The sequence below is a fragment of the Diadema setosum genome, chromosome 13 (assembly GCF_964275005.1).
Source record: "Diadema setosum chromosome 13, eeDiaSeto1, whole genome shotgun sequence".
Taxonomy (NCBI): Eukaryota; Metazoa; Echinodermata; class Echinoidea; order Diadematoida; family Diadematidae; genus Diadema; species Diadema setosum.
In genome coordinates, this window is record NC_092697.1 from 1,395,040 (window position 1) to 1,467,128 (window position 72,089).

The following is a 72,089-nucleotide window of genomic DNA, read 5'->3' on the forward strand; positions in this document are numbered from 1 at the left end:
AGGCGGTTTGATGTACAGGTTCAGGGAAAATTAGATGGCAACACCAAAATTTCAAAAGTGCATAATTTTTTTTTTTTTTTTTTTACAGAATAGTGCAATTTTCTTCAAACCTTACTGAACTGTTCTTTTCATATTGCTGCATGTTTAGTTGGGGTGCTCCCCTTACAGAAGCTGTTAAAGAGATCTCACCATTTCTAACTTTTACGCTTGTTTACGGAGTAATTATATGAATGCCTATATCCAGCTGAGGGACACAGATCAACAGATTTCAATAGGAACAATGCACAAATATATCCACTTTGAGAATAAGATTCTTGATCTATTGAGCACATTCATTCTAAAGTGAATTGAGGGGAATGTATACTTCTCTATGTGTAGGTCAATGGTGGTAGTGGTGGGAGGAGGTATATATGTTTACATGATATTTAGGTAGCTTACGAAGATGTGTCACCTAACTAGGGCTGTTCATCGAAGAAATAAACACAAAATCTACATTCTAAGTGGACTGCTCATAACAAAGGTTTGATGTCAGTTTTCCATCAACTCAACGTGCCAGTGTCTCCTGTCATTGCTGCTGGGCAAGCTGTGGTTAATCATAATGAGGTAGGCCTATTCCATAAAGGTTAAAGACACGATATGGAATAACTCACCGCTTGCAAAAATATTAGCCACATATGTATTACCCAGATGGGACCCAGGGTGTACCTATATGTGCCATCTTGGATCGCCCATATGGGTCCCATGTATATCTTGGATGCAAATTCCTAGGGGCCCCATATATGTATACCCATGTAGGACCCATGGTGAACCCCATCTGAAGCCCATATGGGAAACCCACATGGTGCCCACATATTTACCACATACATTACCTAGATGGGTCTCTTTGGGAACCCATATGGGTCCCATGTAAATCTCGGGTGCAAAATCCTAGGGGCCCCACATGGGCATACCCATGTGGGACCCATGATGAAACCCCACCCAAAGCCCATATGGGATAACCCACACAGTGCCCACATATTTACCACATACGTTGCCCAGATGGGTCCCACAAGGAACCCATATGTGTCATTTGGGATCGCCCATATGGGTCCCATGTAAATCTTGGGTGCAAAATCCTAGGGGCCCCATATGGGCATACCTATGTGGGACCCATGATAATATCCCAGCTAAAGCCCATATGGGAAAACTCTCATAGTGCCCACATATTTACCACATACATTACCCACATGGGCCCCGTCGGGAACTCATATGGGCCATCTGGGATCACCCATATGGGTCCCATGTAAATCTTGGGTGCAAAATCCTAGGGGCCCCATATGGGCATTTCCATGTGGGACCCATGATGATTTCCCAGCTAAAGCCCATATGGGAAAACCCTCATACTGCCCACATATTTACCACATGCATTACCCACATGGGCCCCATCGGGAACTCATATGGGCCATCTGGGACCGCCCATATGGGTCCCATGTAAATCTTGGGTGCAAAATCCTAGGGGTCCCATATGGGCATACCCATGTGGGACCCATATTCAAACCCATATTGGCCCCATATGTAACCCATATGGGCATGTTACCTGGGATGAGATACCCGGTACGCGCACCCGGTACCGAAGGCCCAATTACATTTGTTATTGTGGCCATTTTGAATTTCAAGATGGCCACCAAATATAAAATGATCCATCATTTTAAAAATAAAATGTTTATATTAGCATGTCTGACATCACAAGCATGCTTTTTGCCCCAAATTTATACTTTCCATAATGCTTACAACCTTAGATATGGGTAAAATATAGGGCTCACACCCGTAAATACAATGGAATGTCCCAGATCCCTTCACAAATTCGTACCAAAGATACCAAAATAAATTAAGAAAAAAATTGATTAAAAATCAGTGATGTAGTTTGGCAAAAAAACTGAATAGCTGTAGATATTGAGTATGAATTCCTCTACAAATTGCATTTTGGTTGGAAGATGAAAGCTTTTCTGGTGGAATTTGAGGGGACTGTATTTCATTGGGTACGTGTACGGAAAATGGGTGATTTTTTTTATAGTGACAAGAACTCGTAGTCTGGCTTTGCGGACCCCTGGACAGAATTTGAACTGAATTATCCACCCTGAGAATTTGATGGATGAAAGGGTAGGTTATCCAGGTAAGTGAAGCTGAAACACCTCATTTCTCCCAGCTATTTTACAGAATTTTTTTAAATTTGATTTTTAACACACATCCCTATGGGGAAATATTTATGGGTGTGAGCCCTAGCAATGGCGGCCATTTTGAATTTCAAGATGGCGGCCTAAAAACTGTATCAAAACTATCTACGGTATCAGAAAATGGTGCATTAAAATGTCTAACATCATAAACATGCTTTTTGCATCAAATTTGAATCTTCTCTGATGCTCATGCACATTATGAGAATTGGGTCAAAATACAGTTTACTATATATGGCGGCCATTTTGAAATTCAAAATGGCAGCTGAAGACGAGGTCGGAAAAAATGGAACCAAAGTTTTTTTGGATTCAGCACCCCTAAATTGACCAAGTTAGCTAAAAAAATCAATTTTGGCACGAAAATCTCACGGGACCCAATATTTCGACATAGTAGACTGTACTGCGCATGCAGGCCGCTGCATGCTGCAGGCGCATAGCTATCGCATGTGAGATCGCTCGCGCTGCTGGCCGTTAGTAGTAGTACATGTATAGTATACGCGAGTCGAGGCAGGTGAGGTGTGTGACGATCGCGGTGATGTCGATGTCGATTTCATTACCAGTAAACGAGGAAGATGGTGAGTTTAAAATATTATATGGCAAATCTATACACTTGTATTTTCGCTGGTGCTTTTCTCGATAAAAATCTAAAGTACTCCGTCGTGCACTATTCACGGGGTCGTCCGAGGTCCTTGGTTTATCTTCGCTGTACCCACTTCACCTCCTTGGACCTTGATTATTTAGTCCCACCAATAAGGTACAGCGTTGTATATTCTAGGTTGGGGGGGGGGGGGGGATTGGGCATTCATTTAATACTCTAGCCTAGGAATTAGGGAAAATTGATTATCACAATCCTGTCGCTGCTTTGACCGAAAGGTCGGTCTGTATCTGGACGTCTGGTTGTCGGGGTCTGGGTTATGTTTCGCTGAGACTGCGTCTGGTCTGGCTTTACGATAGGAGAGCAATAATGTAAAAAAAAAAAAAAAAACGAAACTCTTCCGGACAAATCTTTCTGTAGCAAATACTAGTATTAGCGGTACGCAGTTAGGTATCTGTTCAGTACTATCACCATGAAAACCTGCCGTATGTCTCTCTATTTTGTGGTGAAGAAGGCGATAAGGATAACGTCAAAAAAAAAAAAAAAAAGAAAGAAAAGTGTAATAAAAGACTCCTCTGGACAGAGACGCCAGACAGATTTTTCTGTCTAGTCTAGACTAGCCCTAGCCTGACCAGACGCTGTTAATACGCTACGCGAATACAGCCTGTCGCGCTACGTATGTACAGCGGCGACTGGGCTGTGTATAGTTAGACTAGCCCGGTTGCTGCTCAGCAAGTCACGCAATGCCAGGGGCCTGGCTAAGATATGTTATGTGTATTGTGATCGGGCTACTGCTTGACCTTTGAGTCCTGCTAACATCATCAGAAATCCATACAACATTCGTAGGTCTTAATTAAATATGTAGTCTCATCCACTTATTGTCCCCGCCGAACGAGTTCGAGCAGGGGACTATGAAACGGGCTCCGTATGTGTGTGTGTCTGTCCGTCCGTGTGTGCGTCCGTGTGTGATCAAAATGTTCAATTTGCTACTTCTCTGTCATTTATGAGCCAATTTTGATTCTGTTTGCTTTATGTGATAGCACTACATGGGAGCTTTAAAACTTCTACACAGAATTTCAGTTTTGACCTTGACCTTTGACCTATATTGTACATTTTGCTACAAAATGCTACTCCTTCGCCATTTCTTAACCCGATTTCAATTCCGTTTGCTTTATGTGATGGCACTAGGTGAGGGCTTCAAAACTTCTACACAGAATTTTGACCTTTGACTTCTTTGACCTTTGACCTTGATTTTTTACCTATATTGTACATTTTGCTACAAAATGCTACTTCTTCGCCATTTCTAACCCGATTTCGATTCCGTTTGCTTTATATGATGGCACTAGTTGAGGGCTTCAAAACTTCTACAAAGAATTTTGACCTTTGACTTCTTTGACCTTTGACCTTGATTTTTGACCTATATTGTGCGTTTTGCTACAAAATGCTACTCCTTCGCCATTTCTAACCCGATTTCGATTCCGTTTGCTTTATGTGATAGCACTAGGTGAGGGCTTCAAAACTTCTACACAGAATTTTGACCTTTGTCTTCTTTGACCTTTGACCTTGATTTTTGACCTATATTGTACATTGGCTACAAAATGCTACTCAAGTTTCAAGTTTCAAGCTTATTAAAAGTTTCCACGATACAAAAATTACATAAGAACAATAATATGTAACAAGGAATACATTGTTGAATATGTGATTAAAACAATTTGCAGAATTGAATATAAATTGACAATGCATGTAGATGCATATAGATGTAAAGTGGAGGGGTCTTAGAAAAGCGAGCTTGTATAATAAGAACCCCTGGAAAGGCAAGTTAAGACATGTAATATAACAACTCACTACTATATACAAACATTAAAGCCATAGAATAATTCTAGTGGAATTCCTCAATCCCTCACACACACACACACACACACACACACTACCTATGGAATTTTAAAGCAAAACATAATTGGCATTAGACTATGTTTAAAATTCCATAGGTAGTCTGAAAAAATCCCTACCTCTGAATTCACTAAAACTTCTTGCAAACTCTTTAGTTCTCCCATTGTTTGACTACTGCAGCATCGCCTGGTCAAAATGTCCCTCTACTACGAAAGATATTATTGTGAGACAACACAAACGAATGGCCAGAATAGTCTTAGGGGTAGACACACGTACATCTACTGACTACGTACTAAGTCAACTAAACTGGACCACGATAGAGGATAGGTGGAAGCTTCAAAGGTGCAAACTGGTTTATAGGGCACTAAATGGGGACGCTCCAGAGTACCTGTCACTCTTGTTTCAGAAAGTTCGTAATACACACAACTACCAGACTAGATCAGCAGTCTCTGACGGGTTAATAGTAACTAGAGCTCGAACGAATGCTGGGAAACAGTCTTTTTCATACACCGGCGCACTCGAATGGAACAGTTTACCAATAAACTTAAGGCATGCTCCATCTAAACATTCGTTCTCAGCCCAATTTTGGAGGGCACTCCACTGTGCCCAAATATAGTTCTGTTGTCATTTCTTTTTTTTTCTTTCTTTCTTTCTGAGGCAGGGGAAATTTAAGGATATGAGGATGTAATGTGTTGCATAATATTTGTTAAATTTTGAGTTTAATATATATCAGTATACAGTATATTGAGATATATACAGAATTGATACTGCAAATATGATTTTGTTGTTGGTATTGTATGATTATCATACATTTTTGTGTTTATTTGTATGTATGTGTTCATGCAGGGCCTCCAAGAACAACAGTGTTTAACCCACTGACGGAGCCACCCTGTGAAAATAAAACATATAAATAAAATAAATAAATAAATAAATGTTACTCAAATGGAAAGCGATGAGATGAAGTCATGTATGTAGAATTTAAAAGGAGCAGCATCAATGAGACTGAGAATATCGATGAAGCAAATACTTCCGAGCTAACACTTTAAATCTAGAAAAAGTGGTACTATCTTTAACATCTGAGGGCAACATGTTCCATTCTTTTATGCAAGACACATAAAAAGAATTTAGGGCAATACTGGTAGCTACACGAGGTAGATGCAGAAGGTTTTTCTGTCGTGTATTATGGGAATGAACAACTGAGTTTTTGACGAACAAATCTAGAAATAAGGAGGGAGAACTGGACATGTGAAGCTTGTACATGAATGCCAATGAGTTAAAACACACTAACTCGTTTAGAGGTAAACAACACAGCTGTAAGAACTGGGGGGCACTTGGCCTAGTAAAGTGTGAGCTTGTTATTAGCCTGATAGCTCTCTTTTGTACAATAAACAATTTATGAAGATGGCTGTTATAAGTATTACCCCAGGCAACATTACAATACATCAAGTGAGGCATTATGATGCTGTTATACAGTGTAGTCAAGACACTTTTAGGAACAATAAATTTTAGCTTATGCATCACACCAACACCCCGAGAAGCTTTGGAACATACATTTAGTATGTGTTGCTTCCATGACAGAAATTCATTGATAGTAATACCAAGGAATAATACATTTTCGCTTGTAGCTACTTGATGTCCACCAATAATGAGAGAAGGGGTGTTTACAGGTATCCTCTTATTCCTTGTTCTGAAAATAACACATTGTGTCTTCTGAAGATTAAGTGACAATTTATTACAACAAAACCAACGATAAAGTTTGTTAAGTTCTTCATTTGCTGAAGATATTAAACTGTACGCATCCTTGTGGGAGGACAGAAGACTTGTATCATCAGCAAACAGTGAGTAAGTAAACAATGATGTAGCACTGATGATATCATTGATATAGATAAGAAATAATAGTGGGCCTAACACTGAGCCTTGAGGCACGCCACAATCAATGTGGGTGGAAAGCGATTTGGTCCCATTGACAACCACAAACTGCATTCGGTTTTGCAGATAGCTTTTGAACCAGTCTAAAGGAACTCCATGAATACCATATTAAGTTTGCAGATAAGAATGTGGTGGTCAATGGTGTCAAACGCCTTGGACAAATCTAAGAAAATGCCTAGACAAAATTTCCCTTCATCAAGTGCATGAGCAATAATGTTAGTTAAATGCAATACACCCATACTGGTAGAAGAATATTTGCGAAAACCAAATTGCTCGGGGATCAAAATGCCTTCTACAGCTAAATAATTATTTACTCTTGAGCATACAATCTTTTCTAACAATTTAGAAAATACAGGCAGCAAGGCAATGGGTCTGTAGTTTTCAATGTTTCTGTTATCACTTTTCTTATACACAGGAACTACTTTGGCAATTTTCATCTTGTCTGGAACTATTCCTTGCGACAGAGATTTATTAAATATGTCACACAATGGGACAGCAATGCTATGGATACACTCTTTGACAACCCTAGGAGCTATATTATCAGAACCTGATGACTTAGAGGATTTCAGTGATAAAGCTAGCATTATTATTTCAGATGCAGTAGTGGGCTTCAAAAATAAAGATTTGCTGTTTTTTGTAGGTTTCAAATAATCCTGAAAAGTATTGGATGTACTTGGGATCTTTTCACTTATCTTAGCAGCAATTCCTGCAAAATACTGATTGAAATGTTCAGCCTTTTGCGTATTTGTACTTAATGAAATATCACCATTATACATTTCTGAGGGAAGGTTGTGACATTTCCCCTTTCCGATCAATTTGTTTATATGGAACCATGTTTTTTTGATATCCCCTTTTATATCATGGAATAGATTTCTAAAATATTTTTGCTTTGAAAAGCGCACAACATTTGTCAATTCATTCTTGTAATCAACATAATTCTTCTTATTTATCCAGGTTGGATGTTTAATGAATGATTTATAGAGCTTATGCTTCTTCCTAATGGACCTAAGCAAACTATGTGTGATCCATGGTTTCTTACATCCCTTCTTGGCACATGATTCAACAACAGGAAAGCATTTGTCATACACATCACCAAATACATTAATAAAATAATCGTATGAATCATTTGCACTAGTTAAGCTATATAGGTCATGCCAGTCAACTTCTAAAAGCTTCTGTTTGAAAATAGATATGTTCTCAGCATTGACTGCGTGCTTAGTTTTTATACTTCTTTCACCATTTGATATGCTTACTTTTCCTTTGTCTATACAATAAATAGGCAAATGATCAGATAGGTCTGAAAATATAAGACCACTCTCAACATTATTTTGAATACAATTTGTGAAAAAATTATCAATCAAGGTAGCAGAGGTGTCAGTAATGCGAGTAGGTTTAGTGATGAGAGGGAACATATTATGTGAATACATAAGATCCAAGAACCCCTTCACACTATCATCATAATCAGAATTTAGCAGATTGATATTGAAGTCACCCATAACATAAACAAACTTGTTCTCCCTAGATAACGTTTGCATATGCTCTTCAATATTATCACAAAATGATTCAATATCACTTCTTGGAGCCCTATAAATACACCCAACTACAATATGCTTTTCCTTATCATCAACTTCAATAAAAATTGACTCATAACCAGGTTTACTACCAGACAAATCACACCGTAGCTTATAATCGATGGAGTCTTTAATATATAAGGCAACACCACCACCAATGCTATCAGGTCTACAGATGTTGATTAGGGAGTAACCTTGCAACTTGAATAAATTAGCATCAGTTGATGTCTTAAACCAAGTTTCAGAGACACCAATGAAAGAAAAATCATGGTGTAAACACTCAAGCAACACTTGCAAATTATCATGATTTTTAACAAGGCTCCTAGCATTTATATGAAGCATAGTAAAATTCTCATGTGGTTCGCTGCATGCAAGCTTTTCCTGAAAGTCATCACAACTTACATAATTACATTCCCTTACTGTGGAATTTAAGTCATCGTCAAGGTCAACACCCAGTTCAAAGTCATTGGGCAACATTTTTCATGTTATTTCAAAATCTAAACATGACAATCTGCATGTAGGCTCTTGAAAACAGCACAATGCTGCAAGAAAGGTAGACAGTATAAAAACGCTTGCATTAAAAAGGTTCATAGGTACACATACACACACAAGAACATACACACATACACACACACAATAACAGAAGATATTTGCAAAAACTTCAATGAACAAACACATTAAAGGTAAAAAGGCAATGAATAAAAACCTGGGGGCTTTCTGCCAGGAGAAATTGAATACTTACATGTACATGTATCCACCCTACATTGTGTATACTTACTATACTTACAACTTGTATATAAGTACATGTATCCACCCTACTTACTGTAACTAATAAATGAACAAGACCCATTAGTACAATGTCCTTGTACATACATGTAGGAGTGGCAAATAGTATTGAAATGTGAAGTACCAATAATACAGTACTACGTAAAAATTCAACAAAAATGTTGTATTTTGTGGTGAAGAAGGCGATAAGGATAACGTCAAAAAAAAAAAAAAAGAAAGAAAAGTGTAATAAAAGACTCCTCTGGACAGAGACGCCAGACAGATTTTTCTGTCTAGTCTAGACTAGCCCTAGCCTGACCAGACGCTGTTAATACGCTACGCGAATACAGCCTGTCGCGCTACGTATGTACAGCGGCGACTGGGCTGTGTATAGTTAGACTAGCCCGGTTGCTGCTCAGCAAGTCACGCAATGCCAGGGGCCTGGCTAAGATATGTTATGTGTATTGTGATCGGGCTACTGCTTGACCTTTGAGTCCTGCTAACATCATCAGAAATCCATACAACATTCGTAGGTCTTAATTAAATATGTAGTCTCATCCACTTATTGTCCCCGCCGAACGAGTTCGAGCAGGGGACTATGAAACGGGCTCCGTATGTGTGTGTGTCTGTCCGTCCGTGTGTGCGTCCGTGTGTGATCAAAATGTTCAATTTGCTACTTCTCTGTCATTTATGAGCCAATTTTGATTCTGTTTGCTTTATGTGATAGCACTACATGGGAGCTTTAAAACTTCTACACAGAATTTCAGTTTTGACCTTGACCTTTGACCTATATTGTACATTTTGCTACAAAATGCTACTCCTTCGCCATTTCTTAACCCGATTTCAATTCCGTTTGCTTTATGTGATGGCACTAGGTGAGGGCTTCAAAACTTCTACACAGAATTTTGACCTTTGACTTCTTTGACCTTTGACCTTGATTTTTTACCTATATTGTACATTTTGCTACAAAATGCTACTTCTTCGCCATTTCTAACCCGATTTCGATTCCGTTTGCTTTATATGATGGCACTAGTTGAGGGCTTCAAAACTTCTACAAAGAATTTTGACCTTTGACTTCTTTGACCTTTGACCTTGATTTTTGACCTATATTGTGCGTTTTGCTACAAAATGCTACTCCTTCGCCATTTCTAACCCGATTTCGATTCCGTTTGCTTTATGTGATAGCACTAGGTGAGGGCTTCAAAACTTCTACACAGAATTTTGACCTTTGTCTTCTTTGACCTTTGACCTTGATTTTTGACCTATATTGTACATTGGCTACAAAATGCTACTCAAGTTTCAAGTTTCAAGCTTATTAAAAGTTTCCACGATACAAAAATTACATAAGAACAATAATATGTAACAAGGAATACATTGTTGAATATGTGATTAAAACAATTTGCAGAATTGAATATAAATTGACAATGCATGTAGATGCATATAGATGTAAAGTGGAGGGGTCTTAGAAAAGCGAGCTTGTATAATAAGAACCCCTGGAAAGGCAAGTTAAGACATGTAATATAACAACTCACTACTATATACAAACATTAAAGCCATAGAATAATTCTAGTGGAATTCCTCAATCCCTCACACACACACACACACACACACACACTACCTATGGAATTTTAAAGCAAAACATAATTGGCATTAGACTATGTTTAAAATTCCATAGGTAGTCTGAAAAAATCCCTACCTCTGAATTCACTAAAACTTCTTGCAAACTCTTTAGTTCTCCCATTGTTTGACTACTGCAGCATCGCCTGGTCAAAATGTCCCTCTACTACGAAAGATATTATTGTGAGACAACACAAACGAATGGCCAGAATAGTCTTAGGGGTAGACACACGTACATCTACTGACTACGTACTAAGTCAACTAAACTGGACCACGATAGAGGATAGGTGGAAGCTTCAAAGGTGCAAACTGGTTTATAGGGCACTAAATGGGGACGCTCCAGAGTACCTGTCACTCTTGTTTCAGAAAGTTCGTAATACACACAACTACCAGACTAGATCAGCAGTCTCTGACGGGTTAATAGTAACTAGAGCTCGAACGAATGCTGGGAAACAGTCTTTTTCATACACCGGCGCACTCGAATGGAACAGTTTACCAATAAACTTAAGGCATGCTCCATCTAAACATTCGTTCTCAGCCCAATTTTGGAGGGCACTCCACTGTGCCCAAATATAGTTCTGTTGTCATTTCTTTTTTTTTCTTTCTTTCTTTCTGAGGCAGGGGAAATTTAAGGATATGAGGATGTAATGTGTTGCATAATATTTGTTAAATTTTGAGTTTAATATATATCAGTATACAGTATATTGAGATATATACAGAATTGATACTGCAAATATGATTTTGTTGTTGGTATTGTATGATTATCATACATTTTTGTGTTTATTTGTATGTATGTGTTCATGCAGGGCCTCCAAGAACAACAGTGTTTAACCCACTGACGGAGCCACCCTGTGAAAATAAAACATATAAATAAAATAAATAAATAAATAAATGTTACTCAAATGGAAAGCGATGAGATGAAGTCATGTATGTAGAATTTAAAAGGAGCAGCATCAATGAGACTGAGAATATCGATGAAGCAAATACTTCCGAGCTAACACTTTAAATCTAGAAAAAGTGGTACTATCTTTAACATCTGAGGGCAACATGTTCCATTCTTTTATGCAAGACACATAAAAAGAATTTAGGGCAATACTGGTAGCTACACGAGGTAGATGCAGAAGGTTTTTCTGTCGTGTATTATGGGAATGAACAACTGAGTTTTTGACGAACAAATCTAGAAATAAGGAGGGAGAACTGGACATGTGAAGCTTGTACATGAATGCCAATGAGTTAAAACACACTAACTCGTTTAGAGGTAAACAACACAGCTGTAAGAACTGGGGGGCACTTGGCCTAGTAAAGTGTGAGCTTGTTATTAGCCTGATAGCTCTCTTTTGTACAATAAACAATTTATGAAGATGGCTGTTATAAGTATTACCCCAGGCAACATTACAATACATCAAGTGAGGCATTATGATGCTGTTATACAGTGTAGTCAAGACACTTTTAGGAACAATAAATTTTAGCTTATGCATCACACCAACACCCCGAGAAGCTTTGGAACATACATTTAGTATGTGTTGCTTCCATGACAGAAATTCATTGATAGTAATACCAAGGAATAATACATTTTCGCTTGTAGCTACTTGATGTCCACCAATAATGAGAGAAGGGGTGTTTACAGGTATCCTCTTATTCCTTGTTCTGAAAATAACACATTGTGTCTTCTGAAGATTAAGTGACAATTTATTACAACAAAACCAACGATAAAGTTTGTTAAGTTCTTCATTTGCTGAAGATATTAAACTGTACGCATCCTTGTGGGAGGACAGAAGACTTGTATCATCAGCAAACAGTGAGTAAGTAAACAATGATGTAGCACTGATGATATCATTGATATAGATAAGAAATAATAGTGGGCCTAACACTGAGCCTTGAGGCACGCCACAATCAATGTGGGTGGAAAGCGATTTGGTCCCATTGACAACCACAAACTGCATTCGGTTTTGCAGATAGCTTTTGAACCAGTCTAAAGGAACTCCATGAATACCATATTAAGTTTGCAGATAAGAATGTGGTGGTCAATGGTGTCAAACGCCTTGGACAAATCTAAGAAAATGCCTAGACAAAATTTCCCTTCATCAAGTGCATGAGCAATAATGTTAGTTAAATGCAATACACCCATACTGGTAGAAGAATATTTGCGAAAACCAAATTGCTCGGGGATCAAAATGCCTTCTACAGCTAAATAATTATTTACTCTTGAGCATACAATCTTTTCTAACAATTTAGAAAATACAGGCAGCAAGGCAATGGGTCTGTAGTTTTCAATGTTTCTGTTATCACTTTTCTTATACACAGGAACTACTTTGGCAATTTTCATCTTGTCTGGAACTATTCCTTGCGACAGAGATTTATTAAATATGTCACACAATGGGACAGCAATGCTATGGATACACTCTTTGACAACCCTAGGAGCTATATTATCAGAACCTGATGACTTAGAGGATTTCAGTGATAAAGCTAGCATTATTATTTCAGATGCAGTAGTGGGCTTCAAAAATAAAGATTTGCTGTTTTTTGTAGGTTTCAAATAATCCTGAAAAGTATTGGATGTACTTGGGATCTTTTCACTTATCTTAGCAGCAATTCCTGCAAAATACTGATTGAAATGTTCAGCCTTTTGCGTATTTGTACTTAATGAAATATCACCATTATACATTTCTGAGGGAAGGTTGTGACATTTCCCCTTTCCGATCAATTTGTTTATATGGAACCATGTTTTTTTGATATCCCCTTTTATATCATGGAATAGATTTCTAAAATATTTTTGCTTTGAAAAGCGCACAACATTTGTCAATTCATTCTTGTAATCAACATAATTCTTCTTATTTATCCAGGTTGGATGTTTAATGAATGATTTATAGAGCTTATGCTTCTTCCTAATGGACCTAAGCAAACTATGTGTGATCCATGGTTTCTTACATCCCTTCTTGGCACATGATTCAACAACAGGAAAGCATTTGTCATACACATCACCAAATACATTAATAAAATAATCGTATGAATCATTTGCACTAGTTAAGCTATATAGGTCATGCCAGTCAACTTCTAAAAGCTTCTGTTTGAAAATAGATATGTTCTCAGCATTGACTGCGTGCTTAGTTTTTATACTTCTTTCACCATTTGATATGCTTACTTTTCCTTTGTCTATACAATAAATAGGCAAATGATCAGATAGGTCTGAAAATATAAGACCACTCTCAACATTATTTTGAATACAATTTGTGAAAAAATTATCAATCAAGGTAGCAGAGGTGTCAGTAATGCGAGTAGGTTTAGTGATGAGAGGGAACATATTATGTGAATACATAAGATCCAAGAACCCCTTCACACTATCATCATAATCAGAATTTAGCAGATTGATATTGAAGTCACCCATAACATAAACAAACTTGTTCTCCCTAGATAACGTTTGCATATGCTCTTCAATATTATCACAAAATGATTCAATATCACTTCTTGGAGCCCTATAAATACACCCAACTACAATATGCTTTTCCTTATCATCAACTTCAATAAAAATTGACTCATAACCAGGTTTACTACCAGACAAATCACACCGTAGCTTATAATCGATGGAGTCTTTAATATATAAGGCAACACCACCACCAATGCTATCAGGTCTACAGATGTTGATTAGGGAGTAACCTTGCAACTTGAATAAATTAGCATCAGTTGATGTCTTAAACCAAGTTTCAGAGACACCAATGAAAGAAAAATCATGGTGTAAACACTCAAGCAACACTTGCAAATTATCATGATTTTTAACAAGGCTCCTAGCATTTATATGAAGCATAGTAAAATTCTCATGTGGTTCGCTGCATGCAAGCTTTTCCTGAAAGTCATCACAACTTACATAATTACATTCCCTTACTGTGGAATTTAAGTCATCGTCAAGGTCAACACCCAGTTCAAAGTCATTGGGCAACATTTTTCATGTTATTTCAAAATCTAAACATGACAATCTGCATGTAGGCTCTTGAAAACAGCACAATGCTGCAAGAAAGGTAGACAGTATAAAAACGCTTGCATTAAAAAGGTTCATAGGTACACATACACACACAAGAACATACACACATACACACACACAATAACAGAAGATATTTGCAAAAACTTCAATGAACAAACACATTAAAGGTAAAAAGGCAATGAATAAAAACCTGGGGGCTTTCTGCCAGGAGAAATTGAATACTTACATGTACATGTATCCACCCTACATTGTGTATACTTACTATACTTACAACTTGTATATAAGTACATGTATCCACCCTACTTACTGTAACTAATAAATGAACAAGACCCATTAGTACAATGTCCTTGTACATACATGTAGGAGTGGCAAATAGTATTGAAATGTGAAGTACCAATAATACAGTACTACGTAAAAATTCAACAAAAATGTTGTACATGTTTATACATGCCATATAAAGCAATACAGTGGACCCTCACTATGAATAAACACCATATGTCCAATGGCATTTCTTTGCCATATCAAAATCTTTTGGTTGTAGAAACAATAAAATACGTTGAAATATTCATTCCAAGCCCATGGTCAAGAAAATTACTTTGTTATTTGGATATTTCAACAACAACAGCAATCTATAATGAGAGTTCACTGTACAACTAATGAACAAACCCATTAGTAAATACATGTACATTGTAGGAGTGGCAATAGTATTGAAGATGAAATGTGAAGTACTGAGTACATGTAATAATACCATACTACTACTAGGTAAATGAAGTGCTGGAATAATTCATCACTATATCTTTTACAATTTTCCAATGTCAGCCTCACATGTGATCAGTTTGCGACTCAAACCATTCTCAGAGTTCTTGATACCCGCAAAGATTCTGCCATCGATGGTCCACGCTCGGATGACCTTTGGATTTTTTTCGGACAGCAGTGAAGAGGGCTTGATTTTTCTTAGTGAGATCCTCGTTAATAAAGAACTCCGACCCCTTCAGCTTACGGCGGGCAGCAATGAACATCGCTCTGGCTCGATAAGAAACAAATTTCACGATGATGGGACGAGGGCCCTTCTTGCGTGCAGGATCTGCATCTGGATTGCTCAGTGGAGGGGGAGATACTCTGTGTGATCGATCAATTTCATCTGGAGCAAGATCTACGCCAAGCTTTTCCTTTGCAAACTTACAGATGACATCATCAGTTACCTCATGTGACGATTCCTTGATGCCATAAACACGAACACTGTTTCGACGGCTGTACTGCTCAAGATGAGACATAGCATTCGTGACTCCAACCAAGGCTTCCTCAGACTTCTTGACCCGGCTCTTGAGGCTTTGGATTTCTGCAGCCTGATCATGAACTTTGTTCTCCAGGTCTAATATCTTGCCGTCCTGCTCTTTTATTTGGCTGATGACACCCTGCATAGCGTCTTTGACTGCATCTTGAACCAGCCTGATGAACCCCTCACTCCGGTGGAGCTCAGCAGTAACAAGCCGCGCAATCTCAGCAGCATCCGTGCCAGTACTGGCAGTGGGCTTAGGCTTGGTGGGAGGCATTATATCAGACGCACAGTAATGCTCCAGCAAAACAAGTTAGTGGGACTACAGGAACTCCGACAGTAACACGTGAGCGGCATGGGCAGTTAAAACACCGAATTTACTGGAATATTGTAATGAATCATTCCTCACCCACTCAGTCGCTATCCGTCCCGGCAGAAACGGATGAAAAATAAACACTGTCTACATGATTTCAGGCAAGTTTACGAGTTTTTTAGAGTTGATAAAAGTAACGGCTGCAGCGCTATAATGGCCTATTACTCTAACTAGTAATGTACTAGTAATGTACTAGTAATGTACTAGTAATGTACTAGTAATGTACTCCTTCGCCATTTCTAACCCAATTTCGATTCCATTTGCTTTATGTGATGGCACTAGGTGAGGGCTTCAAAACTTCTACACAGAATTTTGACCTTTGACTTCTTTGACCTTTGACCTTGATTTTTTTACCTATATTGCACATTTTGTTACAAAATGCTACTTCCGGCGGGGACATATATTACGCACTGCGTAATTTCTACTTTTCCTTGTTTTTAGTTCAAGTACTTGATACGCCCAACCCAGTCTAGAGTCATAGGGTGCGTTCAAGCGCTCTCCGAAAGTGAACTGTACTGTGTACTGTACCCGTGCCAGAGGAGTGCTCAAACGCTCCTTAAGTATACCGTATCGTACTGTACTGAGCCAAAAGTGGACGACGTCCCGATGTGTTCCAAAAGCGTACCAAAGCGTACCACAAGCTTGTTGTAAAGCATGCGCGTATCATGTGCATACATCATAATGCAAAAACATTCTCTTTGTTCGGGACAGGTGTAAGCAGTTCAAGCGCCAGGTGGATGACATTCTTGCTACAAACATGCATGACCTTTTCTAAAAATAACTTGTGTGGTACACTTTCTCAACAGAGCACTCGAACGCTCCAAATCTAGCATAGTACGGTACGGTAATAATGCTTTAGGTCAGTTTGCTTTGGTTCACTTTAGAGCGCTCGAACGCACCCATGCAGAGACTTCTCAATCTGGGAGACCCGCTCATGCATGGGGCGAACGGCTCCTGCTCATAAGGATCCTTCTCATGAGCACCCTGGCCAGCCATGCTTATATCAGGGAGGTGCTAGAGAAGGAGATGCAACTCCTGCTCTCCTTTGAAGTCATGCGCGACACCGCCGAGAAGTTATGCGCTTAACTACAGGTGGAAACCAGGTGCTTCATGACAAAAGAGAGCATCGATAATCAGGACTAGCGCTCTAACGTCTAGAAATACTTGCCCCTACTGCAATTCGCTCTCACTTTTAATGTGATGGCAACAATGGATTTGTTTGCCTTGAATTGGAGCAGCCAATCAAAATGTAGTGTAAAACTGACAATTTTAACAGTGCTCAAATAGTTCAAAAGCACGCTGGAACTGTTTCAGCGGAGTATACTGTATGTTGAAAGATCAAAATATCCAAGATTGAAAGATACAACTTGTATAAAAAAACTATACCAGTGCGGAAATGTGCGCATTATAGAAAAATATTAGGTTTTTTAAGAGGGCCTAAGTTTCATTTCATGTCGATTTGCGCATTACGAAGAAACTAGAAACATGTGTTTATGATATTGAATTCTTTCCTAAAGTATTCTCAATCAATTCGAGTATTTCATTTAAAATCTTATACGGTGAAATAAAGCTTGTAATTCAACGAAAGGTTAAATGCGTTCTTCGTCTCCGAACTTCATCTTGCAACAAGAGCGGTGGCGAGCATGACTTCAAAGCGTAGAGGAATGCTAGACATCCAATTGTAACGCCTTGAACTCAAACATGTGTTTGCATGAAATGTTGGTTACGAAGAGTTGCCACTCCATCACTGTAACACCTCCCTGCTTATATTCAGGGTGAGATAACTAGCGCTCATGAGGTCCCCTGTTCACTGATCATCCATCCCACATCATATCTGACTACCCTACAATGGTGATATTGGTATTATAAATTGCTGCAAGTTCTCACAAAGTTTTCTTAAACACAAAAGTCTACTGTATACACCGTGATGAAAAGAAGAAAAATTCTGTCTGCGCTGCACTTCAACAGAAAATAAGGTTCAACAACCAATGTGCAGTGACCCACTGAAACATTGGTGCCACATGCCAGCGGATTCGCTACATGCAGGGCTGCCACTCCTATCTGCCTGATTTCACTCAAATTCTCAGTGCTTTTTTTTCTGTGGCTCTTGCCTCTCCATCTTGTCCCTTTTGCATTCCTTCCAAAGTAGCACAGAACATGATGTAATTCCACCAGAACGACAAGACTATTACAAAGCTGTAACATTTCTGTGATATTTGAAGGTTGTTAGCAGTTGGAATTCAAATAATGCACCAAACACTCAGCATAACATATTCCGTGTACTAGACACAGCTGCATACATTAATCCTCCTGTGGTTGTATTTGAACAAAACATATATGCATGTTAAAGCTGTCAGAAAAGAAGAATGCACTAGCTTCTCTTACTTTGTTGTCGATGTCATTAATGACACACCAATTACATGTACTCCATGTGCAACTAAGTGCATCGCACAGGTCTGTAAAACAAGATTAGTAGTTTAGATTTTTAATTTTTTTCTTAGAACGAAAAAAGAAATTATTCAGATTGTAACAGTCAGTTTAACTTAATAAATAAAGACCCTCTTGAGTTAAGAATTTACAGGAGGTTTGCAAATAATGTTTTCTTCCATACCTAAGTGTTCTCACCAATTTTTCAAATATTTGCATGCAAAAGGGATTGGCTGTCTTTATAGTAATGTGGATCATTCTACAAATATTTGTAAGGAGAAAAATAAAATCAGAACTACACTGTAATCTGAACTTACGCATGTGTTCCAAATTTACCAAATTTAGAAAGTGATCTAGGTGGGTGTACTTGATTGTCAGCAATTTTACAACTTTGTAGGTGTTACAGGTTCACTTTCTTTGTGAATTCTGCCATCCTTTGGGTGCCTGTTGTTCAAGCGTTCTGCTGTGTCCAGAGTGGACAGAGGGCACGCCAGGCATGCTGTGGGACTTTCAGATTGACCTTGTGCGCGTATGGGTGGATATCTCTGTATACATACCTTTTTATTGCATGGCTTGCATGTGTGCACACTGCCTGTACTGAATGCAGCAGGATGCTTGCACAGAAGGTACCCAACCTCTGTTGGAAGGTGAAACTCACAAAGTGATTAGTTTATTGACAAATGTGAGTACTCACTTTCTGTAGAAGGTGTGGATATTTTCGTGTGACGAATTTTTCATGCTCAACCTGGTATGAAAGAAAATTTTCACATGTTTTTAATTCTGCATAATCCTCACATCAACTACTGAAACATATGCCAAGCAAAATATTTGCATGCTTTTATTTTTATGCTAGTATCAAGTTGCAGGAAATGTGCCAAAATTTCAACCCTGCAAAAATGTCCACTTTTACAGTTCTGGTACTCTATCAGTATGGAATGTTATAATCAATTTGGAGTATATTCACAAGATCAGGCTAGCTAGTTCTGATTGTATTTTTTCTCTAAGACAAAATGATGTCAGACTTTATGGGGCTATGGGTAACTATGCAGATGACTGTGGAATAAAAAAGAAGAAAAGGTCTTTGATAAACTGTAAGCAGCTAAAAACGATAGTACACTACAGTAATATTTTAGCAGAGTTGGATATTCAATACCCCTCTCCCCTAAAGAACAATGACAGAGCTTACCATTTTTGAATTTCTTAATTTTTATATTCCATGCAGGAGCCCCTACTGTTTTGGAGTTCCTACTCAGGAATGCAGATGACAGCACTATTGCGACATGTTTTGTATCGGAGAGCAAGGCGGTGGGTGAGAGGTTGTTGGCCCACAATGCATCTGACAAAGGTGATTGACCTTGATGCCATCTGTCCCCTCCTACGTCCCCAAAACAATTCTTCTATTGCCTTTTCTTGCCATGATAATCACACTCATAATTGTAATTTTAAGTTTGTATCCACCTTGCCTTAATAAACCTTTGTTGAGCTACCACTGGTCTTTGTCTCTTTAGTGGTTCCATCTTGCCACAATCCCTCAGAAGAACATGTACATGTATGTAGTTCATTCACAGGCACATTTTGATTCTTGTAGCAGGTTTTCAAACCGTCTCAAGCATGGAATTCCAAATATGATTAACACTACTAACCATACTACAGTATCCCATTTCAGACATTTCTCTTATACATTGCAACAAACATCTTGTGTTTGAAATTGGTTCTAAAGTTTTGATTCCTGAACCATGTTGTGGAAGCGTGTATACTGTGATGCTCTTCAACGTGATACATTTTTAGACAGTGCAAGTGTACTTTATTTGCAAGGTGCATTTCCAATGTTTATTACAGTAGATACAGTCTTTTGAAATGAGAAAATGCTTCTCTCTCTCCCTCTCTTATCTTTATTTATAATAGACAAAAACGCTGTTGCCCATTTCCTGTACCACACGGGAGCAGTGAGCATTCAAGTACAGGCAGCATCGCAAGAGAACAAGTCTCAGTGCACAGGTCAGTACTTTAACCCGTTGAGGAGAGATTGATTTTGCTTCAACACGTCTTTCCCATAGACGCCTGGCCGAGTATACTCGGGACTCGTCGTTAATGGGTTAATGTCATAATCCCTGGTTTATTCATTATATCTTTCATTGTATTAACATCTTCATACCATAACCATCATCATCTTATCCGTCAGTTTGGACTTATAGATGTCTGTAGATGTCTGACTGATCCAAAGAGATTTTCCCCAGTGACTGCTAGAGTGTGGGGTCTTCATACGCCCTGTACCATTGTTTTGTGAGCGCAAGGGGAGCATTGGATGACAACAAGGCGGTAGGCTCACCCCTTGTGCTAACACGCTAGCAAACGAGCAACCGAGGAGCAGCCAAAATCAAGTGCATACTCACGTAAAAGTGCAGAAGTGCGCATAATAAGCGCTGTAGAAATGAATACTTAGTACGCAAAGTCCGCCATTACTAAGTGGTATATGGCGGCCCCCATGAAATCACTGACTCCATTGTAGAGTCCGCCCTCTAGTGGTGGGAAGGAGAAAAATCTCTTTGGACTGATCCAATCATTACAGGTCTCCTCCAAGAAAGGAGGACGAGTGATCAGCGATTGATTTGTCTGTTTGATAACTCAAAATGTTGTGAAAGAATTTGAATGATACACGCAGGAAAGTTGATAATCACACAAGGAACAATTAATTTGGTAGTAATCTGGAAATTTTGGGGGATTTTTGAAGGATTTCTAATCTTTTGGCACATAAGGTCAGTGACATACTGTATGTGCACAAAAGTGCATGCTCTACTTGGAGAAGGCACCGCACAGCTGGAAGCTGATGACTTATAAACGAAAGGCTTTAATGTACAGTTGTATTGGGAATAGCATGCATGTAAAGGTGGAAATGAGCTGCTGACTTGGTGAAAATCTGCGCTACCCGAGTGCTATTCTAGTTTTGTTTCAGATGACTTATTACTTGCTTGCTTGACAGTACTTTTCTTTCATGGTTGACAGTTCCTGACTTCCAGTATTAGTCTCCACTTTTTATGGTCAGCAGAAAGTTGACAAACAGTTGATAGGGGTTTACCAACATAGGATATTCTATCAATCCACCTTGGTCTTTATCACCCTCTTCTTCTTAAGCCTTCAATTTTCCCTTGAAGAGTTACTTTTTCAAGAGGGTTGTTTTGTCATCATACTCCCCGCGTTCACATTAGTCCCCGCGATGCGGGGACAGCCACAAGAGATCTTATCTTTTTTACGACTGACCGTTCACATCGGTATCTCATCTGTCCCCGAGCTGTGGGGGCAATTGGGGCTTGGGGCGAGCTCTGTCAGCCATAGCGCATGCGCACATTTGATGACCACAGCTGGACGTTATCAATTATGCGCACATTTGATGACCACAGCTGGACGTTATCAATTTTGCCCCAAGGTCACTCTCCCCTCCAAATCTTGTCCCCGTACCCGACTTGCTTGGCGGGGACGGGGGGACAAGTCCCAGTGAGCGTTCACATTATGGTTTTGGAGGAGAAAGTCCCACAGCTCGGGACTTTCCCCGCGTCGCGGGGACCAATGTGAACGCGGGGACTATGTGACCAAAGTGGGTGAGTGCTCAATAATATACAAATGATGCACAGGATAGAGTGCGCTAGTGGAGATGTAGCGCACTTGAGGGTATTTACAGTTGTGAAACATGCACGAGGCGAAGCCGAGTGCATGTTGCACTACGTTGTAAATACCCGAGAGTGAGCTGCATCTCCACTAATGCCATGAAATAATCCTGTGCATCATTTGCTTTATAAAATGGGTCGAAAACTAACAGCATTTTTCACATACCTTTGTGGGTCAAGATGTCCGTAGATGTTCGTCCCAAAATCTCGCACATATACACTGTAGGTACTGTACGTATAAGAGTATACGTACACCACACATGTTATGCACAAGAAAGGCCGGCCGGCCGGCGGCCCGACGAACTAGAAGTTGTTTACAGGATTGACAGCGCATATGCATGCAATTCAAAGGAGCCGCCGCGCGCACAGACGATCGGCAATAGGATTTAACACGCAGTGCAATGGGACTAAAATAACCAAAGCACACGTGACTCATTTCAGCGCTTCCTATTGGCTACATTCTTGAACCCATTTTATAATTAATGATAATACAATATAGTAATTATGATAATAACCACCATATGGTGCCTTTTTACAGGGTTAGATTTAAAGGGAAGGTAAACCCAAAAAGCAATGTGGATTGAGTGAAAGCAGCAACATTAGTAGAACACATCAGTGAAAGTTTGAGGAAAATCGGACAATCGATGCAAAAGTTATGAATTTTTAAAGTTTTGGTGTTGAAACCGCTGGATGAGGAGACTACTAGAGGATATGACGTATGAGTGGACAACAATACAAAGAAAATATAAAGGAAATTCAACAAAAATTCACTTTTCTAGAATTATGAAAGAGCAATGGACCAACCTCTTTCAGAAAGCAGGGGGAATAATTGCTACCCCTAACATATGTCAATATCAAGTTGATGGAATTTGTAATTTTCATGAAAAATGGATTTTTGTAGAATTTTCTTTATATTTTCTTGGTATTGTTGTCCACTCATACGTACGTCATAACCTCTAGTAGTCTCCTCGTCCAGCGGTTCCAACACCAAAACTTTAAAAATTCATAACTTTTGCATTGATTGTCCGATTTTCTTCAAACTTTCACTGATGTGTTCTACTAATGTTGCTGCTTTCACTCAATCCACATTGCTCTTGGGGTTTATCTTCCCTTTAACAACTTCAACAAAACACATTGTACAAGATATCAAAAATATTTACAAATCAAATCAAATGACAGAAAAATCAAAGCAAATAAACTTATCAGATCGTTAGCAATAGAATTAAGTAAAAGCTGTGAAAAGGTCATACTTTGGAACAAATAGGCTTTCAACAGCTTTTTTTTTTTAATTGATCTCTGTTAATTGTTGACTGGATGGGGGGGGGGGGATGTGAGACTGTTCCAGGATTGTGGATTTATCATATTATCAAGTAGTCTCTTCTTTGCATTGACCTTTGAAGGACACTATCATTGGTCTGTTTATGCCTCCGCCACGAAGTGGTGCCGGAGGCATTATGTTTTCGGATTGTCCGTCTGTCCGTACGTACGTACCTTGTACATACGTCCATCCGCTTTCGTTTACGCGATAACTTGAGTAATATATACTGGAATTTTACCAAACTTGGTCCAAGTAGAAGTATGATGAGGCAATTATTTGATTAGATTTTGGGTGAAATCGACTAAAGGTCAAATCATGAAATTGTATCCGTTTACGCTATAACTCAAGACTGGATGGAGCAAATTTCACCAATCTTTATTGGAGGATGATGTATGTTGGGACAATTACTTGATTAGTTTTTCAGTGAAATTGGACAGAGGTCAAAGGTCAAAGATCAAGGTCAAATCCTAAAATTTATCTGTTTACGTGATAACTCAAAACTGGATGAAGCAGCTTTCACCAAACTTGGTCCAAGGATGATGTATGATGGGACAACTAGTTGAGTAGATTTGAGTGATATTGGCAAGAGGTCAAAGGTCAAGGTCAAATGCTACAAATGTTGCAATTTCCCCATATCTATGCAATGCCCAAAGGTATTTTCTTGAAACTTGGTGTGGACATGTACTACAGCATAAAGATTCTCCAGAGAGAATTTCATGCCATAAGGTCAAAGGTCAAAAGGTCAAAGGTTTGGTGAAAATGTTGCAATATCACTTTTCTCACAAATTGTTCAGTGTATCTTCATGGAACTTGGTACATACGCATGTACTGACTGGCAGGGATTATATAGGGAATTTAAGGGTCAGGGGTCAATAGTCAGGGGGTCAAAGATCAAGGTCAACTCAAAATTTTACTGTTTCCCTCTTATACTAGTATATCAATGCTTGCATTATTAGTTTCAAAACTTAGTACATGCATTACCTAATGGAGATTCTCCAGGAAATTTCCAGCCAGAAGGTCAAAGGTCAAAGATTTAGGGTCAAAGGCCAGGTTTCAATGCCCCCCCCCCAAAAAAAAAAAAAAAAAAAAAAATCATATATATATTTTGTACCATCATTACACTCTTTCTTCGTACCTTGGAAATTACTCAATGCATAAACTTATAAAAAGGTCCATCAGAATTCAAGTAAAAATTCTCAATTCCCCAAATATGTGTACCTGCACTCTTAGAAAATTATAGTAAACCCAGTTCAAAACATTTCTGACAAACCAGTCATTTCAGTATTTTGCCAGTTAGGCCTATGTGAAACTGTCATGGATCACACATTGTGAAGACATTGTACTATACGCCTGTTGGGAAAATCATGCATTATGGCAGAGGCATCAGTCGCCATAGCGACATTCCTAGTTTTTAGTGACTTATCGTTGGTGGGGTGACAAAACCTCGAATCTCAAAAATGTCAAATGTTCAGGAGAGCTAAAAAACATGGCTGTCATAACATGTAAGTCAATGGAAACAACCAACTTTTACTTATCATTTGTGACCTTATTTTTGCAGATGGGCATATAAGGATTGGGAATTACATAGTAATGGTTCCTAGCTTCAATATAATGAAGAAAACTCATTTTCACCAAATATTGAGATACAAGGTTTTGTCACCCCACCAACGTTATGCTATTGCAGAAAATTCACTTTTAAACTGTCGCAGACTGGTTTGTTCATTTGAAGTGGATCAATGTTTACATAGTTTGGCATTGTTGAGTTTGGTGTGCTTAACTGTATACTAATGTAATGTGTGATAGAACTGTATGTGTAATGCCATTATGTAGGTTTTGTTATCAGTTTCTTGCTTTTTATTTATCTCTCCAGGGTTTGTTCCTGGTGATGAAGACAACAGGCAAAGGATATCTGCAGGAGTTGATATTAAGATTGAGACCAAAGATAGCTGTCCAGAAGTCACTGCACAGTCAAGTACTGAGCATCCCACCGAGCATCCTGGGACTTCCACAAGAGATGGAAGTGGTGCAATGGATGATGATACCAGTGATGACAATGGCTATGCTCTCTGGGATCAAGACCCTCAAAGTGAGGAGGAGGCAACCCCAAAAGAGAACATGACCCAAAAAGAAAATGTAACCCCAAATGAAAATGCAGAGGGAGTAGATAGACATGACAAAGGGCTAGAATGCCAGAACTGCCACACCTGGTTTAGGCACACCTGGGACTATGATATTCATCGACTGCGGTGTTCTGCACAACGTGCGCCATCAGTCTATGCTTGCAACCAATGTGCCCAGACTTATTGGGCAAGAAAATACATCATCAAACACCTCCGAAATGTACACAATGTTCCTCCTGCAGAGGTACTAGCAACGGTCCATGATCTGAGGATTCCCAAGAGCGACATAGCTAGTATGAAGACCCAGATCCATGAAGTCAGGAAGTCAAGCCGAAGAGAGCAAATGAAGTCATATGCTTGTGATCGCTGTGACTTTACTCACAGTGGCAAGGGAACTATCATCAAACATCTACAAGAGGAGCATAAGTTAAGTCTTGCACAGACACTGTCAACGTACCAGGAACTTGAGGTTTGTGTGAGCAAGGTGGAGTCTGGCAAACGACGGTCAAAGCGATTACTGAAGTCACATAAAAGAGGCAGACCTAGAAAGGTCAGAAGAAAAGGGAACGTGGAGGCCACTGAAGAGAGGAATATTGCTAGGTCTATCAGTAAGTGCAGCAGAACCTCTCCCTCAAACACTAGTCAACCAGAGGAGTGTAGTGATATAGACATCGTGATGAACTTGGATTGGCAAGATACTACGCAAGACCATGAGTCTGCTAATGGCGTGGAAGGTGATTGCAGGAAAGTACCACCAGAGAAATTGAACTTGCGTATGCTATCCATAAAGCTCCAAGACATCAGAAAAGCAAATGCAGATATTACTGTTGAAACTAAATCACAAGTCATGGAGGCAGTTGGGCACACTGTAGAGATTGCCCTCTCCACCACAACAAATTTAGAGATGAATAAGGAAATGGAGGCAAAGCAGGAAGGAGATGAAGACAGAAATCAGACACAAGCTGGGGAAGAAGCAGTTACTGAAGTATCCCCAACAGAAACCTCAGGAGGTGTAAGCAGCAGTTCTTCTGAAGAAACTGAAGACAAGAAACAGACACAAGCAAGGGATGAAGCAGTTCCTGAAATATCCCCAACAGAAACCTCAGAAGGTGTAAGCAGCAGTTCTTCAAAGTCAAAGAAGAATCGTAGTATGAAAATACAGAACCAGTGTGAGATTTGTGATGAGCATTTCAAGTCTCAACATTACCACCAACGACACATTCACCATGAGCACTTTGGGATTTCATATACTTGCAGTACTTGTAACAAGGTGTTTGACACTCTTCTAGGGTTTGAATCGCATGTGAAATATATGCACAAGACGAAGGCCGATGGCACGATTTTCCAATGCGAAATATGCCACAAAACCTTTCGTAATGCATTATCATGCTACAACCATAAAAACGTCCATGGAGACAAATATGCATGCAAAGTTTGTGGAAAACGACATGTAAACCGCAGAGCAATGGAAGCTCATTTGAATCGGGAGCACACAAAGGAGAAGACATTTTCCTGCATTCACTGTGACAAAAATTACTATTCCAAAGCATCATTGGACAAGCATATGCATGTTCACTCTGGTCCAGGTCGTCAGTATGATTGTGACATTTGTCACCAAAAGTTTAAATACCCCTTTCAAGTCAGTGCTCACAAAGAAGCTGTTCATACTGGAAGATCTCATCTCTGTGAAATTTGTGGTGGGAGCTTCAAATCCAAGGGAATCCTGAAGCAGCATTGCGACACTGTTCACAGCACTGAGTGCAGATATAAGTGTGATGTTTGTGGCAAAAGCTTCAAGCGATGCTCATATCTGTATGCCCACCAGAGAACTCACACAGACATTAGACCATATCCATGTGAGATCTGTGGGAAAAACTTCCGCACACGAAGACACCTACAGGTGCATAGAAACTGGCACAAGAATATCCGGGACTTTGTATGTGAGGCATGTGGCAAAGCATTCCTGACGAAAGCAAATCTTGACAAGCATTACTTCACCCACACAGGTAGGAAACCACACCCATGCACTGAGTGTGAGCAAGAATTTGTTGATCTCCCTAGTCTGAGACATCATCTCCTAAAGAAACATGATGTTCACCTTGAGCGCAAGCTACACAGGAAATCATCAGTTGTTAAGATGACTAAACCTCCTCAAACACAGGATCTTCCCTCTGCAGAACAAGAGCCTCAGGTTAAAAGTGGATCAAGTGCACCTGGGATGCCATCAACCCCAAGAACAGTTGTGGAACCGGTCCATAGTTCTGTTGTCTCTGGTCAACCAGCCCAATTCGATGTTGTCTCCAGTGCTGTGACAGCCAGTGGAATCAGTGAGGATGGTCTCAAGACAACTGAGCAGTTGTCTGACAGTCTCCAGGCCCCAGCGATGACTGCACAGTCACTGCCACATCATTCAACCAATGTAGATGACAATATGATTGCAACTGAAGCACTGATGCAGATCATCATGTCATAGCACACAGCCTTCCAGTTATTTCCTCCACTACATTGTACCGTATTGAGATGCTTTCATGGCTACATTTTTATGCATCCGCTCATGAAATGTTGCTGGAGGCATAATGTTTTCGGGTTGTCCTTTTGACCACATGTTCTTTTGTCCATTATAGGGACTACCAGTATGGACCATTATAGGGACAAAAGCACGAATCAGTTCAGTGCTTAATAACGTGGATGTAGGGCAATTTGTCAGTCAGTTGCATGGAATACAACTGAAGAATTTCATGAATTTGAATAATTACACACTACCTGTTGCATGTTACTGTATAAGGATTAGAATCAGCACTTCTTGTCAGGCAGAAGCCCAGTAGTCCAATGGAGATGATGCCTGTCCGGAGATCAGGAGGTCGTAGGTTTGAATCCTGCTCGAGTATGTATGCCCATGATTTCTAATGTATGTCTAATACAGCTGTACTAAAACAATTCAGTGCTTATTTATGTCGTAGTAGGGCAATCAATTGCACAAGAACAGTCTTATTGTTCCAAGAATAATGTGAACGTATCATGTTCATTGCCAAATACAATTTGTATCTCAGAATAATATTTGTCAAAGATTTACACAGTGAATTAGTGTATGTGGGGTCATTAATGCCCATTTACTACTCAAAATCTGTCTTATGTCCAGTGTATACATTGTATTCAGAGTAACCATTGAAAATATGTCATCTCACACACAAAAACGAAAAACTGGTATGACTTTTGCTGGTAAGTGGACTAAGTGTTGCAGGCATAGCATTCCTTTTTGTCTCGCCCACCGGAGGTGAAGGCGAGACTAAGGGATCCAAATGGCGTCCGTCCATCGTCCGTCTGTCTTCCGTCCGTCGTCCGTCCGTCGTCCGTCCGTCGTCCGTCCGTTGTCCGTCCGTCATCCGTCACAAATGTTAAAGTTTACCTGCAAGACTCTCTTATGATGCATAACTTGGCAACTGTTACAGCAATGGCAGCCGCACTTGGGTGATAGAAGCACTAGGGGTATCTTCATGTTATGGTGTTGTCAGAGGTCATGTGATGAGGTCAAAGGTCATTTGAGGTCATATATTAAAGGGTATGTGCAAGACCCTCTTTTCTATGTTAAAGTTTACCTGCAAGACTCTCTTTTGACAAATAACTTCACATAAGTTGCTTGGATTACAACCTAACTTGGGTGATAGATGCACTGGGGGTACCTTCATGTCATCGTGCCGTTGGAGGTCACAGGATAAGGTCAAAGGTCATTTGAGGTCATATGTTAAAGTTTACTTGCAAGACTCTCTTATCACTCGTAACTCGACACATGTTGCTACAATAGCAATCAAACTTGGGTGATGGATGCACTGGGGGTACCTTCATGTTATGGTGCCGTAAGAGGTCACATGATAAGGTCAAAGGTCATTTGAGGTCATACATTAAAGTTTACTTGCAAGACTCTCTTATCACACATAACTCAGCACATGTTGCTACAATGGCAATCAAACTTGGGTGATGGTAGATGTCTCTTGGGAAGTAGAAGGTAATCACAAGGTCAAAGGTTACAGACAGGGGTCGACGAACTTTTAGGGCCCAATGTTAATTATTTAGGGTGCATTTCGTTTATGGCTCATAACTTTTGATCCCTTTGTCCTTTTGTGATCAAACTTGGATGGAACATGTCCATTGGGGAGGTGAAGGTCGTCACAAGGTCAAAGGTTGCAGACAGGGGTCAACAAACTTTTAGGGCCCAATGTTATGTTTGTAGGGCACGTTTTGATTGTGGCTCTTAACTTTTGATCCCTATGTCCATAGATGTCCCTTGGGGAGTTAAAGTCATCACAAGGTCAAAGGTCACAGAAAGGGGTCAACAAATTTTTAGGGCCCAATGTTAAGTTTTTATGGCGCGTTTCGATTATGGCTCATTACTTTTGATCCCTTTGTCCGTTTGTGACCAAACTTGGATGGTAAATGTCCCTTAGGGTATTGAAGGTCACCACAAGGTCAAAGGTCATAAGCAGGTCAATTAACTTCTGGGAGTTATAAAAAATATTAATTGCTTGTACGCGAATTGGCGAGACACAATTTGGCGATTGCCTTGTTTTTAACACATTCTTTTGACATTGAGTTGTGATGGATGTAAACTCTCAAGAGGATGAACCTTCATACGTATCGGAAGATTAGAATGATGAAGTTATTATAAAATTCCACAAAGTTTCCACATGTGTAGTGTCCTAATCATTGACTCAAAATTGTGTGAAGGCACAATGATACAATGTACCAATATCTGTACTGTATGATTGGATGGGATTCTAGGGATACTATATGTTTGGCTTGTGAAATGAGTCTTATGTTGACTACAATGTGAGCTATACGTTTGCACTTCTGCACTCTGTGTACAAAGTTTTCTTGTTATAGCAGAGTTGCAACATAACAAGTTATTGTCTTAGATTAACAGCATAGTCTAAAAAGATATACATGTACAGTGTAGACGGTAACCTTAGCTACCATTTACAACTTGTATATCTTTTATCTTTATAATACTGCACTTTAAATGGTGTGCGTTATAGCGCAAGAGTTCGTTATGACAGAAGTGCGCTGTATCTGAATTACCTGTACAGTGTAGTGTACAGGAAATGCTATGGACCAAAATGGCCTACTGGGGCCCGTTTCATAACACTTGTTATCAGTGACAACTGCCACATTTGTATGACAAATTCACTCTCAGCCAAGCAGATGCAAGGATTTCAGTAGCTTGTGACATCTATGACAACTTTTCAATGATAACAAGATTTATGAAACAGGCCCCTGGACTAACATCTACCATTAGCGATGTGACGTTCCCACCCTCAAAGCGACAATGAATTATATAATTGGAGATACGTTTGATACTATTAAAAATCGAAATTACGAAGACATCATGTACAGTGTACAGCCTCATTCATTTGCTTCTTTGCAATTATGTGTGGTTGTGATCTTATGTGCATGCTGTGTATGTGTATTTCACGGCAAAGAAAGGAACAACATTTTTTTCCCTTCAATTCATGATTCATGTCATTACATATTTCTAATGTGTATCTATTAAGTCAACATTTTTTTTTCTTTTTTAAACTCTAGATACAATGTACACCATATTGCAAACCATTGACATTACATGAATGAGGACTTGTTGAGTGAGATATCCACCTTATATGGTGGTTTACATGTGTAGGCCCTCTTACCAACAAAAAGGTCATGCAGTAAAGCATTGCAGCCAAGCAGCACATTTACTGTCTACTTCATCTTGAGCTAGAATTATGTGCTGAAAACTCTGCTTTACAAATTGATAAAGAAAGCCTGGTAAATGCAAGTTTAGCTGTAAGTACAACAATAAAATTGGAAAACATCAAAATATGTGTACATATACATGTACATGTATAAGTTATCGACATGTTTCTAGCAGAAGCATGTATTTTTGTCTATGTATTTTTATTGTTTAATCATTCGGTTATAACGAAACTTCGATATAACGAAAGAAAATTGCCGGTCCCAAGGACTTCGTTATAACTGGAGTCCACTGTACATGTACTGTACTGGTAAATGTGAGCACGGGTACTTGTTTTGCTCCATGAAAAGGCCTGGTTTTTTTTTTTTTCAGTTATACTAAATGTCAGATTTTATCCAGTTAAGCACTGATTAAAAGGATTAGAGAGAGAAAGTGTGTGTGTGTGTGTACACCTGAATCTACATCTTATACTTCTAATCTTCTAAATCACTTCAATTCTCAAGTCTCTTGTGTATTTTTTTTTTAATACTTATACAGTATACATGCGCTTTTCTTTTTCGTTTTTTTTTAATCATGGATTATCACAGACACCTTTCTATAGCAAAATTAGTGTAAATAACCACAATGATTAATGCAATGTACATGTAATAAAAATACGCTCTTGTGAGCTTCATGTCCGTGCACCCTTTTCAATAGGAAATGTATAGGGGCTATAAAAATCACAAAATTTGCCGGTTCTTGGATGGCAAGCAGTTACACTGTACATTGTACTAAACATAGTGGATAATGCGAATTTGTTCTCAAAAGTTGTTCGAGACTTGAGAGAAAAAAAAAATCAAGAAGCCTCAATCATGATGTCCTGAGGTCTTCTCAAGTTGCAGTATTATTGTGTGAAACGGTATGATATATATATATATATGTATCGGCCATTTGAAGAACAATTTTCATCAAATAAACTTTGTTTCCCTCTTAAAATTACATGCTCTTTCATATTTTATAACAGGTTTCTCATTATCTCACTTGGGATCGATGTTCAAAACATGAATCAGATCCCCACCTTTAGGCCTACTGTACAGTCCCTTCAAAGTGTCAAAAGAAAGAAGTACGGAGAAAAGGGAAGAGAGAAAAAATAAAGAAGGCCGGGAAAGAGAAAATAAGAGAGAGAGGAATATGTAACTACATGTACTGTCTTTAAAAAAAAAGAAATTCATGCCAAAATGTTGTCATTTTCATTTAAAAAGGGGGAAATTTCCAGTAGAACCGTGCGAAAAAGATACCAAAATAAGATACATTGTATCAAATAAGGAAGTTAATTACAGTACTACAGTTTAAAATTTCTTTTTTTTTTCAGAATTTTTGACCAGTCGTTCTGAATACATGTACACTTAGATCCGCAAGTTCGAGCTGTAATGCTGTCAATTTCTTATTCGCTTCATTTACAGAAATGAGAAAAATCTCATGGTACGCATAGCGCATTTCACCTGTATATGAATTAAATACTTGCCTCACCCAAAATAAAAAGGAAGAAATGTTAACTCTGATATACATGTATTGCAGTATGTGAATATGCTTTTACTTGTATCAGCCAAAAAATGACATTTCCCCCCCCCCCCAAAAAAAAAAAAAAATAACAAGTACGTTGTATAACATAGGCCCTACATTATTGTGAGGGCATGGCATCATCAGCTCGCTCATTTGAATATCAAAGTACTGCATGGTCAAGAAATGTCTTTGGGTCAAGAAATGTCTTACCTCTCTGAGAATTATAGTGAGAAATGGGAAACTTCGAAATGTAGACCCCCATAACCATCTATCACATACGCGTGCACTAGTATATTTCTCATGCAATCATTGTAAATTGTCATTCTTTAACGTTCTGTAGGTATTCTTTCTAACTCTGTTTCTCTCTTTCTCTCTTAAGATTTTATTTATTTCATCTTTAAAATTAGAGAGATAGACAGGGCCGGTGGAACGGGTTGCCCCCCCCCCCCCCCACACTCTAAAATCGTTGGATTTAAAGGGTGTGTACAGTTCTGGTCGAGGTGAGGATTTAGCTTTTAACGTTTTGCGAGATATTCAGAAACCACTCTATGAGATGTCAAAGAGCATGCAGTTCTAAGGGGTATCAAAAATTTATTCCATGAAAATCGGTTTTGAAATGGCTGAGATATCCAAAAACAAGGTGAAACAAAGAGATCCTAATAAAGTTGTGGCATGTCGCCTTTTATTATTAGCACTTTTTTGGATATTTCAGCCATTTGAAAACCAATTTTCATCAAATAAACATTGAATCCGTCTTAAAATTACATGCTCTTTCATATTTCATAAGAGGCTTTTCATTATCTCACTTAGGAATGTTCAAAACATGAATCCCCACTTCAGCCAGTACTGCATGTACAGTCCCTTTAAAAAGTAATCTAATAAGACCATGAGGAGGGACAAATCCAAATAAGATTACAATTTTTAGTCTGATTGATTTAGAATCAGTAGATTTGAAGATAAAAATCTTACTTGGATTTGTCCCTTCTCATGGTCTATTGTAGATTACTTTTCAATCCAGCAAATTTAGAGTGCCCCATGGCCCTACTCTTTTTGTTTGCACCATACAAAGGAATATTATAAATAAGGTGTCACCACTTTGCCCCTCCCACCACTCACTTTGCCCCAATGAGTGACAATAAAGACTAAGATGAAATGACATGAAACGTGTGAAATGTGTCGAAGCTATATACCTCAAATCGAAGCTTGACCCCGGGCAAGATCATGCACTGGCAGGATTACAAACAAACGGCATTAATCTACATTTTTTGTTTCGTTTAATTTGCCTCAAATACCCCTTTTTCTCCTCGAGTCTACATCATTTCTTGTGAATATACCCCATGTCTGGTGACTGCTCGATAAAAACAAAGATTAGAAAGCATATCAATTGCTGTGTGCTACTCCGAAGGTTCGTTTTTCAATGGTTAGTTAATCATCCATTTATGAAGGAAAGACAACTTTGGATTTCGAAGGGTTAAATTGTTATTCCAACAGTGAAAGAGAAAAATAAACGAATAAAAAGTTTAGATATTTCGGAGGTTCGTTGATTCGAAAATGAACTAAACTTCGGCATTTTAAACAGAGGGCAATAATTCAGAAAAGTATAATGTCAATGGCAGGAGAAAAGGCAAGAAATGGGTAAATTCATATTTTACAATCATTAACAGGAAATGTATACAATGTATACGATGGAAGTGTTGGATAATGTAATATTGACGTTCGAATTATTAAAAGAGCTATTCATTTGTTATGTAAACCCCTATGTGCAATATTAAATCAGTGTATGCATGGAATCGGGTATTTTTCCAGATAAGTTGAAGATAGCCAGAGTCGTACCAGTTTTGAAGAGTGGTTCCTCTGATGTAATGACAAATTATTGACCTATATCAGTTTTATCTGTTTTTTCCAAAGTTTGTGAAAAATTTATATTCCCACTAGGATTGTTGAATTTCTTACGAAGTGCAATAATTTCTTACAAAAAAAAAAAATCAGTATGGATTTAGACCAGGGCACTCCACATCTTCTGCTTTGATTGATTTTATTCATAAGGTGATCTGTGCAATAGATAGCGGGAAAATTTTACTTGGCTTATCTTTAGACCTCAGTAAAGCATTTGACACGCTTAATCATAATATTCTTTTGGCGAAATTAAATCTGTATGGATTTCGTGGAGTCACTTTGAAACTTTTGAAAAGTTATTTGAGATCGTAAGCAGTTTGTGTTTATTGATAACAATAAATCAGATTACAAAAACATAAGATGTGGAGTGCCCCAGGGATCGATCCTTGGGCCTATTTCATTTGTTTTTGTATATAAATGATTTACCCAATGTCTCTAATATTTTACAATGTATTCTATTTGCAGATGACACAAGTATATTTTTGTCTCATGATGATCCTCTCCATGAGGTTTTTGATAAGGAATTGCATTATGTTACAAATTGGCTGCGAGTTAACAAATTATCAATCAATATATCAAAAACTATAATTTTATGATATTCAAAGAAAAAATGTGACATTGACACTGTATGTATTAGCATGTGTGGTTCTCAAATTATGCAGACGTCTTCACTGAAATTCCTTGGAGTTCATTTAGTAGATAATAAATTGAATTTGTGGAATCATATTTGTTTGTCATTAATTATCAAAAATATTTATGTAACATATAAGCTTAGTTTTTCTTCCAAAGTCTGTTTTAAAATCAATTTATAATGCTATAATCTTACCTCATTTGTACTATGGAATAACTGTTTGGGGCAATGCTCATGCGCGAATGCTTATACATTCAAAGACTTTTAGTGATTCAAAAACGTGCAATACGAATCAATACCCATGCCGGGCCTTTCTTGCCCATAACCAACCACTTTTTTTTTTTTTTTTTTTTTTATCCCTGAAGATATTGCAGCTGAATGATTATGTACAAACAATTATCAAGCTGGAATTTTTGGGTGCTGTTAGTTATTCCGAAGGTTCGCTTTTCCGAAGGGTCGTTAATCCGAAAACTTGTGGCGTTATTCCGAGGGTTCGTTACTCCGAAGATTGGTTAATCCGAAAATGAAATTCGGAACAATGAATTTTCGGAATAACGAATCTTCGGTATAAAGAGCCTTCGGAATAACGAACCTTCGGAATAACGAGCTGTAACCGGAATTTTTAGGTATTTGCGTGAAATTGTTTATTACCAAAGACTCTCCGCCAGTGTTGTTAATGATTATCAATGTTACAAGTCAAGCTTGTTATATAGCGCCACCTCTCGGTGACTGTAGGGTTACTGTCTGCTACACACTGCTGGGTATCTGGTCTGAAGCTGGGTTCCATTAAATGCCTTCAAGGTGACTGTTTACTCGGAAACTCGATTTGTGTCTGCTTCTCATTTACGCTCTTAGATTTGTTCACTTTTGATAATCAAATTCAGCTAACTAATAGCACGCGATCCGCGAATGATTTTCACCTACCTCTAGCTCGTACTTCTTTTCATCAACGATCTATCTAAATACATTGGTCCTACCCTGTGCAATTCGTTATGCTAACTCTTTGAATACGTTTAACCCTCTTTTAACTGGGGATCAATTTGACCCCCCCCCCCCCTCGACATTTCGCGCCACGATTCCACAGCGCAATTATTATTTTGCCGCGTCGTTCCATGACTTTTTTCATTGAAGTCTCCCGCATATTTTGAGTCCAAATTTGCGATGTCCGGGTACACCATTCTGAAGTTACGCAATGTTTTGCATATTATGCATGTCAACCCGAAAATAGCTCAAATTCATGATTTCGTGCGCAAATCCAATGCAAATTGTGTTCAGTTTGTTTAATTGATATAAATTAGATTATTTCTACTTTTGAACGTTGAAATTAATCAATTCTAATGTAGATAGCTTGAAAAAGTGCCTGCAACAAATTTTGGCTAAGAAACAATAGAAAACAAACGAGTCGAAAAAACAAGAAAATACATAAGAAAAAAACATTAAAAAACAAAAGAAATTGATTTTCATTGCGCTATTTTTTTACAAGAAAATTGTTTGATGTATTATGTCTTGAGGAACTCTGACACAAAAATTTAGCAATCCTTCATTCTTTTTGATGGAGTTATAGGTGAAAATATGATTTCATTCGTAATTGCATAGTCAAAAACATAAAATCAAAATTTTTCTATTGTGACCATGAAATCTGTATAGTTGACATCCGGCTCTATCTTCAGGCAAAATTTTGCGGCGATCGCGCAATCGGCGGCCGAGATCTTAAGGGGCCCCTGTAAAAATTTGGTCGCAAATACTATGTAGCCCAGATAAAATAGGGTTGAATCCGGTTACCAAAAAAAAAAAAAAAAAAAAAAAAAAAAAAAAAAAAAAAAAAAAAAAAAGCTCTCGTCTTTACAGCCGAATTCATTAAGGGCAAGAGTACGTGTGTAATCTTTTATTCCTTATTTTTCGAGACTTCCTGTATTTTGTTGCTGTCATTGTGTGTTTTGTTTTGTTTTGTTTTGTCTGGTTGTTCTTATTACGTTTTACTTTCATTTGAACACATCATAGATATTTGAAATTAAATGAATGATTTTGGGTCAGCAAAATATGGGACATCTCCTATCTGGCTGCTACCTACCATAGCACAACTGTAAACCTATGTACGTGTAATTGTCAATCTATATTTGTATTTTTCCCCTTCTCACTGTCTTACTGATATGTTTGTAATCATATCATCTGAATATTGGTGTATGTATCTGTTTTCAATATTTTCCTTGCTTTGGTGAAATAAACTTGAAACAATATTATTTAATCATATCCGACAGCGAGGGGTGCTTAGAAGGAGTTATAGAAGACCGGAGGGAAAATATTTAATGCAAAAAGAAAAAGAAGATGTAAACTTACACTACTTGCTTGTTGTTCATTATTCTGATATGCTATGCACATAATTATATTCTGATATGCTCAATCCGAAAAACGCAAATTCCTGTTGGTGACTGCATACAATGTATGTTTGTAAATCCAAAAAGAGTAACCACCGTTCATTAATCCAAACATGTGGCATGATTCTAAAGTTACGTTAATCTGATAATAGACTAAGCTTTGATAATCTGAAAAAAAAAATAATTGTGGTTAGAAACTTAAAAAAAAAAAAAATCTTTCTTTCAGTTTTGGAATAACGAACCTTCAGAATAATGAATATTCAGAATAGCAAATACACTGTAGTAAAATTTTCTTCCTTTTTTTTTTTTTTTTTTTTTTCGAGCAAGCATGTATGGATAATTCAGAAGATAAGTTTTGCCGACGAAGAGAACATTACTTTCAGGCCGCAAGAAATATATTTCATACTTAGTTTGCACGTATAGTTTTTGTTTGTTTGTTTGTTGGTTTGTTTTTAATCCGGCAGTGAGTAATACTTCCAAAGTAGAGCCTATAGTCACCGATGAAGTATAGACAAAAGAGGAAATTAGAAATGTGTTCCTGCTTTGACATTGTTAATTTCTTTGAACAGTACTAGATCATCACTCAAAAAAAAAAAATTATTAAATACAGGCGGGTTCGTTACTCCGAATCCCACACACGCAAAATCTCTGCGCTCAGATGCTACTCCGAAAATGAAATAGCAGAGACTCTCAACTCTCCCGCTTTCGACGGGAGATCTCCCGCCGCCAAGCCTATTTTTGCAGAATTTCCCGTTCTCCCGCTTTGAGATGTAATTTCTCCCGCTTGATATGATTTCTTACTTGTAAATTTCATTGTATGTTGAAAAATAAGCCTGAGACAGCACGAGAGAGACCGCGAGGAACTTCGTGCTCGTGATGTGCGCTTCGCGCATCAAGTTGGAGTCTCCGTTTGCTAGGGGTTTCAGGCGGAAGAGTCTCCATAATATCAGAAAGTGCTTATATAGGGCTGGAGTCTCTGAAATAGATTTCGTTGATCTCAACATCTGTGGCATTATTCCAAAGGTTTATTAATCTGAGGAAAAAAAAAAACGTTTACTAGTACATCACTTCGTTACGAAAACGAACACTTTGTCTACAAAATTATCATTTCGTTGTTTGGAAATTAACATTTTTGTCTACAAAATGATCATTTATTTCGTTACGAAAGGAACATCTTTGTTTACAATTTAATGATAATTTTGTCGGCGAAATTTTCGTTTCCTGACGAAATGACATTTCTTTACGAAATACATGTATCGTCATTCTTTATGAATGTCATTTCGTTCAAATGAACGAATTGATAGACATTTCGTCGACGAAATGACTGATTAACGAAAATAGAATACAAGTGGAGTGCTAGTAGCGCCTTGAGTATCTTTTTTAGGTAGAAATGTGCGCTTTATGAGAGTCTCACTACTACAAGTATTATTAATAGTAGTAGTAGTACAGTAGTAGTACTTGTAGTAGATTATGGTAGGTCATGCGACACTTGGCGCCCCATACGTCGCGTCAACATTGATCAGCAAGCATCAAGTCACAGAAAGAGTTGCAAGCAAGGTTGTATGTCCGTGAAAGTACCGACAGTCATCTGGTCATAAGTGACGATGCTAGGGGAATTCCGGGAAGACGGTACCGGTGAGTATGACATTTTGCGAAATTTATGCCAAATCTTGATCATCATGGGTACCGGTATATTCGTTCCACCTTACTACGAGCTTGGGTGCTTTTCCCGCTAAACAAATGGTTTGTCGTACGCTGGGTCGCGTCGTGGCGTGGCCGTGGTTAGGCCTGCAGGGATTTTGACTTTGTTCAGTCCCACCAATAGTAGAGCAGATAAGCCCTCAAAATCACGTGAATTGTGCAAAATTTGACTAAAGCATGAAACTTTCACCAATGTTAGTACATACCATAAGATTTATTTTAAGATCGGGAGGTAAGTCTGATTTGACCTCTGATGACCTCCAGAGGTCAATGTACTTTAGATATCAGAAAATCGATGTCTTTAGACATTTGCGAATGATATATGTGGTTATGTTGCACTAAATATACATTTATACCACAGAGAAATCATTTCCTGATTCAACAGAGCACTGACAGGTTTTTACCTTTGACCTCTGATGACCTCCAGAGGTCAATGAACTTTAAATATCAAAATATCGATGTTTTTAGACATTTATGAATGATATATGTGGTTATGATTCACTAAACATGCATCTATACTTCAGGGAAACCATTTTCTGATTCCACAGAGCATTGACAGGTTTTAACCTTTGACCTCTGATGACCTTTGGAGGTCAATGACCTCAAAATATTATACTGATCTGTGATGTCATTGGTTGTGGTAACCATTGTTAAGATGTACAAAACAAGCATATCTGTCTTACAATGAAATTGTCTTCATATTCTAAAGAGCAGACGGGTTTCTACCTTTGACCTCTGATGACCTTGAGAGGTCAATGACCTCAGAGTATCAGAATATTGAACTATGTCATCATTGGTAAAAGGTCAAACATGGTAAAGATGTACAAAACAAGCATATCTGTGTACAATGACATCGTCTTCATATTCCAAGGCACACAGACGAGTTTCTGCCTTTGACCTCTGATGATCTCGAGAGGTCAATGACCTCAAAGTATCAGAATAGTTTGGCACCATCAATGGTAAACATGATGATGTTCTAGAGAGCACTCGTAGGCCCTGCTTATTAACGAGCCATTACCTTTCACCTATGAAAATCACACAAGGTCAAATACCTCGAATGAAATGTGAGGATGTTAATATTGATATTGCGATAGTTATAGTTAATAATTGTTTATAATGTAGGGCTTACAAACCATGCATTTCTGTTACCAAGAAAGTGGCTACTCTTCCGCAGAACTTTTCAGGTAATTATCTAAGTCGGGTATGTGCACAGAGCAAGGGGTGTCGATCTGTTTTCACGTGGGGGGGGGGGGGAATTGGAAAATATGTAAAAGCATAAGTTCATGGTGCAAAGGAATGAAGCGGAGGGGGAGGGGGAGGATGTGGGCGAAGGATTGGATTTTTGCAGGTTTAGACCTGAAATCAGTGATTCAGTGTAGCTCTTGTTTAATGTGTGCGTCATCACTTATACGGAAGTTGATGGGGTGTGGGCGCATCTCACCTACCCTCCTCCCAAAGACGAAGTTTTTGTTTTTTTTAGGAATCTGATGCATACGTTTTGGGGAATAGTTGGAAAATTATGGATCACCAAGGTGTACCAAGTCTATATGGATGGGAACCCAGCAAGCGCAGCGTTGGCGAGGGTAGGGTATTCCACTCCCATTCGAGAGAGCTCTTGTATTTTGAGAAATGAGATTCAACGACCTGGCACACAGGCACTTTTGAAGGAATACCTCGAAATTTGTATCAAAAAGGTGGAGTAAGTCAGCCATCTATGGAGGGAGACCAATCGACAGAAGGATGTGGGTGGAGGTATCCCCCTCCCACATTATGGAGCTTTTGCATTCTCTTGTTTGCAATTCAATGATCTCGTGCCACTCTTGGTTGAACTACCATTTTGAAAAAAAAGTCCATACCCAAATGTGTAGCCATAATCAATGCATGGAGGAGAGGTTGATACAGCGAGAGGAGGGTATGAAAGGGGCTGTCCCCCAATCCTTCCCATGCGAGAGAGCCTTTGCAGTAAGTATAGAAATGTAAAAAAAAAAAAAAAATCTAGTATTTATGATGGAATATTTGGGAAATTATCAGTAAAAGGAGTGTACCAAATCTAAGGGTAGAAACCGAGGAGGGATTGTTAATTGAAAGATACACTACCCCCTCCAACAAGAGGGATTTTCTTTAATATGTCGGAACTGAAAGTAAAGATCTAGTACATACTTTTTGATGATATAGAACAAAAATGGGACAAAAGCACTGAGCGTATATGGAAGGGGACATAACGAAAGATAGTGTGGGGGAGGGGGTATGCAAAGGAGATTCTGCCTTTTAATCTGGTGCATCCTATAGCTGAAATGTTCAGTGACAATTCATTTTCTATCAAAAAAGTGAAGAAAAAAAAATCTCCATCTCAGGAAATACTTGGAGGCAAAGTTCTATGTCCCCACCATTCCCCCTCCCATATTTTCTCGGGAGGCGGGGCAAATGCCTCTTGCCCTCCAAAATGAACAATCGTGCATATATAGGAAAGCCTTTTCATCTCTGGAATTCAAATAAAAATATCTCTTAAAAACATTTTTCATAGAATAAGGGAAATTATCATTCCCCAAAGTATGTTATATCTGTGGAAGGAACCAAGCAGGAGGAAGGAGTCTATTGAAAGGAGATATCCCCTCTCACAGCAGGGAGATTTTGCATTTCAGAATTAAATTTTAACAATCCGATGCACACTTAAGTGAAAAACTTGGGCAGTTTTCTGTCTCAAAAGCAAAAAACAAAAAACAACAACAAAACATAGTCCACATCTCAGAATTTAATGGGGTGGGGGGTCAACTATCCCTGCCACCACCCCACCCCTCCTCCAAACTGATGCCCCGGTATGTGCCTATGTTTTATTCCACTTGTTGAAAAGAAGAGAGAGTTTTAAGAAACAATATTGTTCAGTGGTCGCTATCCCAGGCAAGTAAATTGTTTATCAATAAGGTGATTTCCTTCACCTGTATACCTTACGATGATGTAGGCCTGGTATTTGCCTGGCACGTTATTACATCTATTTCTTTTTTAGTATTCTCGTTTATATTTTGATGTGAAAGTTGTTTACTTTGCCACGATATTATTTGTACATAGAAAAAATAACCCAAGACTGAAAATGAAACTGATACAATATTTAATGATTGACATGATGTACATATTGTGTATTTCTATAGCAATAAAAGTGAGCAATTCAAAAGGCGTGTACTCATTTCACATGAACATTAGCGATGATCCTCTGACCTCTGGAGGATACTGAAAAATATGCATCAAAATGTAAGAATATTGATGTCTGGTCTCATTAGTTTGTAATGGCCAGCTGCTTATGAAATAATAATTGTATTAAAAAAATGCATTTTGTGTGTGTGTGTGTGTGTGTGTGTGTCTAAAATTGTATGCAGAGTATTCCACACACAGTTCAATTTTGACTTCCATCTAGGACAATGAGCGGTTACTTTTTTTCTCAACTACACTGTAATATCAAAATCTATTGAAAAAACACAGTGGCAGTTGGGTCTAACACATTATCATTCCTTTTCATTGGAGATCCATGCGGGATGGTCAAAACAAACATAAAAACAGATATCTCAGACCTAATTGTTATAACAAAGCATCATATCCTCATATACCCAACCCAACCCTCTATGCCCAGACAATGTAAACCACCCCATGGACTTACTTGGAGCTTTAGAATATCCTTTGTCAACAGAGAGAAACATCCAAACCTTTGCAGTGCCGACTAAGATCTGCCATGGAACTGATTGGTATTGGCTCTGCATCATTGACAGCAGATCTCGTTTCCTATTCTCCTTCTCGTTTCCTATTCTTCTTCTTCTTCTTCTTCTTCTTCTTCTTCTTCCTCATTATACTGTGTAATCTTGTAATCTGCCATGGAGCCTTTTCTTAATTGGTTAAAGAAGGTATCCAAAGAGCTATATGAAGCAAAAAACAACAAACAAATGCAAAAACAAAAAGAGAGACATATGTATCTTTAATAACAGAGCTAAATATTGAGTATCTCTCTCCTGAAGTGTTTCAGAGAGATACAAGAGACAGTGGCCGAGAGTAGCCGCCACCTTTTTTTGGGAGTAGGCCTACTTTGTGTTCTTGCAAATGATGCCTGACATTTTTGGTCATTGGCCCTTTTTGAAGAATGCAGCATTAGAGCCACAACTTCCCGCGGAGTGGATATTGTGGGGTTCTTGATGCAGAACATAATCGCTGAATTTGCCTGTGCTGTACTTTCTTACAGGGATTGCCATTGTAGTTTTGTTTTGTTTTGCTTTGTTTTGTTTTTCAAGTGTGGCTGTAACACTACTTGTTCTGCATATGATGGTCATTGCAGCTAAAGAGTACATAACTTCTCTGGATCATTCCAAACTTCATGATGTTTCACCTGGGTGAATGGATCCCAGATGATGCATGCATATTCCAGGACAGTCCTGAGCGGCATGGAGTAGCGAAACACCTGAACTTTATGATACTCGTATCTTCGTCTGGAGAGAGTCTTTGGTTGAAGTATAACCTTTTTAAGCTGCTGTGGCGATTTGATTCCAGCTGAGCCTCCTATTGGAACTCCAAAATATTTTGCACAATCCGCTTTCTCCATGGTTTGCCATCAATGCTTATATATTCCCTGGGTAGGTCTCGGATGGCAAAAGCTAGTTGCAATACACAGGATTGCTTCATGTGGAATGCATGTTGGGCCTCACAGTATGTCGAAGTTTTCAAGATGGTCCATGATGTCGCAGCTGTGGACTGTATACTCCAGGACCATGAGTCATTCATCGCAGTCATACTGTAACAACCCACCAGCTTTACACTGGCCAATACAAGCCCACCAGCTGGAAACTATGCAAATATTGCCCATGAGCTTGACACTTAGGCAAACCAGTCCCATAATGAGTCCGACAAATGGAGGAAAAGATCTATGAGACTTACACTGAATAGATTAAACACTCTGTATTTCAGTCTCGTGGGCCTTGTTTTCCTCGAGTGTCGAGATAATGGCCATATTTGCCTATATTTGCTAGTCTACATAACTAACCGAAACATAACAGTTATATTTGAGGTCACTGCCTTCACTCAAGAAACTTAAGCTTTATTTCTGAAGTAATTGACCTCTCACATTTCAGAGACCTGTTACTATAAACCAATGCTCTGTGGAATATGCATACATACTTTGTATGTATGCATATTTTTTACTTGTTACATTTTACTTTGTCAATGCGTGATTTGAACATAATTAAGCATTTACGATTACACCAATGAAGCCAAACATCAATACAGGTAAGCCTACACATGTGACCTCAGTGACCTCTCATTGTCCTGAGAGGTCAAAGTTGGATATAATGCACAGGCTAATGACCAATGTTCCATGGAATGACAAGATTCTTCTATTATAGCATAAATGATTGTACATCGGGTATTGCAAAGTTGACCATTGACTATACATAGAATATCAATATTCTGATATTTTGAGGTCATTGACCTATCACCTTCCTCAGAGGTCAAAGGTAGAGACACGTGAGTAATTTCTCTTGCTCTGTGAAATAGGAAAACAATTCAATTGTAATACAAATGAATATAACATCTAAATCATGTTTGTCATCAACCAATTGCACCAAATATCAATGTTCTGACATTTTGAGGTCATTGGCCTCATCATAGGTCATGAGGTCAACAGAGGTCAAAGGTAGAAATCTGACTCGAAAGGCTCAGTGGAACTCTTACATAAGTATCGTGTTTCAGTTATGAGTGATGCATTAAAATATCCATTTTCTGACATTTTGAGGTCATTGACCTCTGGAGGTCATCAGAGGTCAAAGATAGAAACCTGTCAGGGCTCTGTGGAATATAAAGACAATTTCACTGTGACAAAAATTAAGTTTTAGTACATCATTACTGTATTTTATCATTAACCAATGTTGCAAAATATCAATTTTCTGACATTTTGAGGTCATTGACCTCTGGAGGTCATCAGAGGTCAAAGGTAGAAACCTGTCAGGGCTCTGTGGAACATAAAGACAATTTCACCGTGACAAAAATTAAGTTTTAGTACATCATTACTGTGTTTATCATTAACCAATGACGCAAAATATCAATTTTCTTAGATTTTGAGGTCATTGACCTCTAGAGGTCATCAGAGGTCAATTCAGACTTACCTCCCGATCTTAAAATTAATCTTATAGCATGTACTACCAATGGTGAAAGTTTCATGCTTTAGTCAAATTTTGCACAATTCTTCGGCTTATCTGCTCTACTACAATAGGTTTATCCTGTCTAGTCTGATGTTGATGATGATGGTGGTCTGGATCTGGATCTGTTACTCTGAAAAGCTCAGGTTGAGCATCACTCAGAACGTGACTGTGACTGGAGCGTTGTTTAGTCCAAATGCAAATGCTTTTGTAGAGCTGTTTTGAAAGCATTTGTGCTTGTTATTGATGTATGTAAGTTCTTCAGGCAATTTGTTCCACTCTCTTGCACTTGCCATTTGGGGGAAATGGGGTTGGGAATTCGATCGTGGAATCACCAGTTGTTTAGGTTTACAGCTCCTAGTTCTTATCCGTTTGCTTGTGACAGAGTTCTGGAAACTCAAGAAGGTATTGATGTCTGCATCCCTTCAACTCCCACCCCTCCAACAAAGAAGATTCATCAACAGGCAGGTCATGATGCACAAGATGATCCACAACAATGTAGATCTCTCTATTACGGATTACTTGGAATTTAAGAAACGAGACCCCTCCGTGTCTACAAGAAGATCTCACCCGCTCTCCCTTGAAGTTCCTTTTAGCAAGACAAACTGCTTCAAACAGTCTTTTTTCCCAAAATCTGCCAAAGATTGGAACTCCCTTCCCCACTCATTAATTTCCATCAAAGATTCAATGATATTTAAACAAAAGCTAAAGAGCGCACAGCTCGATTAGATACCGTTCCCTCACAGACCGCTATCAACGTTGAGTGATGTTCCGGATGGAGCTTTTCAACCGTGATACCGTGAAACCGTGAAACCGTCTAGGTCGACATGGTCGTGAATGATTTTGTGGAACATGACGAGGCTATTGAGTTGTCTTCTGTGCTGGAGAAGGGGTAGTTTGAGGTTCCTTAACATAGTAGAAACAGAACTGTGATTACTGAAGTCTCCTGTGATTATGCGAGCTGCTCGACGTTGAACGGCCTCGATCTTATCGATGTTTTTCTTTGTGTGGGGGGACCATACAGAACTGCAGTATTCCACATGAGGTCGAACTAAGCTCTTGTAGGCTTGGGTTTTTACATGGGTTGGGGCATTGTTGAGATTTCTTTGGATGAACCCATTAACACTGTTGGCCTTTGCCGAGATATTATCTATGTGACTGTTCCACTTCATATCTGACGAAAGGGTGACTCCTAGGTATTTATGCTGATTTGTTTCTCTAAGGGTGTGGCCCGAGAGTGTATAGCGATGGAGGACAGGTGATCGTTTCCTTGAGAATCGCATGACGTTACACTTCTCTGGCTTGAAATTCATCTGCCATTTTCTTTCCCAGGTTTTTAGGGAGTGAAGGTCATTTTGAAGTGCAATACAGTCCTTCGTATCTTTAATGGGGCGTAGTAGGAGGCAGTCATCTGCGAAGAGGCAAACTCTGGACGTCAGACCATTTGGCAGATCGTTAATGTAACATAAAAACAAGAGAGGTCCCAATACTGTGCCCTGAGGGACTCCAGAGGCTACATGGATGGGTTTAGAGGACTTGCCTTGGATGACAACAGACTGCTCTCTGTCAGTAAGAAAAGATGTTATCCAGGAGAGGAGGGGGCCTCTTACTCCATAAAACCTTAATTTATGGAGCAGTCGTTGATGAGGTACCTTATCGAAGGCTTTAGCAAAATCTAATATTATTGCATCCACTTGTTTTGTGCTGTCGGTTCCATCTAATATGTGGTGTATTGTGGACAATAGTTGGGTTTCGCATGATCTTCGTGCTCTGAAGCCGTGCTGGTTGTCACTTAGAATGTTAAACTCTTCGAGGTGATTCATGACATGACGGTAGATGATATGCTCAAGTATTTTGCAGACAGCCGAGGTGAGGGAGATTGGTCTATAGTTTGCAGCATCTGTTTTACAGCCTTTTTTGAAAATTGCTGAAATGTTGGCTTTTTTCCAATCTTTAGGGAGTTTCCCGGTTTTAATACTCTGTGTGAAAATGATTTGGAGGATTGGAGAAATCTCCTCTGCGCACATCTGCAGCACATGGGGGCTGATTCCATCAGGACCAGGAGCTTTGTTAACCTTGAGTTCCTTCAAAAGTTTTATTATTCCATTAGTGCTTATTTCTAAATCTGGCAAGGCTGGGTAAGGACTCTGTCCTAGAGAAGGAATAGAGGATGTCTCTTCTTTGGTGAACACAGACCGGTACTGTCTGCTAAGTACCTCTGCTTTATCAACTGCACTACTAACCAGGGACCCGTTGCTTACTAGGGCTGGGATGCCACATGATTCCCGTCTACGGTGTTTTACAAATGACCAGAACTTCTTGACATTAGTCTGTTAAGATTCAAAAATGGTTGTTGAGAGATATTCCTGCTCTGCTTTTCTTAGGTTACGTTGGACTTCCTTCCTTAGTGACTTGTATCGCTTCCACTGTCGTTCACAGTTGGTAGATTTAGCAGTGTAGAAAGCTCTATTCTTTTTCCTAATTAATCATTGCAGGGGTCTTGACAACCATGGAAGATTAAATCTGGATGATTTGATTGATGAGGGTACGTTTCTATACACAGAGTCCAAGAGTGTAGATTTGAATCCCTCCCAATTCTCGTTTACAGATGACTGGTTGTAGTTACCCTCAAGCTTGGTTCGAAACTGGGTGAGGTCCTCTTTAAGACCTTCCACGTTTGCTTTGTGCCAGTGAAAGATCCTTCTGCGTTCAGACCTCTGCGTACATGGTCTTGTGCTTGCATCTGCAATTATCTTAAAATGGTCTGATATTCCAGGCTCTGTCTTCAAAGGCTGGAAGCAGCTTGAATTTGAAACACACAGAAGGTTTAAGATGTTTTGAACACTCAATGATTTAGTTTGATGATTGTGATTTGGTTCATGTGCTAACTGAACAAGAGAGAAATCATCTAACAAACTGAGTAGTTCATTTGTTAGTTCTGCAGGGTAATTGCACTCAGCACCCGGTTTGCGACAAGGGACGTTCCAATCAATGTCTGGGACATTAAAGTCTCCCCCAATCCACACTACTGGGTTTTTCTTCCAATTAATCTTGGCGAGGGAGTCTCCTAGTTTCTTTATAGGGGTAGTGGTGTGATGATGATGATAACGACGACGCGATGGCCGATAACGATGACAATAATGATATGATGATGATGATGATGATGTTCGTTCTTCGTAGGCGAAGACGACCCCAACTTCTAAACTTAGAACACCTAATCAAGAATGGCTTGAGATGATGTAATTCAGTCCGGGAAACCCGCTCATGAGGACCGCTCCCGCGTATGAGGACTGCCCCCTCCTCATGAGGACCCCGGGGTTTCTCATACTGACCCCGGGGGGGCAGTCCTCACGAGGACCCCTATTCACTTCTTTTTCATCTCACATCTGACGTATAAATTGTCGCAACTTTGCACGGTGATTTTTTGTTACACACACATGTCCACTATCCATGATGAAAAGAAGAAAAAATAATGTCTGTTTTTTTCTTCAAAAATCGAGTTTTAATCAACCGATGCAGAGCGCCCATCAAAACACGGGCGCCAACGTGTTCGCACAATGCCAGACTGCCGCACCTAGCGGCCTGATCCGTCTAGATATTTTCGGTGTTTTTTTCTGCGGCTCGCACATCTCCGCGTGCGAATCAGCCTCGTGAAGCTGAAGTCTGACATCTTTTCACATAAATTCGCAACGAGAAAAATGAAATCAGTACTAACCTGATCTTGTACATATATTCCGAATTTATACTATTCCACATTGATACAGTAGGTGGGTACTCCAGTTTGTTAGCAAACTAATCACTTTGTAGGTATGACGAGTTCACTTCCTTCGTCAATTCCGCGCCGTCCGCTAATTTTTGTCAGTTTTGGCGCTTTCCTGGAATCATCCCGCGGTGCGACATCACATCACACATCCAGCACATCCAGACAGCGCGCAAGCTGAGAGATTTTCAGAGCGAACTTTGCGCGCTGTCTGTATGTGCTTATGGGGATGCGTGATGTGATGTGACGTCTCGTTGCGGGATTCCAGAAAAAGCGCCCAAAGTTTCGCGGACGGCGGAATTGACGAAGAAAGTGAACCCATCATACCTACAAAGTGATTAGTTTGCTAATAAACTGGAGTACTCACCTACCTTATCAGTGTGGAATAGTAATTTGGAATATATGCACAAGATCAGGTTAGTACTGATTTCATTTTTCTTGTTACGAATTTGTGTAAAAAGTTGTCAGATTTCAGCTTCACGAGGCTGATTCGCGCGTGGAGATGTGTGAGCCGCAGAAAAAAGCACCGAAGATATTTAGACGGATCAGGCCGCTAGGTGCGGCAGTCTTGCATTGTGCGAACACGCCGGCGCCCGTGTTTTGATGGGCGCTCTGCATCGGTTGATTAAAACTCGATTTTTTAAGAAAAAAACAGACAGGATTTTTTCTTCTTTTCATCATGGATAGTGGACATGTGTGTGTAACAAAAAATCACCGTGCAAAGTTGCGACAATTTATACGTCAGATGTGAGATGAAAAAGAAGTGAATAGGGGTCCTCGTGAGGACTTCCCCCCGGGGTCAGTATGAGGAACCCCGGAGTCCTCATGAGGCGGGGGGCAGTCCTCATACGCGGGAGTGGTCCTCATGAGCGGGTTTCCCGGACTGAATTGTAATGATGATGTAGGCCTACATTTGTAGGTTAGGGCCTATTTTTTATGTCAGGATTCAGTGGATGGCCATCATGAGTGTCCTACAACATGTTTACGTCACTGCGTGTCTTACTGACTACTGTACCCTTGTTGCCCTCCACAATGTTTTGCTGTAACCCTAGGCTACATGATACATCTGCCTTCTGTTTTATCATCATTCACTATTCAGCTTCAGTCGATTTCTGTCGATTTTTGCTCAGGTCAATAGCACAATCAGGGTATGCAATTGTGTAACAGGGCAAAAATGAAAAAACTTGGTGAAAATGCTTTTTTTGTTGTTTGTTGTAGCCGAGTGTTCAAATTTTCATTTCATGTAAAGAAAGAGTCAAAATTTTGCATTAAACTGTGCATAAATTAGCATTTAAATTAGGGTGTCGAATTACATTGAAATGACTAATATATTGGAAAAATTAATTGAAAAAAAGGAGAATGTTTTTTTCATCTGATATTGCTGTTAGATATGCCTGATAAATATCCCTTTCATTCACCACCAGCAAATAGCCATGACATATCACAAAATATGAATAAATTTCATATTTTCACTTCTCGAAATGGATGATCAATTTTGTAGGCATTATTTTGAATTCAAATAAAACCACTTTTACATATTTTATCATATTTCACTTTTGCCAAAGAGTGAAGAGGCGAAACTTTCAGGAATAGGTAACAGACATATAGTGGCCATTATTACAAATTTTTATGAAATTAGGGCTGATACTTTGGAAGATATTTTTCATCACAAAATTATCTGTACAGTTTGACCTTGAATGTGCGCACAGTGTTTGGATCAATTCTCATATTCGTAAACACAGATAGAAGAATGAATGTGAGATTTATGATGACTTGAGTTGATATCCAAGCTATGACACTCAAACAATGACATATTAAGCCAAAATACTATGTTTTTGCTTATGATATCTTTAGAAATTGAACAAGCATTGAAATATGAACGCTGAACACTTATCATATGACCTTCATGCAGTATAACATGGGCGTGTATCGCACTTTTTTATGCTCAGCAATTTGTAAAAATATAAAAAAAATAAGTTCCTATTGCTCAAATTTGCTGAAATTTTCACACAATAGATTTCTACAATTCATGGTTAAAAAAACAAGGATATTCAATAAGGGGAAAAGATTCTTTAAAGTAGTCAAATTAGGATATACCTCACTGAAAATACTGAAAAACGGCTGTACTTATTTTCCTCAGCATTTGAAAATGGCTCAAAACTCAAAACTGGCTGAACATTTATTGGCAAACAGCGCACCATATTGTAGTGTGTCTTCAGTACTTTCAGGAAAAGCAGAAAAATAAGCTGTTCTCCATGTATAGCTGTACTGCATGGGTTAAAAGGTCACAATGTCACAAAAATAAGCCAGCATTACACTCCAACCAGGATGGGACTTCAGACCTTATAACTTTCTCCAGCTGAAAGAACCACTGTTTTTTATTGCATGCAAGCAATGCCAGGAAAAAATCCATTAATTTGATACCAAACACATAGGGGTAGACTTAAAATATGGACCTCAAATCTTGATTTTAGGTAAGTTGTAAAACGCTTTTTTTGACGCATTACGTGGGTTTTGGGGGACTTATTGGTAATTAATCTTTAATAATTAACAGTAAATGAGAAGAAATTAGCTATTGTCTTACCACATGTGATTACTGATGTCTTAGCATGCAGCATGTGAATTTTTAAGTCAGTTGGTGCATTCTTTTAGAAGTTACAATTTTTTAAAGTGAGAAAGTCATGATTGCATACCCTGATTGTGCTTATTACCCTCATCCAACCTGTGATTTCGTCAACGCAGATCGCTGTTTAACCACTTTTGATCATGATGCTATAGTTTCAGATGGCAGAAAGGAAACGAAACAATCGAATGTCATCAACATACAGTAGCACTATCAGCTGTGATAATGAATTTCTATTACTAAATAGGCTGAAGATAGAGTGAAAAGAGGAGTGGGCCACCCACCGATCCGATCCTTGTGGAACTAGAGAGTAGTCCATGTGTACTCAGTGGCTAGTACAACTTCAACAACAGGATTTGACACTGCATCAATCCCATCAATTTTGACATGCTGGGAAGGGTCAGATAGATAGGAGGTGAACCAGTGTAATGGTGTACCACAGACCCTGACAGATCTTTAGTCGTTGGATGAGGATTTAATGAGGATTGAGGATTGAGGATTGATAGAGTCAAAGGCAGCAGACATGTCAATGATGACATGTTCTGTGATGTTTCCGGTATCCATTGCTTCAAAATGTGATCACAGAGCTACAAGGTTTGCAAGAAGTGCTTCAATGCTATGATGAGGCCTACGCTGTATAATGTTGACTGGAAGCTATCCAAGAAATTGCTGTCTTGTAGATGCCCAAGAAGCTGTGAGAAAGCAACACGCTCCATGTTTTGTAAAGCTGTAGGCCTAAGCAACAAAAAAAAAGAAGAAAAAAAAAAGATTTTCATGATTTAGCTGAACTGGATATTGAAATACTCAGCTCTCCTGAAGCATGACAGAGCTCACTGATTAAATTTCTAACTTCATTTATCTAGATACAGGAGCCCCGAGTGTCTGGGAGCTCCTACTCAAGAAAGTCGGTCAAAACTCCATTGCAGCAATGTTCATGTCAGAGAGCAAGGCAGTGAGTGAGAGGTTGCTGGCTCACAATGCATCTGACAAAGGTGAGTGACCTTAATAACGTCATGTGACACAAAAAACATTTAAAAAGGTCATAGGTCTAGTAAAAATCTTTAAATCCCCAAATACCTGCTCTCTTTTATATAGCCATATTTTATCCTATTGAACCTACTGTAAAAGTGGTCACTAATTTCGCCGTAGTAATTTTTCATGCTCGGCTGTGTAAGATGAGTTTCGCTGGTTTTTTATTCTGTGGAATCAAGACATTGACCACAGAAACATATGACATGCAAAAATATTTGTGTGGGTTATTTTTATGTGTGTGTGCACTAGCTTCTGGTTGCACAAAATGCACAAAAATGTCCACTTTTACAGTACCGTAGTTCAAAGAAAGCAGAGAATAATGTTCCTGGTATCGCATTGCAATTTGCTGTGCATTTTTACACTACTGCTACACAAACTAACTTTTGTGTAGCAGTTTTCTTACATAGAAGTGTACAGGATATCATTGAAGATATTTTTCATTAGCTGAAATTGCTTATCAAATTTGAGTTTGAAAATTATTCCCTTGAAAGTGAACACTGAACACTTTGTGACAAACATGCCATGATATTTTGTCAATTGTATGAAACTGTCTTCACGCATTGTGAAGATGTACTAAAGACCCATTGGGAGAACCTGGCGTAATGGTGGAGGCATACTAATCACCATAGCGACATTTCTAACTTAAGTTTTTTTTAATTTCCTCATTTTTTTTTGTATACAGTTATAAATACAATATTGATTACTTATTATTTGATTGTATTGTATTTGTGCAGTTTAATTTTTTGACACATATAGGCCAAAGCTTTATACGTACTAAGTATTACCTTCTATTACTTCAAATGGAAATTAAGTTTGAATTGAATTTTGAATTGAAGTCATAACGAAGATTACTGCAAGATAACCTTCAGATTTGTTACTTTTAAAGTGATGTAATACATGTATGTCTCTGCCTTTGCATCATTTATGTGGCACAAATTAGAAATTAATTAATGGATACTCATCTCTCTCTCTCTCTCTCTCTCTCCCTCCCTCTCTCTAACTATCTTTACTTTACAAACACACTGCTATAGCTTCTGACCATCCGAGCATTGAGAATTAAGGGTTTCTGGGACGAACACTGAACTAGGGCTTTCTATAGCTCAGTCGGTAGAGCACCAGGCTAGCAATCCGGAGGTCTCGGGTTCGAATCCCGATGGAATCCCATTTTCTTTGCTACTTTTTCCACTTATGATTTATATTCTTTCTGGTCAGTTTATTCTGTCTTTATAAAATTTATCTTTACTTCTGATAGACAAAATGGCTGTGACCCATTTCCTGTACCACACAGGAGCTGTGAGCATTCAAGTTCAGGCAGCAATAGAAGAGAGCAAGTCACAATTCACAGGTGAGTACTGTAATGTCATCGTCTCCTGAATATTTTTATTTGTTACTTGTTGAAATAACTGCAGCTCCATTGAAGCTATACCGGGATGAACAATCCTTGCTGTGTGTCAACAAGGGTGCAGACGTGCCATAATTGTAACCAAGATATTTACAATAAAAGTGGTTGAACCTTTGCAAGTAAAAATAAGGTTGGCTCTTTACAGGACACTGGAACCAGAAGAAGGCTGCATTATGATGATATGTCGGAGTGCAGCCTCTCTGAATTCTGTTGGGTTGGTGAGTTGAACAGCTGTGCCTGGCAAGCTGTTCTACAGTCTTGTTGCTCTTGGAAATGGTGAAAACTTGTAGGAGTCAATGTTTGCTGTGGGTACTGTGTTCTTTAGTATTTTCCTCCTTCGTTTCAACATCTTGTACTGCATAAACTGCTGTTTTCGTGAGGGTCTCATTTTCTTGAATTTTGTGAACAGTCAAACCACCAATTTAAAGTCATGCAAAAATTTCGCCATGTGCAAAGGTAATTGTGCATGTACAATAGCCTCAGTATCAATTTTTGAAAACAACATCTCACAAAAATGTCTGTGACTGCATCATTTGCAAAAATATCTGTATGCGGAAATAACAGCTTATACAGTAATATTCAGGGGCGGATCCAGGAATTCTGTAAAGAGGGGGCGCGTTTACAAAATTAAAAGGGGGGTGCACGCACCCCTCCCACCATATTTTTTTCTTTTTCTTTTTTTTTTTGTTTCAACAGAAAATAAAGGGAGGGCATGCGCCGGTTGCAGTTCTCCCTGGATCCGCCACTGTTATTCATTGTTTGCATCATCATCGTTTCCGTCAGATTGACTACTTGTAGTCTTTTTCATGCATGTCTTGAATGACCCAGCTATTTTTTTCATTTGACTTTAATATCTCGTGTTTATTTTATGGCATTATGTTATGACATAAAGTCTACTTTTCAACTGTCACAAACTATGGTTAGATTACATGTATTTGAAGTGTTAGAAACATGATTTGGCATTGTTAGGGTTTGTGTGTCACAATCTCTTCACATAGATGAAATTGAAAGCGGAAATTGTATTTTGAATGCCAATTTATAGAGGGCTTTTTGCCTCCACCACAAAGTGTTACCCGAGGCATTATGTTTTCAGGTTGTTCATCCATTTGTTCGCCCCTCCATCTGTTTGTAGTTGATTTTATTTATTTATTTATTTAATTGTTTTGTTTCAGTATGGTAGCTCTGTCAGTGGCTACGCACTGTTATTCTCAGAGGCCCTAATTTTGTGGACAGCCCAACTAAAAATCCATTTGAGGTATCCTAATGAAACTTTGCATTTCTGTACAGGTACTGGTAATATGTATATACAGTCAAACCTGTCTTTAGCTGTCTTGACTGTATATGAGTAGACGAAGTTGTGCCTGTCAGCTTTTGGGTGCACATGCTGAAGGTCAAAGGTCAAGGTCAAATGCTCAAAATTTAATTTCCCCCCATATCTATGCAATGTATAAAGGTATTATCTTGACACTTTGTGTATAGGCCTACAATACCTGATAAAGATTCTCTAGAGTAAACAACCCTCTATGCAGAAGGGTGCCTATTTCTTGCAGTGGCACGTTCATTCAGCAATAAAACAGTTGACATCATGTGCATTTAGTCCCACTGTAAAACACAAGCTGGAGTTGCTTGCAAGTGTTATGGGAAGCAACACCTGGAGCCCGTTTCATAAAACTTGTCATCAGTGACAACTGCCACATTTCTATGACAAATTTGCCCTCAACTAATCACATGCAAGGATTTCAGTAGCCTGTCACATCTATGACAACTTGTCACTGATGACAAGTTTTATGAAACGGGCCCCTGATTTGTTCTTTTCATAAATGATTATAAAGGGAATTTGGGGGTCAAAGGTCATGGTCAACTTATAAAAATTTCAGTATTTCCCTCATATCTGTTCAATGCCAGAAGGTACTTTCTTGAAAGTTTAGAGTATACATGTACAGTATTTCCCGATAGAGATTCTGTGAAAAGGTTTTGGACAAAAAAGTCAAAGGTCAAATGAAGATGCTAGATTTCACTTCTCCAAAGAATGTCAGAAATTTATGGTATTGTCATGAAACTTTATAGTGCATACTTATAAATGCATGTACTTCCTGATAGTTATTCTCTTGGGAATTTTAGGGTCATGGAGTAAAGGGTCAAAGGTCAAGGCAGGTCAGTTAATGATAAAATTGTACTATTTGATGCTGAAATTACACTTTTCCCCCATACCGTGGAGATTACTTTATGCATAAACTTGTGAAAATATCAAAGGTCAAACAAAACTCCTCAAATTCCCAAACTTACTTTTCTCTTTAACAATAAAGCCATTCATCTAATCAAATCTAGTTCAATGAATGTGAACACTCAATACATTTTTGGCAAAGATGTCAATTTTACTCTTTGCCAGTTTTGTGAAACTGCCATCACACATTGTCAAGACATAACTATTGGTTAGAATCATGTATTTTCGCCGAAGCATGCCAGTCGCCATAGTGACATTTCTAGTTGTCATTTAATTTTTGAATTTATATTTGTCTCTCTAGGTTTTGTTCCTGGCGATGAAGACAGCAGGCAAAGGATATCTACAGGAGTTGATGTTAAGATTGACACCAAAGATGGCAGTCCAGGAGTAACTGTACAGTCAAGTGTTGACTATCCCACCAACCCTCCTGGGACTTCAGTGAGAGATGGTAGTGGTGCAATGGACGATGATGACAGTGATGACAATGGTTATGCTCTCTGGGATCAAGACCTTCAAAATGAGGAGGAAGAAACCCTACAAGAGAATGCAACCCCAGAAGAAAATGCAGATGGATTAGCTAGAACTGATGGAGGGCTAGAGTGCCAAAGCTGCCACACCAAGTTTAGGCACACATGGGACTTTGATATTCATAGTCTGCAGTGTCCTGCACAGTCATCGGTCTATGCTTGCTACAAATGTGACCTTGTCAGCAAACAGAAGTTTAGACTTGTCACACATCTTCGAAAGATGCACAATATTCCTCTTGCAGAAATACAGGCAAAGATCCAGAATGTTAAGATTCCCAAGAGCGACATTGTCATTATGAAGGGAAAGATCCGCAAGAAGAGTATGGCGAGCCATAGAGACCAGAAAAAGTCTTATGCTTGTGATCGATGTGACTTCACTTACAATGGCCAGGAACCTATCATCAAACATCTTCAAGAGGAGCATAAGTTAACTCTTGCAGAGACACTGTCAAAGTACCAAGAACTGGAGGTTCCTGTGAGCAAGCTGGAGACTGGCAAACGGCGGTCACAGCGATTACTGAAGTTGCGTAGAGTAACCAGGTCTGGAAAGAAAAAAAAGGGGGACAAAAAGAAAACTAAAAAGAGGAGGACTTCCAGGTCTTCTAGGAACTGCGGCAGAAACTCTCCCTCAAGCACTAGTCAACCAGAGGAGTGTGGAGGTAATGGCATTGTGATGAACTTGGGTTGGAATGATACGTTACAAGGCCATGAGTCAGCTACTGATGAGGAAGACAATTGCACTAGAGTATTACCAGAGAAAATAAACTTGCGCACGCTATGCATCGAGCTCCAAGACATCAGAAAGTCAAAAGAAGTAAATTCACAAGAAGTCAAGTCAGAAGTAGACCCAGTTGAGCATGCTACAGAGATTACCTTCTCCACCACAGAACATTCGGAGATGTATAAGGAAATGGAGACCAACCCAGAAGAAACTGTAGACAGGAATCAGACACAAGCAGGGGAAGAAGCAGTTACTAAAACATCCCCGACAGAAACCTCAGAAGGTGTAAGCAGCAGTTCTTCAGAAGGAACTGATGACAAGAAACAGACACAAGCAAGGGAAGAAGCAGTTACTGAAATATCCCCAACAGAAACCTCAGAAGGTGTAAGCAGCAGTTCTTCAAAGTCAACACAGAGTCATAGTAGAAAAAGTCAGAAGCAGTGTGATATTTGTGGTGAGCATTTTAAGTCCAGGCATTTCCTCCAAAAACACATTCGCTCCGAGCATTTTGGGGTGGCATACGTGTGCAGTACTTGTAATAAAGTGTATGACACTCTCTTATCCTTCCGATTACATATCAAAATGCACAAGAGCAAGGCAAATAATACAGTTTTCCAATGTGAAATATGCCTCAAAACCTTCTCCCATGTGTCATCATACAACTCCCATAAATATTTGCATGGAGACAAGTATGCCTGTGAAGTGTGTGGAAGAACTTTTGGCTCCAAGAGATCATTGGATGCCCATGTAAATCGAGAGCACACGAAGGATAAGTTGTTTCCTTGCATTCACTGTGACAAAGTTTATTATTGTAAGAGAACATTACGGCAACATATGCAAATTCACTCTGAACGTCAGTGTGAGTGCGATATATGTCATAAAAGATTTCACTTTGCCTACCAAGTTGATTCTCACAAAAGAACAGTTCACACTGGAAGATCTCATCTCTGTGAAACTTGTGGCTCAAGCTTCAAATCAGAAGGGACCCTGAAGCAGCATCATGACACTGTTCACAGCGCTGAGTTCAGATATAAATGTGATGTTTGTGGAAGAAGGTTCAAGCGAGTCTCGCATCTCAATTTCCACAAAAGAACTCACACAGACATCAAACCGTATCCATGTGAGATCTGTGGGAAAAATTTCCGCACTGCAACAAACTTAAAGGTGCATACAAACTGGCACAACAATGTCCGGGACTTTGTGTGTGATGCATGCGGCAAGGCATTCCTGACAAAAGCAAATCTTGACAAGCATTACTTCACTCACACGGGCAGGAAACCACACCCCTGTACTGAGTGTGAGCATGATTATGTTGATCTCCCTAGTCTGAGACATCACCTTCTGAAGAAACATGGTATTCACCTTGAACGCAAGGCACCCAGGAAGTTATCAAGTGTTACAAAGGCGGAATCGCTTCAAACAGAGGATCCAACCTCCACAAAACAACAGCCCCAGATTAACAGTGCATCAAGTCCACCTGGGATGCCATCAACCCCAAGAACAGTTGTGGAATCGGTCCGTAGCTCTGTTGTCTCTGGTCAACCAGCCCAATTCGATGTTGTCTCCAGTGCTGTGACAGCCAGTGGAATCAGTGAGGATGGTCTCAAGACAGCTGAGCAGGTGTCTGAGGATCTTCAGCCCCCAGCAATGACTGCTTCGTCACTGCCACAGCATTCAACCAATGTAGATGACAATATGATTGCTACTGAAGCACTGATGCAAATCATAATGTCAGAGCACACAGCTTAACAGTGATCTCTTAAAACTGTTGTAAAAGATTTTACATTTACATTTTTCATTTTCTTATACTGTACCTCCACCATGAAGTGTCACTGGAGGCATTGGCCCAAATTCACAAAGGTGGTAATTTGCATAAAGCATGGTTTAAACCATGGTTTATGCAAATTCTCCTTCATAGATACAATTGACAGATTGCCTATGCCAGCAGATGTCCAGTAGCAAACGCGCATGTCAAAGGTACGTCTATTTCACACTCATTTTAGACCATGGTACAAATTTTGTACTGTGGTCTAAGTTTAAACTACACTGTATCTTCGTAAATTTGGGCCAGTATGTTTTCAGGTTGTCCGTCTTGTCCTTCCGTAATGAATTTTGTGGACAGCATAACAAAAACAAACAAACAAACAAACAAACAAAAAAACGTTTGAGGTATCCTGATGAAACTTGGCATGTACAACGTATATGTATGAGGGGATGAAGTTAACCCATTAAAGATTCTCTAGTAAGAGTTTCAGGTCATTAAGGGCGCCCTCACTCAGATGATTATGGAATATGAAAGTTTAGACAAGCTTTTAAATGATGTATAACATGACACATTAATTTCTATGATAATAGTCAGAAATGGCCATCAACAATCTTGTGTTTGCGCCCTGCAAAATGTCTGAGCAGTCTGGCTATGGCCTATGTGACAGAAATAGGGTTAAGTTGATTTGGCGATGAGTCAAATAATCACCTAAGTCAAAGGTCTTTTCAAGTTCTCTTCTCTTATACATGTAATCTACACTGTATTGCTTTTTTAGGCCCTCATAAGTCAAAGCTATTTCTTCTGTCCAAATAGATTAAACTTTGGCAAGGTTGACTGACATAATCTTTCTTCCCTTTTAGTGTTTACATCATAATGATATAAATGTGATTTTACAGTGTACTCCTTTGTTCTTTGTTGAAACGGAAGCCCACTGTATGTATTTGCAAATTTACTAGTATTGGTTCAGTTCGATGTTCCTGTTCACTAAACACAGATTTTTCTGATAAATAGTGCCCATATCATATTTACTTGCATTGTGAATACTGATGGCCCTTTCAATATAAAAGAGTTGAGTTTGTTTGGGGCTTGAGTTTTGTTGATAAGGCATTTTTCTAATGAGAATGCATATACATGTAACGGAAAGTACACTATACTTGGTACTGATAGGCATGTGTACTTCCAAAAAGAGCCTGTCCAATATGTACATTGTATTCAGGGAGACCGTTGGGAGTGTGTGGTCACTAAAATAAAAAAGAAAGAAAGAATAACAAAATTGGCTCTTTGTATGATTGTGCAAACAATTTTGCTGGATGTGTGCCGAGTGTTGTATTTCGTGCATAGCATCCATTATATGGAGGATTGTTTAAGCTCATTTTTCAACATTTGTGATGGTGTAAACACTGAGAGGATGAATGTAGTTCTTGAAAGATGAAGAGGATAAAGTAATTATAAAATGCCACAAAGTACCCATTTGATGTCTTAATCAATGGCTCAAAATTGTGTAAAGGCAAAAAAAATATTGTTTTCCAGTATCTGCACTGTATGATAGGATATGGTTCTACAGGTACACACATATACATGTAGGCCTACTAGTATGTCCCGTGATACAATTTAGTGCTGACCACAGTTTGAGCAACATTTCCACATCAGCAATCTGTGTATCTTCATCATGCACAGTGTCGAAAGCAGAAAAATGCTATGGACCATATCGTTGTATGAGAATGATAATTAATTGGGTTAAGTTGCCACTAGAGCCATAATGTCAGAGATTTCAACACTCATGCTTTCGATGGAAGATCTCCTGCCAAAAGCCCATTTTTGCAAAATCTCCAGTTCTCGACTGTTTGAGATCTAATATCGCTCCCTGGCTCTGTGTCACCTTGTAAATTAATAATGTATTTTCTCACATTTGAAATGATTTTTCCCTCGCCCGAACACCTTTGATTTGAGTCACTGAATTACATGTATTACTTACTTAATGTCATGATATGTTGAAAACTATGCCCAAGATAGCACAAAAGAACATCTAGCACACAAAAGCTTCCCGGGCCCATAGTGGGCCCTGGACCCCAGTCGCAAGGGACTTCGCACTTTGCACATCAAATTGGAGTCTCCAGTTTGCTAGGGGTTTCTGGTGGGAAAATCTCCAGATCAGAAGATGCTTTGGATTGGAGTCTCTGTCATGTTTGAGGCACAATAACACCCTTCATTCTCAACTGATGATATATAGGTGTACATGTATTGATATGATGCCGTACAGATGTGGTGGAACTGGGTACAATAAATTGTAGATATACATTTGATACAATTAATGTACTAAATGAAATGTATGATTACATCATGTACAGCCTTATTGATTCACTTCTGGAAATTTGTTAATGGTGTGTGTGTGTGTGTTTGAGTGTGTGTAAGTGTGCGTGTGCGTGTGTGTGTGTGTGTGTGTGTGTGTGTATATCAAAAAAAAAAGTGTATACGTGTTTATTTCAGGGCAGAAAGGAGCAACTCTTTGTTCTTCAAACTGAATCCACTGTGCATGGCTGACAATTGATGGCATTATAGCTCACTTCGGCCTTTGGCTCAGGTGAGCTAAAAATTAAATTTTTCCTTTTTTAAAAAAAAACCAGTTCATCCAATTAACAGTACATGTGTATATTCGGAGTGTTTACACTCTAGATATCACAAACCATTGTACATGTAGTTGTTCTTATGATCAGCTAGTGCTTTTTACACATGTACAATTGTATTACAAAAAAAAAAAAATCTTACAGTAAAACATCACTAGCAGGCAAAAGGCTGATTTGCTGTGAACTTCATGATAAGGTAAAATTTTGCACTGAAAACTTTGGAATATAGAAAGCTTGATCGATATCAAAGGACAAGTCTAGCTTCATATGTGGATTGAGTGAATTTAACAATATCAGTAGAACACATCAGTGAAAGTTTGAGAAGATCCAACAATCTGTTCAAAACTTATGAATTTTTAAAGTTTCTGCACAATCACTGCTTTATGAGAAGACTACTACAGTGTATGATGTCACATGTGTACAACAATATAAGGAAAATAAAAAGAGAATTTCACAAAACTTTACTTTTTGAATAAAGTGCACATTTCTTCGACTTGTTACTGACGTGTGTCAGGGTAATACTATTCCCCTTGCCTTCTGAAAGAGAGAAGTAAAGGGGTCTTTCGTTACCATATGCGAGAAAAGTGAAAATATATTGAATTTTCTCTATACTATACTACTATACATGTACATGTACTTTCTTTATATCTCTGTACTCTTGTGACATCACAAGCTATTGTAGTCTTCTCATCCAGCTGTGACTGAGCAGAAACTTCAAAAATTCATAACTTTTGTACAGATTGTCTAATTTTCCTCAAACTCTCATTGATGTGTTCTACTAAGATTGTTGCATTCACTCAACCCTTATGTCTATGAAGGTGAACTTGTCCTTTAACTACAGTTGTATACACAGTCCATTAACAGTCACTGTAAAATCAGGCTCTGTGCACAGTGTCTTGTTGAGCTAGATGCCAATAGGTTTGGCCACATGTACAATCAAAAATTTGATAAGTAAATTTGTACCAGTAATTGAAAGTGTTTAAATGTTTTCCATAGATACTGTAGTACCATGTGGATCTGTTTCTTGCAGAAACATAAAATACTGTAATTCAAATTTATATGCAGCTAGTGTATCAGGAGTTTAAGTTAGGGTTGGGATTAGGTTCAGAATTAGGATAAGGGTCAGGGGAAGGGTCCGGGATAATTGCCCAGGGGGTAGTTTGTCCTAGACCCGTATGCAGACCAATAGGTGGATATAGGACCTATCTCTCCTGATCATGATGCTTGAATTGTCATTTTAAAAAAAATGCAAAATGGAGATAAAGGAGAAAGATGAATGGAAAGGAGAGAGAATGTAGGGTAGTTTAAAAAAAAGAGAGATACAGGGACGTATATCTATAGAATGAGTGTGGGAGAGCAAAAGATAAAGAGGAGGAAAAATGAAACACAAAGGGATTAGTTGAGCTGTGGTTGAGATGGAGATGCAAGTGTTAACTTTTTTTTTTTTTTTTGTGGAAATATTAAAAACCACTGACATGAAATATTGAAGACCATATACAGTTGAACCTCTATTATCCGGCCTCCCTTTATCCGGATCTCTCTATTATCCGGACGCAATCTCGCCGTGATTTTTTAAATCTTTTTTTAATAATTACGGGAGGAAAGGGGGATACATTTCTTAATAATTATTTAGGTAAATCATCCCAAGAATTTATAAAAGAAAATGATTTCATTCTTGCAAACACGAACCTCTATTTTGGGGTCTCTGTAACAATGAAAAGGTTGCAGTATACACATTACTACATGTGGTACTACAATGGGCTACATCAGTACATGTGTATGTATATGTAGACTCTACATGTATAAAGCATTGAGTCTCCCGTATCCGGCCAAATCCCTTATCCGGACGAGCCCCGGTCCCGACTTGTCCGGATACGAGAGGTTCAACTGTATACAATCCTCATGAGAGGAATTTAAAGTTTATCTGATGAAAAATGGTTTTGAAATAGTTGAGATATCAGAAAAAAGTAAAACTGGTTCTAATAAAACATGGATTCCACTAACGTTATAGCTTTTATTAGGATTTCTCTTTTTTTCTGGATATCTCAGCTATTTTAAAATCCACTTTCATCGATCAATAATAATTAAAACTTTTTTCCTCTTAGACTTGTAACTATAGTCTTAAAAGACATCTATAATGGAAAAAGTTAAAAAAAAAACCTGGATCGAAATTTATGATTATCATAAAAACTAGGTTTTTAGCGAAGGTTTAATTTCCGCGAATATGGAGAAATCACTTTAAAAAAAGTAGGAGAATTATTGTTTCAGTGGCGTTTATATACAGGACCCGAGGATCCCTCATGAAAAGTACGAGGTAATGCGAAACATTTACACGAATCGTACGCCAAAAACAACAAGAACAACAACAATCCACGAATATTGACGCGCGCGAAAACATTGTTTCACGGATTTATTGCACACACACATGTGTGCTGGCGCTGTGCATATCTGTTGATCATCCAACACAAACCTCCATGACAGCTGACTTGAATACTACTGCACTCAATACCACCAGGATTCGATATCAGTATCCCATTTCGGCCGCACATCCCGACCCGGCGGCGCCCGCGCCGAGGGAGAGGAGCAGCGGAGGAGCAGCGGAGGAGCAGCTGGCCAGTGCATGCTGTCCCATAACAACCGGCCCAGTGCAGTGGAACTCATTACTGTACTTCACCAGTGGCAGTGCAATGATCACGATGTCGGTTCCAGTGCTGAAAGAGGAAGATGGTGAGTAGATTCTTCGCCTAACATGCCTGAGCCTGAACATGCACTTCTTCTTCTTCTTCTTCTTAATTCCTGCTCTTCTTTTTCTCGAAGTAGAGTACCGTACAGTCATCTTTGTACAATTACAGGGTATACGTACGTATCTTATCTCGAAATGGGGATTTAACACAACCACGGTTAACACACAAGGTCAAGTGCATGTACAGATCGGAGATCCGTCTGTCCGGAGGACTCTTTTATATTTTGCCATTTACGCTGTCCTCCGTAGACGAGCTGTTTATGCTAAAAGCGATGTGTAAAACCCTATCACAACCCTGCCTTGGCCTAACCCAAAAAGACTGGAGCAAATGTATGTCACTTGCACCTCCCTAGCCCTGGCCCTGCCATAGTGCCAACATTCTCAAAGAGGCTGCTACGTTTATGTATTCACAGTGTCCCTTGTATTGACCAGGTGAATAATTACGATTATGGAACTTGCCTTGTCCTTAACATTGCAAATCCGGTTTCTTTTTTATGTGACTCGCGATTTAATGTATATGACATACAGCTTCAATATTGTAAATTTGTTCGGATCATGAGATTAGCCTCGAAAGGTCAATGGCCTACTGCTGATTTCCTCCACCATTTATTTTAATTGTTAATCATCAACACACACTTTTTAACTATGATTATGTACTTACCTAATAGTTTTTGGTTTGTATATGTTTGATATGACTGATTGTCTTGTAAACTGAAATTGTCTCTGCCCATCATGAATCAATTTTGAAAAGAAACTCTTGCTCAGAACAATGGCAATCCTGGGTTTTAGCGGGCTAAATTATTTTTGGCTATATGATTTTAACTTCAGCACAGTCATTATCGATACAGACAGGGCCCGCAGAATGTTTTTTTCAGTGTGGAAGGCTGCGGGATGGGGGGGGGGGGGGGGGAGGGATGTCAAGGTCAAGACCCCTGTAGCCTACTAATAGATGGGTAAGGAGAGGGATTCTTCATTGTGGATGAAATTTAAAGGCATAATTTACCATTTGCAGATGAAACAAAAACCCAGCATGGGTGCTTTAAAATAGCTAATGTGAGTTAGGGATACAAACAACCACTGTAAAAATTTGAGTTAGTAAAATCGGTGAAAGTACTGTTAAATGTATAGAATGTGAACAATAGTTATAATAAAAATGTTTCGAGACTAAACTGTCTACAGTTACAGTTTATTGAGAAAAAACAAGATATTTTCTCATATTTTAGGCTTTATGGCGAAAATTTTATATGATTAACATAGGATATTTTGTGGTACAACAGACCTACACATACATGTACAATGTATGTATTAAATGTCATAATCTCGGAAATTGTTTAAATCACTGTTCCCAAACGTAAACACGACCTTGAAGTTGGTAGATTTTCACTTACTGTTTATATTCTATGATATTGGTGCCCTGAAAGTTTGGACTTGACTTGTATGCATGCGCAACATGCTGAAAATAAATAAATCATGATTTTTTTTTTAATGATATTGCACACCAAAAACAAACAAACAAACAAAAACAAAGTGGGTGGCAGTGATAGAAATATGGCTGTATTTAACTTTATAGAGAGAAAATAGAAGGTTCAACAACATTCTTTGATAGATAGTGAAAACAAATATGTTGTGTATGATGCATCCAGAATGACAATTTGTACGGTAATTGAGGAATAATTTTCTTCTTAGAACTTTTTCTTCTTCTTCCTCTTCTTCTTCATCTGCTTTGCTAAAAGTATAGACCACAGTTCAGTGTGTTATCATACTATTGTGCTGTGCAGGTTTTTTGTGTGTAATGTCTAAGTACTAGTAGTTAATTAGAGAGCTGTGTAGACTCTACTGCTGAAATGAAATTTTAGAGGAGCTGTATATATCGAGTACCTCTCCTGAACCCTGACGAAGCTTACAGTTTTTAAATTTCTCAATCTTTATATATGGAGGAGCCCCTAGTGTCTGGGAGTTCCTACTCAGGAATGCAGATGACAACACCATTGCAACATGTTTCTTATCGGAGAGCAAGGCAGTGGGTGAGAGGTTGCTGGCCCACAATGCATCTGACAAAGGTGAGTGACCTTGTTGCCTTCTTTCCCCTCCTACAGCCCTACAACAATACCGGTACTTAGACTGACTCCTGTGGCCATTTTGATAATCACATGTGGTCTAGTTACCATGTATGAAACATAATAAAGACGAGACATAAACGTGGCTTGTGACTTGATCCAGAACATGCAAGACTTGTCAGGCATTTCATTACATACTTCATTACTTCTACAGCACAATACCCTACAAATGTGAATGTTTTTTTAAGACAGATCATATTTATCATTTGTAAAATTATGGAACTACTACCCGAGTAGGTCCATGGTAAAATTGTTGATTAAGCAAAGCACTACTGGTAACGGTAATACGCGTGGCTAGCATCCCTTTTGAATAGGTAGCATGACGTATAGTTGCAATTGTTACCAACAGACAATAATGGAATTTATACAGTGCACTCCAATTGTAATGAACATGGTTATAGCAAAATTCTGGTTACAATGAAAATCCAGGTTGTAAAATTATTTGCTCTATTTTTTCATTTTTTATACCTGTATGTTCGGTTATAACAAAATTTCAATATAACGAAGAAAACTGCCAGTCCCAAGGACTTTGTTAATGTTATATCGGGAGTCCACTGTACAATCAAATCTTACACAAGTCAAAGAAACTTTTCTACTCAGGATGGATATTCAAATGTGTTCATTCTATTTTGTAAGCAGAAATTCACATACAATTCAGGACTTTTCTCTGGTTTTGTTCAATTCAATAAAAGGTAAGGTTGCATAACCAAGGCATGGAATAATAAACAAATGAAGAAATTAGTGGTTTGTCCGAGTTCATCACAAATTCTACACTGAAAGATTTCAGCGGGTCATACATTGAATTAATTAATAACACTATCATATAGACACCAAGAGTGTTGTGGCTATTGGGATACTGCATGAACACATAGACACAGATACTTTAAAGGTTACATAGACAGTGGGTAATATTTCCAGGTAATATTTCCATTTTTTCCCATTTTGTTGTTGTCGTTGTGACATGTTTTACATTAGGCAGGATTTTTCTTTGTGTGAAAGTATTGAGATTCAGCCTTGTTACACCAGTTATATCTTACAACCACAAAATAAGTTGTAAGAAAAAAGGTTTTTAAAAATAAGTATAGCATGATACACTTACATGGGAAAAAAATTGGGACTGCACATGATTCCTTGTTACAACGGATAGCTCATTGTCCCCGCCGAACGAGTTCGAGCAGGGGACTATGAAACGGGCTCCGTACGTGTGTGTGTCCGTGTGTCCGTCCGTCCGTCCGTGTGTCCGTCCGTGTGTCCGTGTGTGCGTCCGTGTGTGATCAAAATCTTCAATTTGCTACTTCTCTGTCATTTATGAGCCAATTTTGATTCTGTTTGCCTTATATGATAGCACTACAAGGGAGCTTTGAAACTTCTACACAGAATTTCAGTCGTGACCTTTGACCTTGACCTTTGACCTATATTGTACATTTTGCTACAAAATGCTACTCCTTCGCCATTTCTAACCCGATTTCGATTCTGTTTGCTTTATATGATGGCACTAGGTGAGGGCTTCAAAACTTCCACACAGAATTTTGACCTTTGACTTCTTTGACCTTTGACCTTGATTTTTGACCTATATTGTACATTTTGCTACAAAATGCTACTCCTTCGCCATTTCTAACCCGATTTCGATTCCGTTTGCTTTATGTGATGGCACTAGGTGAGGGCTTCAAAACTTCTACACAGAATTTTGACCTTTGCCTTCTTTGACCTTTGACCTTGATTTTTGACCTGTATTGTACATTGGCTACAAAATGCTACTCCTTCGCCATTTCTAACCCGATTTCGATTCCGTTTGCTTTATGTGATGGCACTAGGTGAGGGCTTCAAAACTTCTACACAGAATTTTGACCTTTGCCTTCTTTGACCTTTGACCTTGATTTTTGACCTGTATTGTACATTGGCTATAAAATGCTACTCCTTCGCCATTTCTAACCCGATTTCGAGTCCGTTTGCTTTATGTGATGGCACTAGGTGAGGGCTTCAAAACTTTTACACAGAATTTTGACCTTTGACATCTTTGACCTTTGACCTTGATTTTTTACCTATATCGCACATTTTGTTACAAAATGCTACTTCCGGCGGGGACATATATTACGCACCGCGTAATTTCTACTTTTCCTTGTTTTATTTGAGTTTCCTATTTCCTGTTAGGCTAATACAGTGCACTCTTGTTGACGAACATGATTGTAACAAAATTCTCATTGCGACGTAAAAATTCAGGTCCCCACATTATCCGTTCTTGATTTGTACTGTTTATTTGTTTGGTTGTAACAGAATTTTGATTAAAAACGAAAGAAAACTGCCAGTTCAGAGGATTTCATTATAACAGGAGTCCAGTGTGTGTAGTCAAACAGCATTGTCTTTTTAATTGTAATTGGCCATTGATTCTTTGCAGTGGAGTGCTTTGATGTCAAGCCTTATTATGAAGACTGTTTCAAGTTCTCACCTGTTTAACCTTTAAGGAGAGTAATTTTGTAACTGAATCCACTTTGCGTCAAAAAGCCCCTTTTTGGAGCTACCACTTGTCATTGTCTATTTCATGGTTCCACCACCCCACAATTCTACCGAAAAATATTTTGTAGTTATAATTATCTTCAGAGGCACAGGTGATTATTACAATACTGAATAGGTTTTCAGTTTCAAGCATTTGATGTAAAATATATGTATTATATTACCAAGACTACATACTTTTGATCTTCCCGTACTTTCTCATTTAAGACATTCCTCTCATATTTTGATAAACATGTTTGAAACTTTTATTCCAAAACCATGTCATGGAACCAAACATACAGAAGTGTACTGTGATGCTCTCAGCTTTATATATTTAAAGACAATATAAGTGTACCATACAGGCATCTGGTAGGTGTACTTGCAATGCTTATTGCAGTAGACTGCAGCCTGTTGAAATGAGAAATTATTCATGCCCCCCTCTCTTTTCATATCTTTATTTATGATAGACAAAAAGGCCGTTGCCCATTTCCTGTACCACACAGGAGCTGTAAGCATTCAAGTACAGGCAGCACCGGAAGAAAGCAAGTCTGAAATAACAGGTCAGTACTGTGATGTCACATACATAGATGTATTCATTGTTTCCGCATAAACATGTATTCACTACTATACACATTCATTGTTTCCAAATCATAATTTCTATCATTTTAAACTAGTAATTGTCGTCTGAATGACTGATTATTTTGTTGAGTAACTTACGCCTTCACTCAATGACATAATAATGTTCATGTTCAAACTGTCACAAGTATGGTTCTGTATATTAGACACATCATTTGGCATTGTTGAGTTACTATAAAAGTGGAAATTTTTATCACGGTGTTGAAAATTTCACGCAACCAGAAACTAGCGCGAAAATAAAAGCACGCGAAAATATCCACTTTTACAGTAGGTGTGCAAAATTGCATTCACATGGCTTCTTGTGTGATAGAAATGTATATTTAGTGCTGTTATCTGAAAGGCTTTTGTCAATGATTCGTTTTTTAATTTACATCTATCTCTCCAGATTCTGTTCCTAGCAATGTGGATAGCAAGCAAAGGATATCTCCAGGAGCTGATGTTCAGATTGAGACCAAAGATGACAATCCAGAAGTAACTGTGCAGTCAAGTGTTGACTATCCCACCAACCCTCCTGGAAGTTCTACAATATATGATAGTGGTGCAATGGACGATGATGCCAGTGATGACAATGGCTATGCTCTCTGGGATCAAGACCTTCAAATTGATGAGGAGGAAACCCCAATAGAGAATTCAACTCCAAAAGAGAATGCAACCGCAAAAGAGAATGCAGCTGCAAAAGAAAATACATCGGGAGTAGATAGAACTGATGGAGGGCTAGAGTGCCAGAACTGCCACACCTGGTTTAGGCACACCTGGGACTATGATATTCATCGACTGCAGAGTCCTGCACAGTGTGTACCATCAGTCTATGCTTGTAACCAATGTGGCCACATCCGAAAACAGAGGTTTAGGATCATCACACATATCCAAAAGGTGCACAATGTTCCTCTTGCAGAGATACTGGCAAAGATTGAAGATCTCAAGATTCCCAAGAGCGACATAGCCAGTATGAAGATCCAGATCCATAAAGTGACAACAGCAAGCCCAAAACACCAGATGAAGTCTTATGCTTGTGATCGCTGTGACTTCACACACAATGGCCAGGAACCTATCATCAAACATCTACAAGAGGAGCATAAGTTAACTCTTGCAGAGACACTGTCAGAGTACCGAAAACTTGAGGTTCCTGTGAGCAAAGTGGAGACCAACAAACGAGGGTTAAAACGAATACGGAAGTCACGTAAGAGAGGTAGACCCAGAAAGATCATTGGTGAAGGGAACATTCAGAATGCTAAAAAGAGGAAGATTGCTCGGTCTATCAAGAACTGTGGCAGAAACTCTTCCGCAGGTACTGGCATTGTGTTGGACTTGTGCTGGAGAGATATACAAGACCATGAGACAGCTACTGATGAGGAAGTTGATTCCAGGAGAGTACCACCAGAGAAACTAAAGTTGCGCACACTATCCATAAAGCTTCGAGACATTCGAATGTCAAAAGGAGATATGTCAAAAGGAGATACTACTTTTGAAGCCAACTCCCAAGTGGAGGAGTCAGCAGGAGAGCCAGTTGGGCACACTGCGGAGATTGTTCTCTCCACAACAGAGCATGGGGACATGAACAAGGAAATGGAGGCAAAGCTGGAAGAAAGCGAAGATAAGGAACAAGCACAAGCAAGTGAAGAAGATGAAGACAAGGAACAGACACAAGGAGAAGAAGAA

General features: G+C 38.8%; 3 protein-coding genes across 4 annotated transcripts in view; all 3 read left to right on the plus strand.

Moving 5' to 3' along the window:
- The first annotated feature begins 2,717 nt into the window (after positions 1-2,717).
- LOC140237344 (uncharacterized) lies at positions 2,718-31,745 on the plus strand. Its single transcript, XM_072317280.1, has 4 exons — positions 2,718-2,785; positions 19,852-19,974; positions 20,535-20,627; positions 25,480-31,745. The coding sequence occupies exons 1-4, from the start codon at positions 2,746-2,748 to the stop codon at positions 28,200-28,202; spliced, it is 2,979 nt and encodes a 992-aa protein (XP_072173381.1). The 5' UTR covers positions 2,718-2,745; the 3' UTR covers positions 28,203-31,745.
- A 7,690-nt stretch (positions 31,746-39,435) lies between these two features.
- Positions 39,436-62,121, plus strand: LOC140237345 (uncharacterized). Of its 2 annotated transcripts, none has more exons than XM_072317281.1 (4): positions 39,436-39,533; positions 53,013-53,141; positions 54,434-54,526; positions 57,109-62,121. In XM_072317281.1, exons 1-4 carry the CDS (start codon positions 39,503-39,505, stop codon positions 59,802-59,804), a joined length of 2,949 nt encoding a protein of 982 aa, XP_072173382.1. In that variant the 5' UTR covers positions 39,436-39,502; the 3' UTR covers positions 59,805-62,121. The 2 variants fall into 2 exon arrangements, with proteins under 2 accessions (XP_072173382.1, XP_072173383.1); XM_072317282.1 differs by having other exon boundaries at positions 54,470-54,526.
- A 2,797-nt stretch (positions 62,122-64,918) lies between these two features.
- Positions 64,919-72,089, plus strand: part of LOC140237049 (uncharacterized) — a 10,365-nt gene continuing 3,194 nt past the window's right edge. Inside the window, exons 1-4 of the mRNA XM_072316990.1 lie at positions 64,919-65,171; positions 67,125-67,247; positions 70,262-70,354; positions 70,816-72,089. The exon at positions 70,816-72,089 is cut by the window's right edge and continues 3,194 nt beyond it. Coding sequence (XP_072173091.1) covers positions 64,919-65,171; positions 67,125-67,247; positions 70,262-70,354; positions 70,816-72,089 — 1,743 coding nt within the window. The remainder of the gene's footprint in view (positions 65,172-67,124; positions 67,248-70,261; positions 70,355-70,815) is intronic.

Excerpts from the sequence above, each read along its gene's own strand:
- LOC140237344 (XM_072317280.1), top strand. The coding sequence starts at position 2,746 with ATGTCGATGTCGATTTCATTACCAGTAAACGAGGAAGATG. Across the intron at positions 2,786-19,851 it reads ACCAGTAAACGAGGAAGATG|GAGCCCCTACTGTTTTGGAG; the intron begins GTGAGTTTAAAA and ends TATTCCATGCAG. Across the intron at positions 20,628-25,479 it reads GAACAAGTCTCAGTGCACAG|GGTTTGTTCCTGGTGATGAA; the intron begins GTCAGTACTTTA and ends TTATCTCTCCAG.
- LOC140237345 (XM_072317281.1), top strand. The coding sequence starts at position 39,503 with ATGCTAGGGGAATTCCGGGAAGACGGTACCG. Across the intron at positions 53,142-54,433 it reads TCACAATGCATCTGACAAAG|ACAAAATGGCTGTGACCCAT; the intron begins GTGAGTGACCTT and ends TACTTCTGATAG. Across the intron at positions 54,527-57,108 it reads GAGCAAGTCACAATTCACAG|GTTTTGTTCCTGGCGATGAA; the intron begins GTGAGTACTGTA and ends TTGTCTCTCTAG.